Raw genomic sequence first — 72,089 nt, forward strand, 5'->3', positions numbered from 1 at the left:
TAACTTCCTGGTAGCTTAGCTAACTTCCTGGTAACTTAACTAACTTCCTGGTTGTGTAGCTAACTTCCTGGTAGCTTAGCTAACTTCCTGGTAGCTTATCTAACTTCCTGGTTGTGTAGCTAACTTCCTGGTAGCCCAACTAACTTCCTGGTAGCTTAGCTAACTTCCTGGTAGCGTAGCTAACTTCTTGGTAGTCCAGCTCTCTTCCTGGTAGCCCAACTAACTTCCTGGTAGCTTAGCTAACTTCTTGGTAGTCCAGATAACTTCCAGGTAGTCCAGCTAACTTCCTGGTAGTCCAGCTATCTTCTTGGTAGTCCAGCTAACTTTCTGGTAGTTTAACTAACTTCTTGGTAGTCTAGCTAACTTCTTGGTAGTCCAGCTAACTTCCTGGCAGTTTAACTAACTTCTTGGTAGTCCAGCTAACTTCCTGGTAGCTGAGCTGATATCCTGGTAGTCCAGCTAACTTCCTGGTAGTCCAGCTAACTTCTTGGTAGTCCAGCTCACTTCCTGGTAGTTCAGCTAACTTATTGGTAGTCCAGCTAACTTCCTGGTAGCTTAGCTAACTTATTGGTAGTCCAACTAACTTCCTGGTAGTCCAGCTAACTTCCTTGTAGTTTAACTAACTTCTTGGTAGTTCAGCTAACTTCTTGGTAGTCCAGCTAACTTCCTGGTAGTTTAACTAACTTCTTGGTAGTCCAGCTAACTTCCTGGTAGCTTAGCTGACATCCTGGTAGTCCAGCTAACTTCCTGGTAATCCAGCTAACTTTGTGGTAACTTAACTAACTTACTGGTTGTGTAGCTAACTTCCTGGTAGCTTAACTAACCTCCTGGTTGTGTAGCTAACTTCCTGGTAGCCCAACTAACTTCCTGGTAGCTTAGCTAACTTCCTGGTAGCGTAGCTAACTTCTTGGTAGTCCAGCTCACTTCCGGGTAGCCCAACTAACTTCCTGGTAGCTTAGCTAACTTCCTTATAGTTTAGCTAACTTCCTGGAAGCCTAGCTAACTTTACTGGTTGTGTAGCTAACTTCCTGGCTACTCAGCTAACTTCCTTGTAGCTTAGCTAACTTCCTTGTAGCTTAGCTAACTTCTTGGAAGCTTGGCTAACTTCCTGGTTGCTCAACTAACTTCCTGGTAGCTTAGCTAACTTCCTTGTAGATTAGCTAACTTCCTGGTTGTGTAGCTAACTTCCTGGCTGCTTAGCTAACTTCCTTATAGTTTAGCTAACTTCCTGGAAAGCCTCGCTAATTTCCTGGTAGCCAAACTAACTTCCTGGTAGCTCAGCTAACTTCCTTGTAGATTTGTTAACTTCCTGGTTGCTTAGTTAACTTCCTGGTAGCCAAACTAACTTCCTGGTAGCTCAGCTAACTTCCTTGTAGATTTGTTAACTTCCTGGTTGCTTAGTTAACTTCCTGGTAGCCAAACTAACTTCCTGGTAGCTCAGCTAACTTCCTTGTAGATTTGTTAACTTCCTGGTAGCCTAGCTAATTTCCTGGTTGTGTAGTTAACTTCCTGGTTGTGTAGCTAACTTCCTGGTTGTGTAGCTAACTTCCTGGTTGTGTTGTTAACTTCCTGGTTGTGTAGCTAACTTCCTGGTAGCTTAGCTTACTTCCTGGTAGCGTAGATAACTTCCTGATAGCCCTGATAACTCTCTAGATGCCTGGCTAAGTTCTTCTAACAAACACAATGTCAATATGGTATCAGGACAGCCCCATATCGACGTTGACCTCGGGGCTACGTCGGGAAGACATGAAGGTACGTTAGCACGTTAGCTCACCTTTGATGTAGGACAGGTGGAAACCCTGAGCTAGTCCTGAACTGTTGGCCTGGGAGTGAAAGAACAACCACACGCGCCCCCTGCTGGAGATGAAGGGCGGCGGCCTGCTGGATCCACAGAGTCTGGACTCGGCCCGCCAGACCGTGGAGGTGACCAGCAGCCAGTCTCCGTCCTCGCAGCTCCCGGACTGTCCCACGTCAAACACCCGGAAACTGTACGGCGGGACCAGGAGCGTTTAGAGTGGGCACAGAGCAGGTGTGACGCAGGTGTGCTCACCTGATGGTGAGGACCTCCCCGTGGCCCCCCTGGATGTGCCAGCTGCAGTTGGCGCCTGGCGGGTAGTTGACAGGCCAGGAGGGGCTGTAGATCACACCCCTGCGCTCCGTGTGCACCTCCACCCGCTCGCCACACCCTGCTGGACGTGCACACACACTGCAGCGTCAAGTCTTCTGATAACTTCTTGGTAGTCCAGATAACTTCCTGGTAGTCCAGATAACTTCTGGGTAGTCCAGATAACTTCCTGGTAGTCCAGCTAACTTCCTGGTAGTTTAACTAACTTCTTGGTAGTCCAGATAACTTCTGGGTAGTCCAGCTAACTCCCTGGTAGCTTAGCTGACATCCTGGTAGTCCAGCTCACTTCCTGGTAGTCCAGCTAACTTCTTGGTAGTCCAGCTAACTTCCTGGTAGTCCAGCTAACTTCCTGGTAGTTTAACTAACTTCTGGGTAGTCCAGATAACTTCTGGGTAGTCCAGCTAACTTCCTGGTAGTCCAGCTAACTTCTTGGTAGTCCAGCTAACTTCCTGGTAGTTTAACTAACTTCTTGGTAGTCCAGCTAACTTCTTGGTAGTCCAGCTAACTTTCTGGTAGTTTAACTAACTTCTTGGTAGTCCAGCTAACTTCCTAGTAGCTTAGCTGACATCCTGGTAGTCTAGCTAACTTCCTGGTAGTCCAGCTAACTTCTTGGTAGTCTAGCTCACTTCCTGGTAGTTCAGCTAACTTCTTGGTAGTCCAGCTAACTTTCTGGTAGTTTAACTAACTTCTTGGTAGTCCAGCTAACTTCCTGGTAGCTTAGCTGACATCCTGGTAGTCTAGCTAACTTCCTGGTAGTCCAGCTAACTTCTTGGTAGTCTAGCTCACTTCCTGGTAGTTCAGCTAACTTCTTGGTAGTCCAGCTCACTTCCTGGTAGCTTAGCTAACTTCTTGGCAGTCCAGCTAACTTCCTGGTAGCTTAGCTGACATCCTGGTAGTCCAGCTAACTTTCTGGTAGTCCAGCTAACTTCCTGGTAGTCCAGCTAACATTTTGGTAATCCAGCTAACTTCCTGGTAGTCCAGCTAACTTCCTGGTAGTTTAACTAACTTCTTGGTAGTCCAGCTAACTTCTGGGTAGTCCAGCTAACTTCCTGGTAGTCCAGCTAACTTCTTGGTAGTCCAGCTAACTTTCTGGTAGTTTAACTAACTTCTTGGTAGTCCAGCTAACTTCTTGGTAGTCCAGCTAACTTCCTGGTAGTTTAACTAACTTCTTGGTAGTCCAGCTAACTTTCTGGTAGTTTAACTAACTTCTTGGTAGTCCAGCTAACTTCTTGGTAGTCCAGCTAACTTCCTGGTAGCTTAGCTGACATCCTGGTAGCTTAGCTAACTTCCTGGTAGTCCAGCTAACTTCCTGGTAGCTTAGCTAACTTCTTGGTAGTCCAGCTAACTTCCTGGTAGCTTAACTAACTTCTTGGTAGTCCAGCTAACTTCCTTCTATATTAGCTCACTTCCTGGCAACCTGGCTAACGTTCTGGTAGCTTAGTTAACTTCCTGATAGCTTAGCTAATTTGTTGGTAGCTTAGCTAACTTCTTCAAAGCTTAGTTCACTTCCTCGTAGCCTAGCTAAATACCTGGTAGCTTAGCTAACTTCCTCATAGCCCGTCTAACTTCCTGGTAGACTAGCTAACTTTTCTAGTACTTTGCTAACTTTGTGGTGGCCTAGCTAACTTCCTGGTAGCTTTGTTTACTTCCTGGTAGACTAGCTAACTTCCTAGTAGGAGAAAAACAAATTGTGACAAGACTTGAGGAAGAATAATAAGCAACGTTGCAAAGAGGGAGTTGCACCTGCTGCCACGGCAACAGCATCACTTGTTGTTGCCATGGTGTTGCCCTGGGGAACAACATTGGCACACGGAGGACACAGCAAGCAAGACAGGTAGAAATACCAAAAATAATAATAAATCATTTAGATGAGATACGAATAAATAGAATTAATGAACCACAAATTAATATTTATTTATGAGAACTTTATTTATTGTTTATCTATGAATTTAATAATGATTTACTTGCTTGTGTATTTAGAAAAGGGGTAAGATTCCACTTATTCCTTTTTGGACATGCTGTAATGAAAAACTGGAAATAAGTGATGTGTCATATTGTAATTGTCCGCATGTTCCAAATAAATAACCATCATTAAATAATTAACATGTAAATACTGGAGTAGATGAATTACATAAAGTAAACACACAATTCACAAATAAATGGTGGATGAATAAAACATGGAAAATAAAAAATACCATGAGCAAATGTTATACATGGATTATAAATAAAAAAATATATATATATAATACAGTAAATAAGTACATTTTTTATAAAAATGACCGGAAATTTTAAATATAAGGCAAATAAACCATGTAATAATAGCAATAACCCAGTTCACAAATAAATGGTGGATGAATAAAACATGGAAAAAAAAAATTAAAAAATCCATGAGCAAATGCTATAAATTGAATATAAAAAAATAAAAATATATACCGGTATATATATTACAGTAAATAAGCACATTTTTATAAAAAAATTACCGGCAATTTTAAAAATAAGGCAAATAAACCATGTAATAATAGCAATAACCCAGTTCACAAATAAATGGTGGATTAATAAAACATGGAAAATAAAAAATACCATGAGCAAATGTTATACATGGATTATAAAAAAAAAAATATATATATATATATATAATACAGTAAATAAGTAATTTTTTTTAATAAAAATGACCGGAAATTTTAAATATAAGGCAAATAAACCATGTAATAATAGCAATAACCCAGTTCACAAATAAATGGTGGATGAATAAAACATGGAAAATAAAAAATACCATGAGCAAATGTTATACATGGATTATAAAAAAAATAAATATATATATATATATATATAATACAGTAAATAAGTAATTTTTTTTTATAAAAATGACCGGAAATTTTAAATATAAGGCAAATAAACCATGTAATAATAGCAATAACCCAGTTCACAAATAAATGGTGGATTAAAAAAACATGGAAAATAGAAAAAATCCATGACCAAATGTTATAAATTGAATATAAATAAATAAAAAATATACATATATAATACAGTAAAAAAGTACATTTTTATAAAAATGACCGTACATTTTAAATATAAGGCAAATAAACCATGTAATAATAGCAATAACCCAGTTCACAAATAAATGGTGGATTAATAAAACAAGGAAAATTTAAAAAAAATCCATGAGCAAATGTTATAAATTGAATATAAATAAATAAAAAATATACATATATAATACAGTAAAAAAGTAAATTTTTATAAAAATGACCGTACATTTTAAATATAAGGCAAATAAACCATGTAATACGGTAATAGCAATAACCCAGTTCACAAATAAATGGTGGATGAATAAAACATGGAAAATAAAAATAAAAATCCATGAGCAAATGTTATAAATTGAATATAAATAAATAAAAAATATACATATATAATACAGTAAAAAAGTACATTTTTATAAAAATGACCGTACATTTTAAATATAAGGCAAATAAACCATGTAATAATAGCAATAACCCAGTTCACAAATAAATGGTGGATTAATAAAACAAGGAAAATAAAAAAAAAACCATGAGCAAATGTTATAAATTGAATATAAATAAATACAAAATATACATATATAATACAGTAAAAAAGTAAATTTTTATAAAAATGACCGTACATTTTAAATATAAGGCAAATAAACCATGTAATACGGTAATAGCAATAACCCAGTTCACAAATAAATGGTGGATGAATAAAACATGGAAAATAAAAATAAAAATCCATGAGCAAATGTTATAAATTGAATATAAATAAATAAAAAATATACATATATAATACAGTAAAAAAGTACATTTTTATAAAAATGACCGTACATTTTAAATATAAGGCAAATAAACCATGTAATAATAGCAATAACCCAGTTCACAAATAAATGGTGGATTAATAAAACAAGGAAAATAAAAAAAAAACCATGAGCAAATGTTATAAATTGAATATAAATAAATACAAAATATACATATATAATACAGTAAAAAAGTAAATTTTTATAAAAATGACCGTACATTTTAAATATAAGGCAAATAAACCATGTAATACGGTAATAGCAATAACCCAGTTCACAAATAAATGGTGGATGAATAAAACATGGAAAATAAAAATAAAAATCCATGAGCAAATGTTATAAATTGAATATAAATAAATAAAAAATATACATATATAATACAGTAAAAAAGTACATTTTTATAAAAATGACCGTACATTTTAAATATAAGGCAAATAAACCATGTAATAATAGCAATAACCCAGTTCACAAATAAATGGTGGATTAATAAAACAAGGAAAATTTAAAAAAATCCATGAGCAAATGTTATAAATTGAATATAAAAAAATAAAAATATATACCGGTATATATATTACAGTAAATAAGTAAATTTGTATAAAAAATTACCGGCAATTTTAAAAATAAGGCAAATAAACCATGTAATAATAGCAATAACCCAGTTCACAAATAAATGGTGGATGAATAAAACATGGAAAATTTAAAAAAATCCATGAGCAAATGTTATAAATTGAATTAAAAAAAAATAAAAATATATACCGGTATATATATTACAGTAAATAAGTAAATTTTTATAAAAAAATTACCGGCAATTTAAAAAAATAAGGCAAATAAACCATGTAATAATAGCAATAACCCAGGCGTGAATATTCAATAATGAACAGAAATTAAATCGTTTGGAATAATATTTTGTGTAAATAAATACGTTTTTGAATTCAAAGAGAAGCAGGAATGATTGCAAACTTTAAACACACACTTGTATGTATATATTTAGATTATTTTTACTTTTACACTTTTTAACTCGTTTTTTGCTTTTACACTACTTTTTAACTAGTTTATTTGTACCTTTACACTACTTTTTAACTTGTTTTTTTGTACTTTTACACTACTTTTTCTTGTCTCCAAGTTCCATATTTATAGTGTCAAAATACATATTTATTATTATATTTATCAAAATATATATATTGATATATATGTATGTTTGTAAATACATTTATTGATACATATATATTTATTTATTTATACATACTGTATATATACGTAGGCATTTATAAGTGATGGTAACACTAGAGGGGGAGGTGTGTGTGTGTGTGTTGGATTATAAATTAAAAAAATATATATATAATACAGTAAATAAGTAAATTTTATATAAAAATGACTGGAAATTTTAAATATAAGGCAAATAAACCATGTAATAATAGCAATAACCCAGTTCACAAATAAATGGTGGATTAATAAAACAAGGAAAATTACAAAAAATCCATGAGCAAATGTTATAAATTGAATATAAATAAATAAAAAAATATACATATATAATACAGTAAAAAAGTACATTTTTATAAAAATGACTGTACATTTTAAATATAAGGCAAATAAACCCTGTAATAATAGCAATAACCCAGTTCACAAATAAATGGTGGATGAATAAAACATGGAAAAAAAATTAAAAATCCATGAGCAAATGTTATAAATTGAATATAAAAAAATAAAAATATATACCGGTATATATATTACAGTAAATAAGTACATTTTTATAAAAAATTACCGGCAATTTCAAAAATAAGGCAAATAAACCATGTAATAATAGCAATAACCCAGGAGTGAATATTCAATAATGAACAGAAATTAAATCGTTTGGAATAATATTTTGTGTAAATAAATACGTTTTTGAATTCAAAGAGAAGCAGGAATGACTGCAAACTTTAAACACACATTTATAATACAGTAAAAAAGTAAATTTTTATAAAAATGACCGTACATTTTAAATATAAGGCAAATAAACCATGTAATAATAGCAATAACCCAGTTCACAAATAAATGGTGGATGAATAAAACATGGAAAAAAAAAAAAAAAATCCATGAGCAAATGTTATAAATTGAATATAAAAAAATAAAAATATATACCGGTATATATATTACAGTAAATAAGTAATTTTTTATCAAAAAAGTACCGGCAATTTTAAAAATAAGGCAAATAAACCATGTAATAATAGCAATAACCCAGGCGTGAATATTCAATAATGAACAGAAATTAAATCGTTTGGAATAATATTTTGTGTAAATAAATACGTTTTTGAATTCAAAGAGAAGCAGGAATGATTGCAAACTTTAAACACACACTTGTATGTATATATTTAGATTATTTTTACTTTTACACTTTTTAACTCGTTTTTTGCTTTTACACTACTTTTTAACTAGTTTATTTGTACCTTTACACTACTTTTTAACTTGTTTTTTTGTACTTTTACACTACTTTTTCTTGTCTCCAAGTTCCATATTTATAGTGTCAAAATACATATTTATTATTATATTTATCAAAATATATATATTGATATATATGTATGTTTGTAAATACATTTATTGATACATATATATTTATTTATTTATACATACTGTATATATACGTAGGCATTTATAAGTGATGGTAACACTAGAGGGGGAGGTGTGTGTGTGTGTGTTGGATTATAAATTAAAAAATATATATATATAATACAGTAAATAAGTACATTTTATATAAAAATGACTGGAAATTTTAAATATAAGGCAAATAAACCATGTAATAATAGCAATAACCCAGTTCACAAATAAATGGTGGATTAATAAAACAAGGAAAATTAAAAAAAATCCATGAGCAAATGTTATAAATTGAATATAAATAAATAAAAAATATACATATATAATACAGTAAAAAAGTACATTTTTATAAAAATGACCGTACATTTTAAATATAAGGCAAATAAACCATGTAATAATAGCAATAACCCAGTTCACAAATAAATGGTGGATGAATAAAACATGGAAAATGAAAAAAAATCCATGAGCAAATGTTATAAATTGAATATAAAAAAAATAAAAATATATACCGGTATATATATTACAGTAAATAAGTAAATTTTTATAAAAAAATTACCGGCAATTTTAAAAATAAGGCAAATAAACCATGTAATAATAGCAATAACCCAGTTCACAAATAAATGGTGGATTAATAAAACAAGGAAAATTTAAAAAAATCCATGAGCAAATGTTATAAATTGAATATAAATAAATAAAAAATATACATATATAATACAGTAAAAAAGTACATTTTTAAAAAAATGACCGTACATTTGAAATATAAGGCAAATAAACCATGTAATAATAGCAATAACCCAGTTCACAAATAAATGGTGGATGAATAAAACATGGAAAATGAAAAAAAATCCATTAGCAAATGTTATAAATTGAATATAAAAAAAATTAAAATATATACCGGTATATATATTACAGTAAATAAGTAAATTTTTATTAAAAAATTACCGGCAATTTTAAAATTAAAGCAAATAAACCATGTAATAATAGCAATAACCCAGGAGTGAATATTCAATAATGAACAGAAATTAAATCGTTTGGAATAATATTTTGTGTAAATAAATACGTTTTTTGAATTCAAAGAGAAGCAGGAATGATTGCAAACTTTAAACACACACTTGTATGTATATATTTAGATTATTTTTACTTTTACACTACTTTTTAACTCGTTTTTTGCTTTTACACTACTTTTTAACTAGTTTGTTTGTACTTTTACACTACTTTTTCTTGTCTCCAAGTTCCATATTTATAGCGTCAAAATACATATTTATTATTATATTTATCAAAATATACATATTGATATGTATGTATGTTTATAAATACATTTATTGATACATATATATTTATTTATTTATACATACTGTATATATACGTAGGTATTTATAAGTGATGGTAACACTAGAGGGGGAGGTGTGTGTGTGTGTGTTGGATTATAAATTAAAAAAATATATATATAATACAGTAAATAAGTAAATTTTATATAAAAATGACTGGAAATTTTAAATATAAGGCAAATAAACCATGTAATAATAGCAATAACCCAGTTCACAAATAAATGGTGGATTAATAAGACATGGAAAATAAAAAAATCCATGACCAAATGTTATAAATTGAATATAAATAAATAAAAAATATACATATATAATACAGTAAAAAAGTACATTTTTATAAAAATGACCGTACATTTTAAATATAAGGCAAATAAACCATGTAATAATAGCAATAACCCAGTTCACAAATAAATGGTGGATGAATAAAACATGGAAAATGAAAAAAAAATCCATGAGCAAATGTTATAAATTGAATTAAAAAAAAATAAAAATATATACCGGTATATATATTACAGTAAATAAGTAAATTTTTATAAAAAAATTACCGGCAATTTTAAAAATAAGGCAAATAAACCATGTAATAATAGCAATAACCCAGTTCACAAATAAATGGTGGATTAATAAAACATGGAAAATCAAAAAAATCCATGAGCAAATGTTATAAATTTAATATAAATAAATAAAAAATATACATATATAATACAGTAAAAAAGTACATTTTTATAAAAATGACCGTACATTTTAAATATAAGGCAAATAAACCATGTAATAATAGCAATAACCCAGTTCACAAATAAATGGTGGATGAATAAAACATGGGGAAAAAAAAAAAAAATATCCATGAGCAAATGTTATAAATTGAATATAAAAAAATAAAAATATATACCGGTATATATATTACAGTAAATAAGTAAATGTTTATAAAAAATTACCGTCAATTTTAAAAATAAGGCAAATAAACCATGTAATAATAGCAATAACCCAGTTCACAAATAAATGGTGGATGAATAAAACATGGAAAATTTAAAAAAATCCATGAGCAAATGTTATAAATTGAATTTAAAAAAAAAATATATATATATACCGGTATATATATTACAGTAAATAAGTAAATTTATATAAAAAAATTACCGGCAATTTTAAAAAATAAGGCAAATAAACCATGTAATAATAGCAATAACCCAGGAGTGAATATTAAATAATGAACAGAAATTAAAAAATAGTTTGGAATAAGATTTTGTACGTTTTTGAATTCAAAGAGAAGCAGGAATGATTGCAAACTTTAAACACACACTTGTAGGTATATATTTAGATTATTTTTACTTTTACACTACTTTTTAACTAGTTTATTTGTACCTTTACACTACTTTTTAAACTAGTTTTTTTAAAAAAAACTTTTACACTACTTTTTCTTGTCTCCAAGTTCCATATTTACAGCGTCAAAATACATATTTATTATTATATTTATCAAAATATATATTGATATATTTATATATATACATTTATAGATACATATATTTATTTATACATACTGTATATATACGTAGGTATTTATAAGTGATGGTAACACAAGAGGGGGAGGTGTGTGTGTGTGTGTGTGTGTGTGTGTGTGTGTGTGTGTGTGTGTGTGAGAGGCTGCAGTGATGTAATGCTGATAGCAGCATCACTGTGGTGAAAGGGCATCCATGTTTCCACACACAGTCTGATCATTTAGCCACCACAGATCAATACAAAAAGGATGACGAGAGGCGATGACGTCATCAACACAAAGCTGGCATTTCAGTGCCACAACAGGAATTTGCATGTATCATTTTCTAAGGTTCTTTTTTTTTAATCAAACATGCATTATCGGTGAATAAAACATGCATTATTGATAAATAAATAAAATATTTCTGAACAATGACACCGCCGTGACTGCAAGCTTTTGTCCGCCCTCACCTGCACGCAGCGCGGCGGGGCAGAGCCGCAGCAGCACCCCCACCAGCAGCACCAGCAGCCGCCGCCGCCGCGCCGTCGCCGCCATGCTCGGCCGACAGTCGGAGCCCCTATCGCGGACACGACCTCCGCGCGCCCCCCGGTGTGGCTTCCATCTATTTCCAGCGGTAAAAAGGCATTGTGTCCTTTTTTTGCGAGACACACACGTCGTCAACAGCAGCGGGACGACAGCCATAAACAAGAGAGCGACACTTCCGGCGGGACTTTTCACAATAAAAACAGGAATCGCTGTGAAATGTATATTAAGTAGGAATCGCTCGGTTCATGTTGCAAATGATTAATCCGATTATGTCTGTACTGAGTTATTGTCGCGATGGTTCTGATCAAATTGGGTGATTTAAGCAAAATAGTTTATTTGCAGTCTTATTTTGAAAGCAGTTCCGTTTCAATCTAGTCTCTTTATGTTGAGCCAAAATGTTCCAGTTATAATATCACTTTATCAATATTTATTCTTATTAATCACGTTCATCAATAATTATTTTTCAAAAGCATTTTGTTTTGAATTTTCCTTTTTCGTGAGAGCTACTTCGCCCCCTTGTGGTCAAACGAGCACACGTTTTAATAAAAGTAATAACTTCCTTTATTGATGACATCAAAAAGGTCTGTCGGTTTTTTTTTGTATCGCCAATTAAAAAGGTATAATAATTAATAATAGTTATAATTACGACTGTAAGGAGCGTCTTCTAAAAGGCACCGCTGGGATTCGAACCCAGGATCTCCTGTTTACTAGACAGGCGCTTTAACCAACTAAGCCACGGCGCCGGATATCATCCGGACCAGAATGTATGCTTATATAGACATGCCAAAAACATTTTACCACGATTTTTGATATATATAATATGCAATATTCAGCATTTGACAATAATAGTCACGACTAGTCGAAAAGTTGACATTAACTGTGACCGAACTAAGCACTGATGTAATGCAAGAAACCCTTTCAAACGCAATAAACACATTTTAGTATTATTTACTCGTATTTTTTTGCCATTTTAATTAGAAGGTCAATAAGCTAATTATCCTAAATAAATAAACAAACATCAGAATAAAACAGACTCTCAATATTTGCAGGCAAAAATTGCATTTCAATAAATCTTGAAGTGCCATGTTGTAAGGGTACGCAGCATGGAGCGCTACTGCTTACTGGCGCCGACGAGACGCGGGGCCGCCATCTTGGAGTGGTGATCCGCTCCACTCAGTGCAATTCATTTGGCAGGAGCAATGAACTGTCATTCATCTTACCTCACTGAATACCACTGATTTTAACCCCCCTTTTTCGTCATACATGTAGCTATGATAAAGGACACATGTTTTATTATTCATAGTTTGCTTAACAGTAATAGAATATTCTTATATGCTAATGTGACAGAGGTAATTTATGATCTCAATTGCTTACTTTCTTACTGCTCCTCTTAATTTAATGCCATTTTATTTTAATGTCATCTTATCTAATTTATTACATTTACACATTATGTAATGTGACTCTTTATTTTGCAAATTTTATTATTTTAAGTTTAGTACTGTAATTTCCTATATTTCTTTTATGGTCACTGAACGTCACATGTCCCAGCAGACTTCCTGGCAGTAGCCCGTATGTGACGTTCAGTGACCATAAAAAAATATAGGAAATTACAGTACTCAATTTAGAATAATCAAATTTGCTAAATAAAGAGTCACATTACATAACGTGTAAATGTAATAAATTAGATAAGATGACATTAAAATAAAATGGCATTAAATTAAGAGGAGTAGTAAGACAGTAAGCAATTGAGATCATAAATTACCTCTGTTACACTAGAAGTGACCAGATCAAAACTGGGAATATAATCCCAGAGTAGGTGGGAAAAAACGGTCATCTTTTTTTAAGTTGAAGAAACAATATGATTAGGTTATATATACATGCTACATAAACAATGTATGAATACATTAGATATCTATATATCTTATAGACTCTATCTCTGTTGCTGCAGCAGCAGTCCATAGTGGATCTAACATAATAGTGAGAGTGTCCAGTCCATAGTGGATCTAACATAATAGTGAATGATTAGGATACATACAGGCAATATACTATGCAATAATATAACAGGATATGTATAATGTTATATAAAATATAATATACTCTACAATGTGTTATAAAACAAATGTACATGGACTATTAAAGCAGTCCATGAGAGATGGCGAATAAGCACTGTTGATTTAAACCTGGTCTGTGTCGCCCTCTCGTGGTAGAATAGGGTAACTACTGTGCAACAAGAAGTATTAAACATTGTTGCAAACACACACGCGGTTAAGGCTACATCACAATAAAATACCAACTGACTAATTTAGAGTTAATATCTTTTGTTTCCAATTTGATACACATTTTCAAAACAATTTTACTATAAAATATATAATGAAATATTAAGTAATTTCACATTGCATCAACATATTAAGTGTTGCTACTGATTTGTCAATAAAATAAAAAAAAGTTTATTACCTTATTCCTTTTAAATTTGGTAAAAGTTTCTCTTCAAAAATCAGGTGTCTCCTGTCTTGACAGCCCTCTAAGAAGTAACATACTGCCCTCTTGTGGACGACACGGGTATTGCATGCATGTGATCTGACAGGTCAGGCTTTAAAGGGCAAAACTAATCACACTGATGATGTAGAAGACTAAAATGCATGCATCACTTATGATACTTTAGGTGTGAAATCAAATCAAATGGTTAATTACACTTTCGACACGTGTATTGCATGCGTGTGATCTGATAGGTCAGGCTTTTTAGGACAAAACTAATCACACTGATGATGTAGAAGACTAAAACATATGTATCACTTATGATACTTTAGGTGTGAAATCAAATCAAATGGTTAATTACACTTTCGACACGTGTATTGCATGCGTGTGATCTGATAGGTCAGGCTTTTTAGGACAAAACTAATCACACTGATGATGTAGAAGACTAAAACATATGTATCACTTATGATACTTTAGGTGTTAAAGGGTTAATTACACTTTTGACACGTGTATTGCATGCATGTGATCTGACATGTCAGGCTTTTTAGGACAAAACAAATCACACTGATGTAGAAGACAAACATATGTATCACTTATGATACTTTAGGTGTTAAAGGGTTAATTACACTTTCGACACGTGTATTGCATGCATGTGATCTGACAGGTCAGGTTTTAAAGGGCAAAACTAATCACACTGATGATGTAGAAGACTAAAATGTATGTATCACTTATGATACTTTAGGTGTTAAATGGTTAATTACACTTTCGCCACGTGTATTGCATGCGTGTGATCTGATAGGTCAGGCTTTTTAGGACAAAACTAATCACACTGATGATGTAGAAGACTAAAATGTATGTATCACTTATGATACTTTAGGTGTTAAATGGTTAATTACACTTTCGACACGTGTATTGCATGCATGTGATCTGACAGGTCAGGCTTTTTAGGACAAAACTAATCATACTGTTGATGTAGAAGACTAAAACATATGTATCACTTATGATACTTTAGGTGTTAAAGGGTTAATTACACTTTTGACACGTGTATTGCATGCGTGTGATCTGATAAGTCAGGGTTTTTAGGACAAAACTAATCACACTGATGATTTAGAAGACTAAAACGTATGTATCACTTATGATACTTTAGGTGTTAAATGGTTAATTATACTTTCAACACGTGTATTGCATGCGTGTGATCCGACAGGTCAGGCTTTAAAGGGCAAAACTAATCACACTGATGATATAGAAGACTAAAATGTATGTATCACTTATGATACTTTAGGTGTTAAATGGTTAATTATACTTTCAACACGGGTATTGCATGCATGTGATCCGACAGGTCAGGCTTTAAAGGGCAAAACTAATCACACTGATGATGTAGAAGACTAAAATGTATGTATCACTTATGATACTTTAGGTGTTAAAGTGTTAATTACACTTTCGACACGTGTATTGCATGCATGTGATCTGATAAGTCAGGGTTTTTAGGACAAAACTAATCACACTGATGACTTAGAAGACTAAAACGTATGTATCACTTATGATACTTTAGGTGTTAAATGGTTAATTACACTTTCGCCACGTGTATTGCATGAGTGTGATCTGATAGGTCAGACTTTTTAGGACAAAACTAATCACACTGATGATGTAGAAGACTAAAACATATGTATCACTTATGATACTTTAGGTGTTAAATGGTTAATTACACTTTCGCCACGTGTATTGCATGCGTGTGATCTGATAGGTCAGGCTTTTTAGGACAAAACTAATCACACTGATGATGTAGAAGACTAAAACATATGTATCACTTATGATACTTTAGGTGTTAGAGGGTTAATTATACTTTCGACACGTGTATTGCATGCATGTGATCTGATAGGTCAGGCTTTTTAGGACAAAACTAATCACACTGATGATGTAGAAGACTAAAACGCATGTATCACTTATGATACTTTAGGTGTTAAATGGTTAATTACACTTTCGCCACGTGTATTGCATGCGTGTGATCTGATAAGTCAGGGTTTTTAGGACAAAACTAATCACACTGATGATTTAGAAGACTAAAACGTATGTATCACTTATGATACTTTAGGTGTTAAATGGTTAATTATACTTTCAACACGTGTATTGCATGCGTGTGATCCGACAGGTCAGGCTTTAAAGGGCAAAACTAATCACACTGATGATATAGAAGACTAAAATGTATGTATCACTTATGATACTTTAGGTGTTAAATGGTTAATTATACTTTCAACACGGGTATTGCATGCATGTGATCCGACAGGTCAGGCTTTAAAGGGCAAAACTAATCACACTGATGATGTAGAAGACTAAAATGTATGTATCACTTATGATACTTTAGGTGTTAAAGTGTTAATTACACTTTCGACACGTGTATTGTATGCATGTGATCTGATAAGTCAGGGTTTTTAGGACAAAACTAATCACACTGATGACTTAGAAGACTAAAACGTATGTACCACTTATGATACTTTAGGTGTTAGAGGGTTAATTACACTTTCGACACGTGTATTGCATGCATGTGATCTAACATGTCAGGCTTTTTAGGACAAAACTAATCACACTGATGATGTAGAAGACTAAAACATATGTATCACTTATGATACTTTAGGTGTTAAATGGTTAATTACACTTTCGCCACGTGTATTGCATGCGTGTGATCCGACAGGTCAGGCTTTTTAGGACAAAACTAATCACACTGATGATGTAGAAGACTAAAATGTATGTATCACTTATGATACTTTAGGTGTTAAAGTGTTAATTACACTTTCGACACGTGTATTGCATGCGTGTGATCTGACAGGTCAGGCTTTTTAGGACAAAACTAATCACACTGATGATGTAGAAGACTAAAACATATGTATCACTTATGATACTTTAGGTGTTAAATGGTTAATTACACTTTTGACACGTGTATTGCATGCATGTGATCTGATGTGTCAGGCTTTTTAGGACAAAACTAATCACACTGATGATGTAGAAGACTAAAACATATGTATCACTTATGATACTTTAGGTGTTAAAGGGTTAATTACACTTTCGACACGTGTATTGCATGCGTGTGATCTGATAAGTCAGGGTTTTTAGGACAAAACTAATCACACTGATGATGTAGAAGACTAAAACGTATGCGTCACTTATGATACTTTAAGTGTTAAAGTGTTAATTACACTTTCGACACGTGTATTGCATGCGTGTGATCTGATAAGTCAGGCTTTAAAGGGCAAAACTAATCACACTGATGATGTAGAAGACTAAAACGTATGTATCACTTATGATACTTTAGGTGTTAAAGGGTTAATTACACTTTCGACACGTGTATTGCATGCGTGTGATCTGATAAGTCAGGGTTTTTAGGACAAAACTAATCACACTGATGATTTAGAAGACTAAAACGTATGTATCACTTATGATACTTTAGGTGTTAAAGTGTTAATTACACTTTCGCCACGTGTATTGCATGCGTGTGATCTGATAGGTCAGGCTTTTTAGGACAAAACTAATCACACTGATGATGTAGAAGACTAAAACGCATGTATCACTTATGATACTTTAGGTGTTAAATGGTTAATTACACTTTCGACACGTGTATTGCATACGTGTGATCTGATAAGTCAGGGTTTTTAGGACAAAACTAATCACACTGATGATTTAGAAGACTAAAACGTATGTATCACTTATGAAACTTTAGGTGTTAAAGGGTTAATTACACTTTCGACACGTGTTTTGCATGTGTGTGATCCGACAGGTCAGGCTTTTTAGGACAAAACTAATCACACTGATGATGTAGAACACTAAACGAATGTATCACTTATGATACTTTAGGTGTTAAAGTGTTAATTACACTTTCGACACGTGTATTGCATGCGTGTGATCTGTTAAGTCAGGCTTTTTAGGACAAACCTAATCACACTGATGATGTAGAAGACTAAAACGTATGTATCACTTATGATACTTTAAGTGTTAAAGTGTTAATTACACTTTCGACACGTGTATTGCATGCATGTGATCTGACAGGTCAGGCTTTTTAGGACAAAACTAATCACAGTGATGATGTAGAAGACTAAAACGTATGTGTCACTTATGATACTTTAAGTGTTAAAGTGTTAATTACACTTTCGACACGTGTATTGCATGCGTGTGATCTGATAAGTCAGGCTTTAAAGGGCAAAACTAATCACACTGATGATGTAGAAGACTAAAACGTATGTATCACTTATGATACTTTAGGTGTTAAAGGGTTAATTACACTTTCAACACGTGTATTGCATGCGTGTGATCTGATAAGTCAGGGTTTTTAGGACAAAACTAATCACACTGATGATGTACAAGACTAAAATGTATGTATCACTTATGATACTTTAGGTGTTAAAGTGTTAATTACACTTTCGACATGTGTATTGCATGCATGTGATCTGACAGGTCAGGCTTTTTAGGACAAAACTAATCACACTGATGTAGAAGACTAAAACATTTGTATCACTTATGATACAGAACACTTTTCCACTTTGCATCAGTAAATCTTAGATGGGCTCAGGCCCAGTGAAGCCGGCGGCGTTTCCGGGTGTTGTTGATAAATTGCTTCGGCTTTGCATATTGAGAGTTTTATCTTGCACTTACAGATGTAGCGACCAACTGTAGTTACTGACAGTGGTTTTCTGAAGTGTTCCATGTGGTGATATCCTTTACACACTGATGTTGCTTTTTGATGCGGTACCGTGCATTGATTTCTCCAGATTCTCTGAACCTTTTGATGATATTACAGACCCTAAATTCCTTGCAATGGCCGGTTGAGAAATGTTGTTCTTAAACAATTTGCTCAGGCATGTGTTGACAAAGTGGTGACCCTCGCCCCGTCCTTGTTTGTGAACGACTGAGCATTTTTTGGGAAGCTGTTTTTATACCCAATCATGGCACCCACCTGTTCCCAATTAGCCCGTTCACCTGTGGGATGCTCCAAATAATAATGCCAAGCCACTGAATGTGGCTTGGCATTGTCTTGCTGAAATAAGCAGGGGCGTCCATGAAAAAGACGGCGCTTAGATGGCAACATATGTTGTTCCAAAACCTGTATGTACCTTTCAGCATTAATGGTGCCTTCACAGATGTGTAAGTTACCCATGCCTTGGGCACTAATGCACCCCCATACCATCACACATGCTGCCTTTTGAACTTTGCGTCGATAACAGTCTGGATGGTTCGCTTCCCCTTTGGTCCGGATGACACGATGTCGAATATTTCCAAAAAACAATTTGAAATGTGGACTCGTCAGACCACAGAACACTTTTCCACTTTGCATGAGTCCATCTTAGATGATCTCGGGCCCAGAGAAGCCGCCGGCGTTTCCGGGTGTTGTTGATAAATTACTTTGGCTTTGCATATTGAGAGTTTTATCTTGCACTTACAGATGTAGCGACCAACTGTATTTAGTGACAGTGGTTTTCTGAAGTGTTCCTGAGCCCATGTGGTGATATCCTTTAGAGATTGATGTTGGTTTTTGATATTCATGTTGGTTTCCGCTTACGTGGAGTGATTTCTCCAGATTCTCTGAACCTTTTGATGATATTATGGACCGTAGATGTTGAAATCCCTACATTTCTTGCAATTGCACTTTGAGAAACGTTGTTCTTAAACTGTTCGACTATTTGCTCACGCAGTTGTGGACAAAGGGGTGTACCTCGCCCCATCCTTTCTTGTGAATGACTGAGCATTTTTTGGGAAGCTGTTTTTATACCCAATCATGGCACCCACCTGTTCCCAATTAGCCCGCACACCTGTGGGATGTTCCAAATACCGTATTTTCCGCACTATTAGCCGCACCTAAAAACCACAAATTTACTCAAAAGCTGACAGTGCGGCTTATAACCCGGTGCGCTTTATATATGGATTAATATTAAGATTCATTTTCATAAAGTTTCGGTCTCGCAACTACGGTAAACAGCCGCCATCTTTTTTCCCCGTAGAAGAGGAAGTGCTTCTTCTTCTACGCAAGCAACCGCCAAGGTAAGCACCCGCCCCCATAGAAGAGGAAGCGCTTCTTCTTCTACTGTAAGCAACCACCCGCCCGCGTAGAAGAAGAAAAAGCGCGCGGATATTACCGTACGTTTCATTTCCTTTGTGTGTTTACATCTGTAAAGACCACAAAATGGCTCCTACTAAGCGACAGGTTTCCGGTTCATGAAAAGACGCAATCTCTCCATCCGCACACGGACTACTATTTCACAGCAACTGCCTAAAGACTTTCAAGAAAAGCTGGCTACTTTCCGTGCATATTGTAAAAACAAGATAGCTGAAAAAAAAGATCCGGCCAGAGAACATTATCAACACGGACGAGGTTCCACTGACTTTTGATATTCCTGTGAACCGCACTGTGGATACAACGGGAGCACGTACGGTGAATATTCGCACCACAAGGGAATGAGAAGTCATCCTTCACTGTGGTTCTAGCTTGCCATGCTAATGGCCAGAAACTTCCACCCATGGTGATATTCAAAAGGAAGACCTTGCCAAAAGAGACCTTTCCAGCCGGCGTCATCATAAAAGCTAACTCGAAGGGATGGATGGATGAAGAAAAGATGAGCGAGTGGTTAAGGGAAGTTTACGCGAAGAGGCCGGGTGGCTTTTTTCACGCAGCTCCGTCCATGTTGATATACGACTCCATGCGCGCCCACATCACGCTGGTTTTTAATATATTATTAAAGTTTGACTGACCTATCTGACTGTTTTTTTGACATTCCTTTAGCGCAGTTAGATGCGGCTTATAACACGGGGCGGCTTATAGGTGGACAAAGTTTTGAAATATGCCGTTCATTGAAGGCGCGGCTTATAACCCAGGGCGGCTTATGGTGCGGAAAATACGGTAAGTGTTTGATGAGCATTCCTCAACTTTCTCAGTCTTTTTTTCCACTTGTGCCAGCTTTTTTCGAAACATGTTGCAGGCATCAAATTCCAAATGAGCTAATATTTGCAAAAAAACAAAACAAAAGTTGAGCAGTTCGAGCAGTAAATATCTTGTCTTTGCACATTTCCGAGTGTGGAATGAGGAGACTAGCTGACTGCTTCAAACATTTATTCAACAATTTCAACACTTTTGAGGCGCGTCTTCACGAGTCTGCTGTACAAGTGCAGGAACCAAAAGCTCTTTATTTATTTGACATGCACACACGGTCACACATTCTTCTGTGCGGAGGATCCAGTGCCCCCCCCCCCAGAGGACATACTGTAGAGGGGGGGGGGGGACACTGGATCAGTGCAGCCGCCTCTTTAAATACCTGATCAAGTCAAAACTAATCACACTGATGATTTAGAAGACTAAAACGTATGTATCACTTATGATACTTTAGGTGTTAAAGGGTTAATTACACTTTCAACACGTGTATTGCATGCGTGTGATCTGACAGGTCAGGCTTTTTAGGACAAAACTAATCACACTGATGATGTAGAAGACTAAAACGTATGTATCACTTATGATACTTTAGGTGTTAAAGGGTTAATTACACTTTCGACACGTGTATTGCATGCGTGTGATCTGATATGTCAGGCTTTTTAGGACAAAACTAATCACACTGATGATGTAGAAGACTAAAACATATGTATCACTTATGATACTTTAGGTGTTAAAGGGTTAATTACACTTTCGACACGTGTATTGCATGTGTGTGATCCGACAGGTCAGGCTTTTAAGGACAAAACTAATCACACTGATGATGTAGAAGACTAAAACGTATGTATCACTTATGATACTTTAGGTGTTAGAGGGTTAATTGTTCATTGAAGGCGCGGCTTATAACCCAGGGCGCCTTATGGTGCGGAAAATACGGTAAGGGTTTGATGAGCATTCTTCAACTTTCTCAGTCTTTTTTTCCACTTGTGCCAGCTTTTTTGAAAAATGTTGCAGGCATCAAATTCCAAATGAGCTAATATTTGCAAACAAAATAACAAAAGTTGAGCAGTTCGAGCAGTAAATATCTTGTCTTTGCACATTTCCGAGTGTGGAATGAGGAGACTAGCTGACTGCTTCAAACATTTATTCAACAATTTCAACACTTTTGAGGCGCGTCTTCACGAGTCTGCTGTACAAGTGCAGGAACCAAAAGCTCTTTATTTATTTGACATGCACACACGGTCTCAGCACAGATGCAGGCCAGTTTGTATTTTTTCCTTTTTTTTATTTTTTTTTTAAATGTAGGCGTTTGTTTTTAAAAACCACACCACTTGGAATACAGGCGCCAAAGCAAGGCGAGGAGAAAGAAGCACACGATGAAGGTGTGGTGTCAGCGGTCTAAAAACGTAAAGCGGGTGTGGGGGTGGTGGGGGGGAGTTTAAAGTAAAAACCTAGACAAATAATCAAGTTATAAAAAAATGACTCATGACTGGCGCCGGGTGGATGAAAAGGTTTAAATTATTGTATATTCTATGGAAAAACAAAAATGAAGAAAGGAGACATTCTTCTGTGCGGAGGATCCAGTGCCCCCCCCCCCCAGAGGACATACTGTAAGGGGGAGGGGGGACACTGGATCAGTGCAGCCGCCTCTTTAAATACCTGATCAAGTCTCTAGATGTGATGCAAGCCCTCACGGCGTGGCTCCGTGCCACGCCCTCCTTCGCCCGGGTGGGAGACTACTGGTGGGCGCACTGGACCCCGGGGCCGTGGGGGCCGCCCTCCTCGTCGGAGCTGTCGTTGTAGGCCTCCCTGCGGCCGCCCGACGAGGAGCCCTGGCTGACGTCGTAGTCCTGCAGGTCCACCTCCTCCGTGTCGCCCGTGATGATGGGCGCCTCCGACCGTGATGGCAGCATGTCCTCCAGCTCCTGCACGCACACGCCAACACCAACTTTAGGACCCGCTAATCACCCGCGGCCTGTGTCGCGTAAATAAGACCCGCCCACAAAACGGCGCATCCTGAAGCGACTTGAAGATGATGTGTAAAACATCATCTATGCAACATTCTTTTCTTTCTTTCTTTAGTTTATTTGGAACATGAACACACTTACATCATAATACATCACACAATTTCATATCATTTCATTTTACATCATGCCCGAAAAGGAGTAGGAAGAAGCAAAGCTTATTTAATCCTACCCCTTTCCCACTTCAAGCGTTTACAAATATATAGAATCATTTACTGACCTTTTTATATAATAAAATAACATCTATGAATTAGTATACAACAGTTTTGTAATATGTAATTAATTAATTAATTCAGTCATTATTAACATACTGAGATGAAGAATATTTTATTTTCAATAAGGTTGAAAGTATTTCTCATAATTCTTCTTTTTTGTACTCTGTAAGCACTATTATTTTGAACAACCTCTTAAACTGGATCATATCAGTACAATTTTTAACTTCTTTACTTAATCCATTCCATCATTTAATTCCACATACTGATATGCTAAAAGTTTTAAGTGTTGTACGTGCATATAAATGTTTTAAATTATTTTTTCCTCTAAGGTTATATTTCTCCTCTTTAGTTGAGAAGAATTGTTGTACATTCTTTGGTAGCAGGTTATAGTTTGCTTTGTACATCATTTTAGCTGTTTGCAATTTGACCAAATCACCAAACTTTAATATTTCTGACTTAATAAATAAATGTTCTCTATATCCAACATTATGTATTATTCTAACTGATCTTTTTTCTAACACGGTTAGCGAATGTAGCGCACATTTGTAGTTATTTCCCCATATTTCTGCACAATAACTCAGATATGGTAACACTAGCGAGCAGTAGAGAATATGTAGTGATTTTTGGCCCAGGACGTATTTTGCTTTATTCATTATTGAAATGTTTTTTGCCACCTTATGTTGTATGTTTTGTATATGAGATTTCCAGTTCATTTGATCATCTTTTAATACTCCCAAAAATCTAGTTTATTTTACCCTTTCTATGTCTACTTCGTCTATTTGTATTTGTGTATGATGCTCTTTTCTACTATTACCAAATAGCATTATTTTAGTTTTACTGAGATTCAAAGATAGTCTGTTTTTGTCAAACCATCTTTTTAATTTGTTCATTTCTTCTTTTCTGTGTGCTCTCTCCTGAACAGAAAGCAGTTGTGTCGTCTGCAAATAAAACCAACTTTAAGTCCTTCGTAACCTTACAAATGTCGTTTATATAAAGATTGAACAATCTTGGTCCCAGTATTGACCCCTGGGGTACACCACAGGATATATCTAGCCGTGTTGACATATTTTCACCCATATTTACATATTGCTTCCTGTTGGTTAAATAACTTCTTACCCAATTCAATACCAAACCTCTGATGCCATATCGTTCTAATTTTCGTATTAAAATATCATGATTAATTGTGTCAAATGCTTTTGTTAAGTCCATGAATACTGCGGCCGCACATTCTTTACCATCTATTGCATTGGTAATTTCCTCTGTTATTTTGGTTAGTGCTATTGATGTTGAGATATTTGCTCGGAATCCATATTGGTTCTCCACAAGCGTCCCACTTTTGTTAATAAATAAATCTAATCGACTATTGAATAATTTTTCCAAGATTTTGGAGAATTGTGGAAGTAATGAAACTGGTCTGTAGTTAGTAAACTGGTGTACGTCTCCATTCTTATAAATTGGTACGACTTTTGCAATTTTCATTATATCAGGGAATTTACCGGTTAAAAATGATACATTGGTGATGATATATGTCAGAGGTTCTGAAATGTCTTGTATAACCTTTTTTATCGTTACCATATCTATTCCATGACAGTCGGTTGAGGTCTTGGATTTACAATTTTTTACAATTTTGATTATTTCTTCTTTTGTTACACTTTTAAGAAACATGGAATTGGGATTTCTGTCTATGAGCTCACTCAAGGCCTCATTTTGAGCAAAGAAACAACATCACATGTTATGTAGACCACAAGGAAGTCTTTTACTTTTAGAAAGTAATCCTGATATGACTCCTTTAAAGGGGAACATTATCACAATTTCAGATAGTTAAAACCATTAAATATCAGTTCCCAGTGGCTTATTTTATTTTTCGAAGTTTTTTAAAATTTTTTACCCATCACGCAATATCCCTAAAAAAAGCTTCTAAGTGCCTGATTTTAACCACCCGTCCATTTTCCTGTGACGTCACATAGTGATGCCGACACAAACAAACATGGCGCATAGAACAGCAAGCTATAGCGACATTAGCTCGGATTCAGACTCGGATTTCAGCGGCTTAAGCGATTCAACAGATTACGCATGTATTGAAACGGATGGTTGTAGTGTGGAGGCAGTAGAGATGCGCGGATAGGCAATTATTTCATCCGCAACCGCATCACAAAAGTCGTCAACCATCCGTCATCCACCCGATCTAACATTTAATCAAAACCGCACCCGCCCGTTGTTATATATCTAATATAGACGATGCAAGGCATTAGTGAGGTTATAAAGCTTTTGCCTGTTGAAGAAAGGAGACTGATCCAATGCAGCAGAGACATTCAATGCGTGCCACGCTGTCACGGCCCAGACGCACACCAGTGCGCAATCATCTGGGAGCCGCGCTGAGCGCACCTCCAAGCGCGTGGAGGTGCGATGTCCCTCGCACCCGCGGCGGCTCCACCCGGGCTCGCGCCCGAGGCTTCAGCGCGCACCGCGGCGGCCATCCTACTCGTCGCGGCCTAGCCCTCCCGGCTCTCGCTGCCGGCGACGGCCGGGTATGGGCCCGACGCTCCAGCGCCATCCATTTTCAGGGCTAGTTGATTCGGCAGGTGGGTTGTTACACACTCCTTAGCGGGTTCCGACTTCCATGGCCACCGTCCTGCTGTCTATATCAACCAACACCTTTTCTGGGGTCTGATTGTTGGAATAATTGTTTGTAAGTTATCACAAAAGAAACGTTGTATTATGAATGCTGTCTTTCGAGGCCTAACAAGAGGAAGAAGGCTCGTGAAACGCCACTGTGATTTCAACACGGACAGATGGCAGGATCTGCTCAACTTCCAGAGGAACTCTCTTTGAAGTGTTAAACGAACTCTCTCTGAAGTATTTCACAAACTCTCTTCCAACTATTTGGTAACCGAGGTCAACGCTATTTACGACCCGCTGCCCTCTTGAAGTTGCCGTGGTCAGGAGACGGGAGGGGTTATCCATTGTCCTCCAACACCTGCCCCAGCTGGATCCAGGAATAGCCCAAGCCCGAGAAATCCTCTTCTTGGTCTTCAAAGCGACCGAAAACAATGACTGTTTTACATACTTCCCATTCCTGCTGTGACATGTGTTGGTGCGTGAACATTGAACATCTGAATAAATGAGGAGAAGAAAACCTTCTTCGTCAGAGCGTGGTGCAGGACTGTACAGAGAGTGCAGTGGCCATGTCTCTCCTCAATATTGAGTCTAAATTGAATTCTGTCTCTGTTTGATTCCTTGCCTTTTGTCTTGTTTAATAGATGTCCTCAGTGTTTGAACGTGACACTGATGAGCGTCGGCATCGGGCGCTTTAACCCGGCGTTCGGTTCATCCCGCAGCGCCAGTTCTGCTTACCAAAAGTGGCCCACTCGGCTCACCAGGGTGAGCCCCACCCCTTTCGTGAGCGCACTGCGCGCGGAGTGACCCCTGTTACGCGCCCCCGGCAACGGGGGTGGCGGGCAGGTAAGCTGCTTACCTGCTGCGCGTGACGCCGGCCGCGGCGAAGGCGGACGAGGCGGGGTGTCGGTGCAGTGGGCGCGGTGGTGACCCTGGACGTGCGTCGGGCCCTTCTCGCGGATCACCTCAGCTACGGCTCCCGGTGGGGCCCTCTCGGGGGAAGGGGCCTCGGCGAGGCGTCCCTTCTCCGCTCCGTAAAAGTGTCCATGTCTTTTTTTCTTCTTCTTCTGTTGTGGCATATGCTGCAGGTGCCTGCTCGTTTTTTCGTATGTGGGTAACAACATTTAACTATGTATATATTAGAGATGCGCGGATAGGCAATTATTTAATCCGCAACCGCATCAGAAAGTCGTCAACCATCCACCATCCACCCGATCTAACATTTGATCAGAACCGCACCCGCCCGTTGTTATATATCTAATATAGACGATGCAAGGCATTAGTGAGGTTATAAAGCTTTTGCCTGTTAAAGAAAGGAGACTGATCCAATGCAGCACAGACATTCGCGTGCCACGCTGTCACGACCCAGACGCACACTAGTGCGCAATCATATGGGAGCCGCGCTGAGCGCACCTCCAAGCGCGTCTCGCTGCCGGCGACGGCCGGGTATGGGCCCGACGCTCCAGCGCCATCCATTTTCAGGGCTAGTTGATTCGGCAGGTGGGTTGTTACACACTCCTTAGCGGGTTCCGACTTCCATGGCCACCGTCCTAGCTGCTGTCTATATCAACCAGGGTGAGCCCCACCCCTTTCGTGAGCGCACTGCGCGCGGAGTGACCCCTGTTACGCGCCCCCGGCCACGGGGGTGGCGGGCAGGTAAGCTGCGCGGGCGGAGCGCGCGGAGTGACCCCTGTTACGAGCCCCCGGCCACGGGGGTGGCGGGCAGGTAAGCTGCTTACCTGCTGCGCGTGATGCCGGCCGCGGCGAAGGCGGACGAGGCGGGGTGTCGGTGCGGTGGGTGCGGTGGGCGCGGTGGTGACCCTGGACGTGCGTCGGGCCCTTCTCGCGGATCACCTCAGCTACGGCTCCCGGTGGGGCCCTCTCGGGGGAAGGGGCCTCGGTCCCGGACCCCGGCGAGGCGTCCCTTCTCCGCTCCGTAAAAGTGTCCATCTCTTTTTTTTTCTTCTTCTTCTGTTGTGGCATATGCTGCAGGTGCCTGCTCGTTTTTTCGTATGTGGGTAACAACATTTAACTATGTATATATATTTACCAATTGGTTTAACTGCCACCCGCCTGAATCTATTTAAAATATATATATTTTTTAATTTCAACCGCCCGACCCGACGATAAAATCTAATTTTTTTTTATTTCAACCGCCCGACCCGCGGATAATCCGCGGACTCCGCGGTTGTGTCCGCAAACCGCGCATCTCTAGGAGGCAGGTAGCGAAAAACGAAATTGAAGAAGAAACTGAAGCTATTGAGCCATATCGGTTTGAACCGTATGCAAGCGAAACCGACGAAAACGACACGACAGCCTAGCGACACGGGAGAAAGCGAGGACGAATTCGGCGATCGCCTTCTAACCAACGATTGGTATGTGTTTGTTTGGCATTAAAGGAAACTAACAACTATGAACTAGCTTTACAGCATATGAAATACATTTGGCAACAACATGCACTTTGAGAGTGCAGACAGCCCAGTTTTCATCAATTAATATATTCTGTAGACATACCCTCATCCGCGCTCTTTTCCTGAAAGCTGATCTGTCCAGTTTTGGAGTTGATGTCAGCAGGCCAGGGAAGCTAGGGTCGATATTCTTCTCTTGACGGTGTGAGCCAAGACATCCAGGGGGTTTAGCTCGCTCGTCTGCGGGAACAAACTGCCGCCATTGCTTGCCGTGCTACCGAGGTCCTTTGTCCCTGAATTGCTCACACACTCCGGCGGATTCAATGGGGGTCTGGTGGCAGATTTCTTTGACTTTATGGTTGGAAATGCATCTGCTTTGAGTGTCGCAGGATATCCACACATTCTTGCCATCTCTGTCGTAGCATAGCTTTCGTCGGTAAAGTGTGCGGAACAAACGTCCAATTTCTTGCCACTTTGGCATCTTTGGGCCACTGGTGCAACTTGAATCCGTCCCTGTTGGTGTTGTTACACCCTCCGACGAGGCATGATGTCTCCAAGGTACGGAAAACAGTCGAAAAAAACGGAAAATAACAGAGCTGATTTGACTCGATGTTTGAGAAAATGGCGGATTGCTTCCCGATGTGACGTCACAACGTCATCGCTCCGAGAGCGAATATTAGAAAGGCGTTTAATTCGCCAAAATTCACCCATTTAGAGTTCGGAAATCGGTAAAAAAAAAAAAAGGTATTTTTTTTGCAACATCAAGGTATATATTGACGCTTACATAGGTCTGCTGATAATGTTCCCCTTTAAACATGCTTCACTGATGAGAGTATTTGGCGAGCGCCGTTTTGTCCTGATGTCGGCGGTACTTGAACTCACCATAGTTTGTTTACACGCGTAACTTTCTTCAATGCTGCCACAGAAAGACGTGTTTTATGCCACCCCGTTGTCTCATTTTGTCCACCAAACGTTTTATACCGTGCGTGAATGCACAAAGGTGAGCTTTGTTGATGTTATTGACTTGTGTAAAGCGCTAATCAGGCATGTATTTGCGCTGCTATTATAACATTGGTTCTGCCGCTGCTCTGTTGTGCAATACGCTGCATGAACTCCAAATCAAGACATTTACCGTATTTTCCGCACTATAAGGCGCACCTAAAAACCACAAATTTTCTCAAAAGCTGACAGTGCGCCTTATAACCCGGTGCGCTTTATATATGGATAAATATTAAGATTCATTTTCATAAAGTTTCGATCCAGTGAGAGCTGAAGATCCTGGCCAGATGAAGCCATCAGGACCACATCATCTGCAAAAAGCAGAGACCTAATCCTGCAGCCACCAAACCAGATCCCCTCAACGCCTTGACTGCGCCTAGAAATTCTGTCCATAAAAGTTATGAACAGAATGGGTGACAAAGGGCAGCCTTGGCGGAGTCCAACCCTCACTGGAAACGTGTCCGACTTACTACCGGCAATGCGGACCAAGCTCTGACACTGATCATACAGGGAGCGGACTGCCACAATCAGACAGTCCGATACCCCGTACTCTCTGAGCACTCCCCACAGGACTTCCCGAGGGACACGGTCGAATGCCTTCTCCAAGTCCACAAAACACATGTAGACTGGTTGGGCAAACTCCCATGCACCCTCAAGGACCCTGCGGAGAGTATAGAGCTGGTCCACAGTTCCACGACCAGGACGAAAACCACACTGTTCCTCCTGAATCCGAGGTTCGACTATCCGGCGTAGCCTCCTCTCCAGTAAACCTGAATAGACCTTACCGGGAAGGCTGAGGAGTGTGATCCCACGATAGTTAGAACACACCCTCAGGTTCCCCTTCTTAAAGAGAGGAACCACCACCCCGGTCTGCCAATCCAGTGGCACCGCCCCCGATGTCCACGCGATGCTGCAGAGTCTTGTCAACCAAGACAGCCCCACAGCATCCAGAGCCTTAAGGAACTCCGGGCGGATCTCATCTACCCCCGGGGCCTTGCCACCGAGGAGCTTTTTAACTACCTCAGCAACCTCAGCCCCAGAAATAGGAGAACCCACCACAGACTCCCCAGGCACTGCTTCCTCATAGGAAGACGTGTTGGTGGGATTGAGGAGGTCTTCGAAGTATTCCCTCCACCGATCCACAACATCCGCAGTCGAGGTCAGCAGAACACCATCCTCGCCATAATAATCGTTATAATTAGTCGTAATGGAAGTATTTTTCTTTAAATTGATTAATAACGGTTACACATAAGAATGGAAGATAGGTTTGTTTTGACACCCTGACTGCTTTCCTACACATTTATTGCATGGACACACTTTTTAAAGCATTACATGGATTCAATTCTTTAAGATGTCAATAAACTTCTCAATCATTGTGCTGCCACACCATGCTCCATTCACATTAGGGATGTCCCGATCCAGGTTTTTGCACTTCCGATCCGATACCGATATTGTTTTTGCATTTCCGATCCGATACCGATACTGACCGATACTGGCCTATCCGAGCATGTATTAAAGTTTAAAGTTATTTAGCCTACTTAGTTGTCAGAATCATGTTGAAAAGGGTTTTAGTACTCTTGATAACAACTAGCCAGCTGAATTAGGGGAGTTTGAATAATACACAATGGTTGGTAACAAGAAACTGACCTGTTTATTCAAGGATAAACACAAAATAGACACAATGATACATGCCAAACAGAAATGGCATCATTGAACTAGGGCTGGGCGATATGGCCTATTTTTAATATTGCGATATTTTAAGGCCATATTGCGATACACGATATATATCTTGATATTTTGCCTTAGCCTTGAATGAACACTTGATGCATATAATCACAGCAGTATGATGATTCTATGTGTTTTGATTGATTGATTGAGACTTTTATTAGTAGGTTGCACAGTGAAGTACATATTCCGTACAATTGACCACTAAATGGTAACACCCCAATAAGTTATTCAACTTGTTTAAGTCGGGGTCCACTTAAATGGATTCATGATACAGATATATACTATCAGATATATACTATCATCATAATACAGTCATCACACAAGATAATCACATTGAATTATTTACATTATTTATAATCCAGGGTGTGGAGGGGGGCGCCGGATGTAAGGGTCAAAAAGACAGCCAAAAGAGTTTGATATGAGAATAAATCTAAAGTTAAAATATAGGGTAGAAATGCACCCATTTGCAGGAAATGTAGTCCTGATTTTCAAAATTTTCTTTCAAGGCTTGCATGTCTACATTAAAACATTCTTCTTCATACTGCATTAATATATGCTACTTTTAAACGTTCATGCAGAGAAGGAAATCACAACTAAAAAAATCACTATTTTTTTCATACGGTGATGATGTGGAAATTTTTGCCTCTGCATTTTGATGGTGTGGACGTGTGGCACCGAATGGAGATAAGCGTCTCGACAGACATCACAATATTTGAACAAAGATGACGAAAACTGTTGTCTCTGTCGTGTCCGTGTGGCGAAAATTGTTATGCGCTTATTTTTTTTATTTGATTTTGTGCGTGGCATAGATTTGCCGGGCGCAGAGGACGCTTGAGCAGGCGCGCACCTTAGCGGCTGCGCTAGCATCACAGCTAACGTTAGCCATGCTGCTGGGAGAGGGCGTATACGTATGTGACGTATGACGTGACAGTATGTGACGTGTGTAAGAAGCTGCGCTCGCTGTCTGTGAGAGGGAGACACAGGAAAGAGTGAGAAGAGCCAGCAGCTAAAAGCAACTGCGTGAGAATTGTGGATGTGTTGAAGGTGTGCTGGAAAATGCGGAACGGAAATTTGGGAGCAGCAGAAAAGTGGAATGTATTATTTAAATCGGTGCGTTGGAAAACACGGACCGCAGTTTTTTTTTTAAAACTGGATCTGGATCGGCATTTTCCCATGCCTTGCCGATACGCAATTTTTGGCAAATATCGGCAGCCGATCCGATCCAAATATCGGATCGGGACATCCCCAATTCACATACAGAGAACTATGAACAGGATGAAAAGTCTGTCCTACCGTCAGTTTCTCTGGACTGATCCAGTTGTTGCTGGGGAACTGCACGTCAAACTTGACGTACAAGTCTCCCTTCTCAAAGGGGTTCCGGTACTGAGGCATGCCCTCCCCTCGCACCACCCTCACAGAGTCTGCACGGGAGGGAGAAAGGAACGGTCGGCACTTTCGGGGGCGAGACGAGACGGGGTGGCGGAGTTACCTGGCTCGATGACCTTCCCGGCGGGGTACTTGACCACGATCTGTCTGCCGTCTAGATGCTTCAGCATGAACTGGAAGCCGCACAGCGCCTCCACCAGGCCGATCTTGTGGTTCATGAACAGGTCGTTGCCTTCTCGCCTGAACGTCTGGACCGGGGAGAAAAATGGAAAGCGTCTCAGGAAGGAAATACCGACCGCCTCTGACAGGAAGAGGCACATGACAATCTTGTAAAAAAAAAAAAAAGAAAAAAGAAAAAAGAAAAAAGCAGTCTTCGCTACACATATTAAAAACACCCACAAACCATGTTGCTCTTCTTGGTGCCTGGGCTGATATTCGGTAAGTCAATTAACCGGATGATAAATCAAAACGAAGTGGATAATCGGCGTATGTAAGCGAATGAAAAGAGCAGTTTTTGTAGTGAAACACTGACATTTATTAAATGATAAATTAAATGATAAATGGGTTGTACTTGTATAGCGCTTTTCTACCTTCAAGGTACTCAAAGCGCTTTGACACTACTTCCACATTTACCCATTCACACACACATTCACACACTGATGGAGGGAGCTGCCATGCAAGGCGCTAACCAGCACCCATCAGGAGCAAGGGTGAAGTGTCTTGCTCAGGACACAACGGACATGACGAGGTTGGTACTAGGTGGGGATTGAACCAGGGACCCTCGGGTCGCGCACGGCCATTCTTCCACTGCGCCACGCCGTCCCTATTCATATATTGTTATTTACAGATAATTGCTGACATTTATTCTTTATAAATTATTTACATATAAACACTGACATTTATTATTTATATATTATTTACAGAAAAACACTGACATTTATTATTCATATATTATTTTCAGATAACACTGACATGTATTTATACAATGTTATTTACAGATATGGCCCTGCGATGAGGTGGCGACTTGTCCAGGGTGTACCCCGCCTTCCGCCCGATTGTAGCTGAGATAGGCTCCAGCGCCCCCGCGACCCCAAAGGGAATAAGCGGTAGAAAATGGATGGATGGATGGTATTTACAGATAAACGCTGACATTTATTCTTTATACATTATTTACAAATAAACGCTAACATTTATTTTTTATATATATTGTTATTTACAGCTGAAATGGACCAAAAGTAATCACCTGACTCTCATGAATTTATTTACTGAAAGGACGACTTTCTGACTGTTGGACATTGCGGACAAAAGCCTGACTTTTTATGAACAATTCAGTACACTTTATTTCTTAAATGATATAATTTTGTATATCATTGCTTATTATTTTTCATTTACTTAGACTTTAGTAAAAAAAAAACTGACCTAATGTCTGTTTATTTGCATGGTATCAGTGTAGAAATATACTAAACAACTCCTCCGTACGTCATCAGTCTGATTGGAATAAACTACCCTGAACTGTGAAATGCGGTGGAAACACAAACCACACAATTCTACAGGAACCTACAGCTCCAAGAACTGGAGGTTACAAGAACAAAAAGTTCCTTAACCTTTAGTGGAAAAAGGCTTACAACTTTAACCAATTTTGTTTATTATTTAAGTTGTGTATATTTGAGGGTCCTCCACTCTCCGTAACAGAGACAGAACCTATTTAATTGCTTTTAGTTATGATTTTTATTCATGTGCAAAATGTATGCTTACAGACAGAATACATCTTGTTTTTGTTATTTTTTTGTTTTATTTAACTTGGTATTTAAGTTTACATGCGAGAAATACAAGTTTATTGCATTTGAAAGGGGATACTTGCATTATTATTATGTATTATCAATGATTAACTTGGTGTAAAAACATAATAGCAATAATATTGTTTATGGACAGTCAATATATCGTCAATCAAAAATGTATTACGGCCTTGATTAACCAGCATGATTCAAACACTGTGACACCTAGTGGTGAGCCTGAGCATTGCAGCCAGCTGACATGACAGGACTTGACAGCAGATAAGAGTATCAGACGCTGCCTGCTGTGTGGAGGGTGGAGTAGGTGCTCAGCCTCTTCTCTTTCAACATATTTCTTATTCAGGCTAGCAGCACAAGCACAGTACTTGTGAAGGAAGGGCATGTAACTGATCATAGCTGCCCGCCACCGCAGAATAAAAGTAACAAAGATTATAATCAGAAGTTACATCTGAAATAAAAATGTTTACCGCATTTTTCGGAGTACAGGTCGCTCTGGCCGAAAATGCATAATAAAGAAGGAAAAAAACATATATAAGTCGCACTGGAGTATAAGTCGCATTTTTGGGGGAAATGTATTTGATAAAAGCCAACACCAAGAATAGACATTTGAAAGGCAATTTAAAATAAATCAAGAATAGTGAACAACAGGCTGAATAAGTGTACGTTATATGAGTAATAAATAACCAACTGGTATGTTAACTAACATATTATGGTAAGAGTCATTCAAATAACTATAACATATAGAACATGCTACACGTTTACCAAACAATCTGTCACTCCTAATCGCTAAATCCCATGAAATCTTCTTCCTCGGTGTCGCTTCTAAACAACTCTGCTAACTTCAAAGGTAGACAATACGCACACATAAGTCGCTCCAGAGTATAAATCGCACCCCCAGGCAAACTATGAAAAAAACTGTGATTTATAATCCGAAAATACGGTACTTGAGCGATTTATGTGTGCAATTACTGACACATTACCGTAAAACATCAAATATTATTTATCCCATTCATGTAAGAGACTAGGCGTATATGTGGAGTTGGCAGAGTTGTTTAGAAGCGACACCGAGGTAGAAGATTTCATGGGATTTAGCGCTTAGGAGTGACAGCTTGTTTGGTAAACGTATAGCAGTGATCCTCAACAGGCGGACCGCGGTCCATGTCCGGACCCAGCGACGTGTCCGTCCGGACCCAGCACGAATTATAGTTAAAAAAAAAAAGAGAAAAAAAAAAAAGTTTTTTTTATTATTATAATTATAATTATTATAAAAAAATATAATAATTGTATTTATCTGTGAGTTATCGCTAGCGCAAGTCAACGTTCTTTGTTGTTTTTAGTCAAATATCTCCACGTTTCGTTTACACTTCTCGTGTTTCACTCACTCCGTCTCTCTCTCTCTCTCTCTCTCTCAGAGAGAGAAAGAGAGAGAGACGGAGTGAGAGCGAGAGAACGCCACTCTGATTGGCTAATTCCGGGGTATGGGTTGTCATCTCTTTCACAACGACGCGCTGATAGGCTGTTACCACCTGGGTCATGTGCACAGTGCATGGAACCTTTCGCTGCAGGCACACAGTTGTCTCGTATCGCTACTTCGCTAACTGTTCACTTGTCAGTCACTGAATGTGAATCAAATCACAATGGCATGCTCCAAGTTGGCTCAGGCTGGTAAAAGAAAGGTGGACAGGGAAAACCGACGTTTCAAGGAAGAATGGACAGAGCAATATGTTTTCATCCTACCTACTGCAAGTACCAGACCAATGTGTCTACTATGCAACACTACTGTTGCTCTGGTGAAAAGCGAAAATCTGAAACGTCACTATCTGAAAGAGCACCGCGAATTTGAAGAGACATTTCCTCATGATTCAGAGCTAAGAAAAAAAGAAATCACGAGGCTGAAAAAGCCATATGAAACATCAAGCAAGATTTTTGTTAAATCTATGACACAACAACAAATAGCAACAGAGCAGTAACGTGCGGTGAGGTTGATGGCTGGTGAGGCACTGACTTCAACACAGTCAGATTTACAAACATATGAACCCTAAAGAGTATCTTATTCACCATTTGATTGGCAGCAGTTAACGGGTTATGTTTAAAAGCTCATACCAGCATTCTTCCCTGCTTGGCACTCAGCATCAAGGGTTGGAATTGGGGGTTAAATCACCAAAAATGATTCCCGGGCGCAGCGCCGCTGCTGCCCACTGCTCCCCTCACCTCCCAGGGGGTGATCAAGGGATGGATCAAATGCAGAGGACACATTTTGTCAAAGTTCTTATTTATTTTTGTTTCAAAGAAAATATTTCATGTATTTTATTGGATATTTATTTTATTTTTGTTAATTTTAAGAAAATGTTAAACTACCTACCTCCTGCTATTATATAAGCTTGACCGATAATAAACGGACCCAGCCTGTTTCAAAAAAACATTTGTGGACCTTCAAGATTTGTACTTGAGGACCCCTGACGTATAGCATGTTCTATATGTTATAGTTATTTGAATGACTCTTACCATAATATGCTACGTTAACATACCAGTTGGTTATTTATGCCTCATATAACGTACACTTATTCAGCCTGTTACGGTATAGTGGCTTCGATAACGGGAACCGGTTCTCAAAAAGGGATTTGAATCCAATGGAATCGGTTCTTTTCTTATCAAACAATCGGGAGAACCGGTTTCGAATATCATCCCTAACAATCGGCCGAGACCACTTTTTTATATTTGCCATCAACGCAAAATGATTATTAGCATTCAGACAGGTTAAAATGTTGCTAAAACCATCACTTTTCTATCAGTCACAGTGACTTTTCAAAACAAATATATTACAGCAAAAATCATATGGGTTGATTGACATGTTTATTCTGGAAGCTAACTTCAATAGTTTGAAATGATTTTGACAGTTAATGCCAGTTATCCTGTCAACCTTTCACAAGACTTCAATTTGTTCATTGAAAGTATAAACAGTATAAACACTTTTTACAGTAAACAAATGGTAAAACAGTACTAAACAATTCCATTAAAAAAAAAATTGGTGTCATTATTAACTTTCTGTCCAAGCTTGTATAATCTACTGCCTTGTTCAATTGTAAAAAATATTCTGTGCCTAAAATTCACATTTCTATCACAATTATCATACTGTAAACATGGTAAGCTAACTTCATTAAAATTAATAGTCCTGTCAATAGCATGGAATTACAATTCAAATGTAGTTTTTTTGTAAGCCTTTCAAAAGAATTCAAAATGTGAAAAATTAATGAAAATTAATTTAAGCCATCAGACACTTGAAAAGTGGCACATCACATCTCTAATGTAATCATTTGAACTTTTCAACAGAAGTAGCACTGCAAAAATATTAAGGACATACTTCTGTATTTTGGTAGTTATGCTGTCAACATTTAACAAGATTTCTTCAACTTGGACTTGAAAGCATAAATAGTATAAACAATTTTAACAGTATAACAGTACTAAACAATTCCAATAGATAACATTGGTGTCATTACCTTTTTGTGGCTAAAATCCAAAGTTTTCCACTTGTATCCCTAGCAACGGCATTAGACTTGTGTTTTTTTGTCCCAACGTGGTCTTTAGCATCGCTAATTCCTCCGTGTCCGATCGAAAAATCTTGTCTGCGCAAGGTGCAATTCGCGTAGTTTTCACCCTTTTTGGAACGGATAATTATTCCCGGATAGGCTTTTGAATATTCTTCACGGAATGACTGCAGTTTTCTTTTCGGTTTATGACTCGTTTGCGATTTTTCTCCGGCTGATTCCATGATCGTTCGCTCGTTTGGAAACAATGGCCTCGTGCTTGGCAGCGGTGCTATAAATAGCCTCGCGCATGGCATTCGGAATGGCTCGATAGGAAGTTACGGGAAGCAGTGTCGATTGTCATTGTTGTTACGCCATTTCGTGAATAAAACTTTTTTTTAAAAACGAATTTTTTATCACTGCAACTGTAACCCGGAATAGGTTGATGAAAACCGTACTAATTACGGGAAAACCGGAGTAGTTGGCAGGTATGCGCATTGTCAGAATAATTGTATCTAAGTTATCACCAAACTTTGTGTTTCAATGAGTTCCCGGCAAGCAGACAAAATCTGCCTTTGCTCTTACCAATCAAAAGGCTTGTAAAACTCCACTGTGTAGGATGGGAAGCGACATGAAGGTCTCGGTTTCTTTGATGTACCGTATTTTCTGCACTATTAGCCGCACCTAAAAACCACAAATTTACTCAAAAGCTGACAGTGCGGCTTATAACCCCGGTGCGCTTTATATATGGATTAATATTAAGATTCATTTTCATAAAGTTTCGGTCTCGCAACTACGGTAAACAGCCGCCATCTTTTTTCCCCGTAGAAGAGGAAGTGCTTCTTCTTCTACGCAAGCAACCGCCAAGGTAAGCACCCGCCCCCATAGAAGAGGAAGCGCTTCTTCTTCTACTGCAAGCAACCACCCGCCCCCGTAGAAGAAGAAGAAGCGCGCGGATATTACGTTTCATTTCCTTTGTGTGTTTACATCTGTAAAGACCACAAAATGGCTCCTACTAAGCGACAGGTTTCCGGTTCATGAAAAGACGCAATCTCTCCATCCGCACACGGACTACTATTTCACAGCAACTGCCTAAAGACTTTCAAGAAAAGCTGGCTACTTTCCGTGCATATTGTAAAAACAAGATAGCTGAAAAAAAGATCCGGCCAGAGAACATTATCAACATGGACGAGGTTCCACTGACTTTTGATATTCCTGTGAACCGCACTGTGGATACAACGGGAGCACGTACGGTGAATATTCGCACCACAGGGAATGAGAAGTCATCCTTCACTGTGGTTCTAGCTTGCCATGCTAATGGCCAGAAACTTCCACTCATGGTGATATTCAAAAGGAAGACCTTGCCAAAAGAGACCTTTCCAGCCGGCGTCATCATAAAAGCTAACTCGAAGGGATGGATGGATGAAGAAAAGATGAGCGAGTGGTTAAGGTAAGTTTACGCGAAGAGGCCGGGTGGCTTCTTTCACGCAGCTCCGTCCATGTTGATATACGACTCCATGCGCGCCCACATCACGCTGGTTTTTAATATATTATTAAAGTTTGACTGACCTATCTGACTGTTTTTTTGACATTCCTTTAGCGCAGTTAGATGCGGCTTACAACACGGGGCGGCTTATAGGTGGACAAAGTTTTGAAATATGCCGTTCATTGAAGGCGCGGCTTTTAACCCAGGGCGCCTTATGGTGCGGAAAATACGGTAATGAAAAACCGAATTTTTTATCACTGCAACTGTAACCCGGAATAGGTTGATGAAAACCGTACTAATTACGGGAAAACCGGAGTAGTTGGCAGGTATGCGCATTATCAGAATAATTGTATCCAAGTTATCACCAAACTTTGTGTTTCAATGAATTCCCGGCAAGCAGACAAAATCTGCCTTTGCTCTTACCAATCAAAAGGCTTGTAAAACTCCACTGTGTAGGATGGGAAGCGACATGAAGGTGTCGGTTTCTTTGATGTATTGTAATCCACGGGATTGATAATTGATTCATTTTCAACCTCTGCTTCAAATGAGGAAGTCGCAGCTCTGAACGAGGTCACGGTCGGCGCGCATACCTCGTGCTCCTTCTCCTGCAGGACGAGGACGATGTCGCCCGGCTCCACTCCGGGCGCCTGGTCCGCCTCGCCGCCGAAGGTGATCTTCTGGCCGTGTTTCATGCCTTTGTCCACGTGCACCTCCAGGATCTTCACCTCCTTCACCACCTTCTTGCCCTCGCACTTCTTACAGCGGTCCTTCTCGCTGATCACCTCGCCTGTGGAGGGAAGCGAAGGTGGGAAAGCGAGCGGGCGGCGAGAGTCGTTTTGATGCCGGGGCCTACCTTCGCCGTTACAGTCGGTGCACACGGACTGCATCTGTTGGACCATGCCTGGCGCCAGCTGCCTGATCATGATGCGCATGCCGCGCCCTCGACACGCACTACATTTTTGTACGGCGCCCGTCTTGCCGCCTTGCCTGCACATAAACCCCCCCGTATGGTTTACAAGAATGTTGTCACGGCGAGGTGCCGGCGGCCATGACGTACCCGTTACAAGTGCTACAGAGTACATTCTTGCTGAGTTGCAGTTTGGTCGTCTTCCCGTTGTAAACGTCCTCCAGTGACACTCTGGGGGGGAAAAGAACATATTTATCATTAGCTAGTATTAGATGAGCGTTAGCCTTCAGTTATAACAATATTAGGGATGTCACGGTATGAACATTTCTTATCACAGTTATTGTGAGCAAAATTCTCACGGTTATCATTATTATCGTGATAATAAACAGCAATGTTGTGACACTTTTAAACAGGACAATACTGCCATCTACTGTACATGCATATGTGACCCACCCATAATGTGTCACATTTTTGTGTTGATTGATTTATTTTATTTTGTGGTTTGAATTAGTTTTTGGAGCTGTCATTACAGATTTATCAGTATTCACATTGGTCAGTAGGGGGCAGTAGGGCGTTTCTTCCCAATTGAATGCTATCACCTGCAGACCGGAAGTGTCTTGTCATTCTGATGAGCGCGACCAGTCTGTGAACAATTGAGACGTCCTGTGTGCTTTTTCCTCCTGTATAACAGGTTAGTTTTGGTGAATCAACTCACTGAATAATATCCATGTGATCTTTATAAGTTTAAGTACACATTCCGATGGTGGAGCCTAACTCTAAAGTGTTTTTGAGTTGTAGTTTGTATTTGTGAATGAATCCAGTGCACAGCTGCAGTAATCAATACGACGACGTGAGCGCGCAATGTTTATATAGGAACTTCTGATCCTAATTCAGACTCCCAAATTAGAGCTCCCGTTTTCTTATTGATTTTATAATGTATATTTGTATAATGTGTGTGTTCTGAAATAGTGACAGAGAATAGAACAAGGATGGCCAATTCAACCCTTAACTCAACAATGAGTAGATGAGTGTTATGTGTGTGTATATGTGTAAATAAATGAACACTGAAATTCAAGTATTTCTTTTATTTATTTATATATATATATATATATATTATATATATGTATACATACATATATATATATATATATATATATATATATATATGTAATAAAATATATATATACATATATATATATATATATAGCTAGAATTCACTGAAAGTCAAGTATTTCTTATATATATATATCTTAACCACGCCCCCAACCCACCCCCGACCACGCCCCCCACCTCCCGAAATCGAGGTCTCAAGGTTGGCAAGTATGATGTAATCAAGCGAGTGTCGTTAGCATTAGCTAATATGCTAACACATTTACGTGTGTCTGTGTTAGTGTTATTACCTTACATTCTTTTTGTATGGTTTCAGTTTCACAAATTCCTCAGTAAATTCACCAAAACGCCACCGTGGAGTTATTCTGTTTAGCTGAATGGAGAGCCATGACTTCTGTTTTGTTTGATGAGACGTCTTACTGCCGTGTTACGGACACCCTCGGCTCGCGGGCCGTAGTTTGGACACCACTGGTTTTATCCCTACCTCAGCATAGCCACGTGGAGATACTGTGATCACGAGTTGTGTACCGCGAGGTTACCTGCGGATTCCTATCCCAAATGTGTACACGTTAGAGATGCGCGGTTTGCGGACACAACCGCGGAGTCCGCGGGTAAACCGCGGGTCGGGCGGGTAAAAATAGATTTTAAATAGATGCGGGCGGGTTGCGGTTGAACCAATTCGGAAATATATATACATAGTTAAATGTTGTTACCCACATACGAAAAACGAGCAGCACTCTTTAAAACAGTCAATTATTCATCAGGCACTACAGCACAACACAACAGAAGAAGAAAAAAAGAAAAAGATGGCACCGCGTCCCAGCAACAAGTGGTGCACGTGTTGTTTGGGCGCACTACAATGCAAAGGAATTAAGGCAATTGCGTTGTTTATTGTGTTTTTTTTCTATTGGAGATATACTACTATGTGTGAATAATTATTTGGCCTCGCTTTCAAGTGAAGCACATCTCCGATTGGCGACAATGTAAGGATATTTAGCCTGCTTTGTTTGTCTATTTTCATTATAATTCAAGTTTGATGATAAAGTGCAGTCTGATGGGTTTGATTTCCCCCCTTCAGCTATTTGCCTTGGCCAATAAGTTGCAGGTAATTTATTATTATTATTTATTTAATTTATTTTTGTTTAAATAGAGATGACATACATATGTTATTGTATAATTTAAGTTTGTGCACGTGATTGACAGCCTAAGGCTTATGAGGCACATTTTTTATTTATTTTTTTATTTCAACTTAAAAACGTATGTGCCTATGCCTAGAACATAGGCTATGTGTTTATCTCTATTTTCCTGCCTGTCGTTGACAATGGAGATTGTCTGATATTTTGTCCTGGCTGCAGATCAATCAATAAAGGTTCATCTTTGTCGCGAAATTGTTCACTGCTTCACTGTGCACCCCGCCCTCGTCCCTATTTGAGCATTATAACGTTAACAAGTTAATATTCATTGAAATAAATTCAGAATATTTTTTTTACCTAACGAAAATATAGGCCTAGTCTTTCTAAAACATTGTTTTAACTTCTTAAAAGCCTCGCTCTGCTTTCTGCAACTGCGCACACAAAGTGTGAGGAACGCACTCCTGATCTGAGGGCATTGGCAACAATAGTCAACACTTTCTTAATGGTAATGACAATAATATTATAATAATGATAAATAATATTATCACGCATTAATATCTCTTAGCCACTAATGCGTGGCCAAGAGATATTAATGCGTGGCACGCATTGAATGTCTCTGCTGCATTGGATCAGTCTCCTTTCTTTAACAGGCAAAAGCTTTCTAACCTCACTAATGCCTTGCATCGTCTATATTAGATATATAACAACTGGCGGGTGCGTGTGGTTTTGATAAAATGCTGGTTCGGGTGAATGGCGGATGGATGACGACTTTTTGTGATGCGGTTGCGGATGAAATAATTGCCTATCCGCGCATCTCTAGTACACGTGATGCAATACCACGTCTTACTTGAGCGGATGCACCATGTCCTCCCCTCTCCTGCGCCCGCCGTTGCGCGAGCGGCTGCCCTGGCCTCCCATGAAGCCGAAGAGTCCGCCGCCGAAGATGTGCGAGAAGATGTCGTCCATGCCGGGGCCGCCCCCGCCGCCTTCCCGCAGGCCCTGCTCGCCATAGCGGTCGTACAGCTCCTTCTTCTCGGGGTTGGTCAGCACCTCGTAGGCGAAGCTGATTTCTTTGAACTGTGGAGACAATCAGCAAATCATAAAAGACAAAAAAAAGAAAAGAAAAAAAGACCAAGTTAGAAACTAACATCTCGATTCTGCGAGGATATCAGGGGCCAATAAGGGACCTTAAACACTGCATCTTCGTACTGTACAAGGTAGGGCTGGGCAATATATGGAATATACTGGATATATCGCGAGTTTGTCTCTGTGATATAGAAAATGACTATATGGTGATATTGGAGTACCGTATTTTCCGCACTATTAGCCGCACCTAAAAACCACAAATTTACTCAAAAGCTGACAGTGCGGCTTTTAACCCGGTGCGCTTTATATATGGATTAATATTACGATTCATTTTCATAAAGTTTCGATCTCGCAACTTCGGTAAACAGCCGCCATCTTTTTTCCCGGTAGAACAGGAAGCGCTTCTTCTTCTACGCAAGCAACCGCCAAGGTAAGCACCCGCCCCCATAGAACAGGAAGCGCTTCTTCTTCTACTGTAAGCAACCACCCGCCCGCGTAGAAGAAGAAAAAGCGCGCGGATATACCGTACGTTTCATTTCCTTTGTGTGTTTACATCTGTAAAGACCACAAAATGGCTCCTACTAAGCGTCAGGGATCCGGTTCATGAAAAGACGCAATCTCTCCATCCGCACACGGATTACTATTTCACAGCAACTGATATTCCTGTGAACCGCACTGTGGATACAACGGGAGCACGTACGGTGAATATTCGCACCACAGGGAATGAGAAGTCATCCTTCACTGTGGTTCTAGCTTGCCATGCTAATGGCCAGAAACTTCCACCCATGGTGATATTCAAAAGGAAGACCTTGCCAAAAGAGACCTTTCCAGCCGGCGTCATCATAAAAGCTAACTCGAAGGGATGGATGGATGAAGAAAAGATGAGCGAGTGGTTAAGGGAAGTTTACGCGAAGAGGCCGGGTGGCTTTTTTCACGCAGCTCTGTCCATGTTGATATACGTATGTTTGTGATTGCACATTTGCGTACATTTTGGGAGTGAACAGAGTTGTTAGAACGCTGGTTTTTAATATATTATTAAAGTTTGACTGACCTATCTGACTGTTTTTTTGACATTCCTTTAGCGCAGTTAGATGCGGCTTACAACACCGGGCGGCTTATAGGTGGACAAAGTTTTGAAATATGCCGTTCATTGAAGGCGCGGCTTTTAACCCAGGGCGCCTTATGGTGCGGAAAATACGGTAAAACAATATATATATATATACGTTATTAACGGCATAAAAATAGCTAATAATACTCATATTTGTTTATAAATGTACATAAAACGTTTAGCCTCTTTAAAGACAATATGCATCACTGCACATCAAAATGACCATGTCACATATATATATATATATATATATATATGATGTCATATTGACCACGCCCCCACCGCCACATTTATCGTGGCAATCGAGAGGAAACCCTGAAAAGGTTTCCCATTTCATGGAGTACATATATTTTTTCTGTTCAAATGGAAAGAACGAATACATTTAGTAAGAAAAGATAAGGTACTTTATTTACACATTGTTTCCAGGCTTTAGTGGGCCAAAAAAAAATGATGTGGCGGGCCAGATCTGGCCCCCGGGCCTTGAGATTGACCACGGGCATAGTAGAATAGATATGGTCATCTTTAAAGATATGAAAATATATTCTTAAGACAACAAAGATCTAACTTACCTTGTCACCAGCATTTGGGTTCTTGTCAGGGTGGTACTCTTTGGCCAGCTTCCTGTACGCCTGTCAAAATAAAGTCAGAGCTTCATTTGCGTCTTGATAAAAGAAATACTTTTTTGACACTGAATTTATTAAACATAATTTTTTGCATTTGAATTGTGTAAATTTAGGTTGTTTTTTTTTTACATCAAATTATGCTGACAATCTCAGTGAACAAAAATGAGAGGACAAAATGTGTGTTTAACATTTTGTTTTTAGAATACAATGTTTTGAAATTAATTGCGTATACATTTTGTGAAAAAAATAAATAAAATCAGTGCAGAAATGTTTGTTGCTTTAAAACTCAAGACTCACTACTACGGAGGTTAATTTGTGTCTTTATTCCAAAAAAAACTTTATTTGACACTGAATTGAATGACAATTTAATTAAAAATATTGGTTGAAATATAGTGTTTTGAAATTCAATGCAAAAATATTAATTTCTTCAAAACTCAAGACCCATTTCCAATAAGTTATATTAAATTTTGACTTCGACAAACTTTATTGATCCACAAGGGAAATTGTTCCACATAGTAGCTCAGTTACAAAGGATGGAAAGTGTAAGGATGGAAAGGACAATGCAGGTATAAAGTGGACTAAAAATGTACCGTAGTAGCAATATCAAATATAACATATATGTAATATTTACATATAGGGTTGCAAAATTCCAGGAATATTCAAAGTTGAAAACTTTCCATGGGAATATATGGGAATTAATGGGAATAAACATTGAATGCAAGATCCTAGATATTGCAGCATGATTATTAGCTAAAACAACCTGATTTAATGCAAATTCAATAGAATTTCAACCCTGCACTGTGCATTCCTCCATCACATGTGCAGTGTGCACAAGTGTCCAATGATATATAATTATTGTAACTCCCCATTAATTCCCATTGAATAATCAAAAAATGGTCAATATTTCCAAACTTCCCAAGCTTAACTTCCCGTGGTAAATTTCCGGAAATTTCCCGGAAACTTTCCACCCCTTTGCAACCCTACAGTATATAATATATACTGATATATATATATATATACTAAGGCTGAAACGACGCGTCGACGTCATCGGTTACGTAAATACGTGGACGCCGTTTTAGTGCGTCGACGCGTCGCATATTTACGTCACACTACCGTCATGGCGGAGCGCAAAGCAGACGATGCGAGCGGTGCGAGCGAGGGGAAAAAGCACGCCAAAAGTCGTCAAAAGTGTGGGAGTATTTCAATAAACGGCCTAATAATGTTGTAGCGGCGAACAGCTGTCTCGTCAGCTGATGCGCGAGCTCGCAAATTGTGGCTGCTTAGCAACCAGCCAAACCCCACTTAATAAAATTATATTTTATCTTAGAGCACATCTGCATCCCTATTCACCTAGACAACCCCAGGAAATGTATATAATTCGGCATTATTTCGGCCAGTCGGCTTATATGATCAGAGCCGATCAGTTTACGTTCACGCGCAGGTATAACGTGGCGCGCTCCTGTCTCATCTGCTGGTGCGCGAGCCCGGTAATTAGACCGCCGTGTCAAATCAAGGAGTACAAAAGACGCCAGCGCAGAGTGGAAAAAGGTTTAGTTCATTACAGATAACCCAGAGTTGTGCCAAAAGTGTACCAAAACCAAAAGCTGAACGGACAGCCGGTAAGATCGCTCTTTATTTCTCTTTGTGGGTGTGGCGCACCTGTTGCGCTGGTGAGATGGGGGGGTGCGGGGGAGTTGTGTGCATGTAGCGTGTAGCATTGGTACATCCCTTCAAGTGTGGGATAAGCACAGCGAAAAAAAGCAAAACACTTGGCAGTTGTTGTATGCACACTGTGTCGAGCGGAAATGGCCTATCATAGCAGCACAACGGCTATGAACGAACATTTGAAAAGAAAACCGACAGCGTTCTTGCCATCACCATCAACTAGTCAATGGTCCGCGTGAGTATACGTTGTCATCATTACACAAAAACATGAATGTGTCATTTGTATCTGCGTTGTAAATTCATAAACTAAAACACTGTTTCGCTCTGAGTGGCGCGTTTGGCGTGCCTGTTCAGTGTTTACAAAGACGCGCTCCTCTTTAACGCTAACGTTAATTAGTTGTGCAAATACCTTTTACAACATTAACAGTTACATATACTATGTACAAACCAACAATGAACTTTCACTTTAATGATACTATCATTGTTGTGTTATTAAGCAAAATAAGCAATACTTTTACTTTCGTTGAAATGTTTACACTGCTACAGAATATTTCATTTTGCACTTTTTTGTATTGGATGTTTATCTTTATTTTTGCACATTTTAAAGCAAAATAAGCAATACTTTTACTTTTGAAATGCTTATACTATTGCAGAATATTAAGATTTGCACTGGATGTTTACTTTTATATTTGCAAATTAAAAAGCAAATAAGCTACTTTTAATTTTGTTAAATGTTAAAAGTTTTAAATGTTTACATTGTTACAGAATATTTTGTCATGTTGTTGTCAATGTTGACTGATTGGCCATACTTTTATTTTTTGTAAATAAAAGTCATGCCTTTTGAAAAAACTGGCCTACATTTATTTTTTCATCTTCATTTGAAATAAAAAAAATAATCGGCAAAAGAAAAAAATAATCGATAGATTAATCGAAAAAAATAATCTATAGATTAACCGATTAATCGAAAAAATAATCTATAGATTAATCGATAGAAAAATAATCGTTAGCTGCAGCCTTAATATATACCACATCAAAGAGCATCACAAAGGAACTTTGTGATATTATCAGCATATACACAACCAAAACAATTCAGTTACATCAGGCCTCGGCAATTATTTTGACTCGGGGGCCACATTTAGAGAAAAAAAATGTGTCTGGGGGCCGGTATATCAATTTTTAGGAACACGAATACAAAACCTCACAACAATGTCAGATTGAATGCTAAAAACGTCATGACAGACCGCCTTAAACAATTTAAAGGAATTTTACATTTTTCTATGAACGATAAAACACTGAATATTGACAAAATATGAATGTCACACCCCCTTTCGATCGACATATTTTACAATCGAGTGAAACGCGGCAAAAATGCAACAAACAGTGAAATATGAACGCGAAGGGTACAAAATAAACCCACCTACAAACTGATGTATCTGATATATCACTAAGCTTTAGAACTTTGTTGAGAAAATCTCCTTCCGCGTCTGTGGAAACGCTTCCCACCCACACTGCTTGGTGCCTCGTCTGAGCTGCTGTGACGTAGATTACCATAGTAACTAAATAGATTACCATAGTAACTGGTATATCATCCAAAAGCGCAGATTCCAACCTTTGAAGTACTTATATAGTTGAAGACTTACGGTCATTAGAAAACATCACTGCACATCATAATGGCAGCTACACTTTACATCTTAAAGATCTAAAAAAAAATATTTGGGAATGTCCGGCGGGCCAGATTGAAAAGCTTAACGGGCCGCATGTCTGAGTTACACAGATTCAGTGTCAAAAAAGCTTCAATAATAAAAACACAAATTTACCCTCCATATGAGGTAACTTATAACTAGGGATGATGCTCGAACCCGGTTTTCCCGGTTGTTCGATAAGAAAAGAACAGAGTCCTTGGACTCGAATCCCTTTTTAAGAACCGGTACCCGTTATCGAGACCACTATAGTAAAAAAAAAAAAGAGTTGGTTCTTTATACGAATCCCGTCCCGACAAGAAATGCCCTGTGGGACACCACAAGAAATGACGTCACGTAGCTCAGTCATTAGTCACGGTGGGATGTACCGTGCTGCGGTTAGTTCTCCCGGGACGCAAAACTGGCGGCTCCGGACGAAAGCGTGCAGGTAGGAGATTATTTATTTCTCATAAATCATACACATTACAACAGACAGGAACGAAAGAAAAAGAAAGCGTGCCGTTCGCACGAGAAGCTAAAGCAAAAAGTTACTTAGCACAGGAATACTAGAAGCTAGTGATGGGTCCGGCAACACCGATGCATCGGCGCATGCGTCGAGCTCATAGAGCAAAACCCTGTGTCGGTGCGCGTACCGCTTTTAGAAAGTCACGTGACCGATCATGAGCTGTTTTGGTCACGTGACCGATAAGTGAACTGTGTGAGCGGCTCTTTTCTACAGCCGGAGAAATAATAACTAAGAAGAGCAATCGTCTAAAATGTAATACGTCGGAAAAACTTTTTTTTCTTTTTTATAAAAATGTGTAAAAAATTAAATTAAAAAAATTCCCAGTCCACAATCATCCACAACACGTTCTCTTAGATTTCCATGTTATGATACATGTTCACATTATTTATTGACTGTATCTAAAAAAGATAAAAATATATTTTTATTTAAATGAAGATATGAAATAATCCTAAATGAAATACAATGACTTGGTTTATATTATTGTATATACTAGGGCAGGGGTCACCAACGCGGTGCCCGCGGTCACCAGGTAGCCCGTAAGGACCAGATCAGTCGCCTGCTGGCCTGTTCTAAAAATAGCTCAAAGAGCAGCACTTACCAGTGAGCTGCCTCTATTTTTAAAATTGTATTTATTTACCAGCAAGCTGGTCTCGCTTTGCTCGACATTTTTAATTCTAAAAGAGACAAAACTCAAATAGAATTTGAAAATCCAAGAAAATATTTTAAAGACTTGGTCTTCACTTGGAATAAGCGGTAGAAAATGGATGGATGGATGTGTCTTCACTTGTTTAAATAAATTCATTTATTTTTTACTTTGCTTCTTATTACTTTTAGAAATACAATTTTAGAGAAAAAATACAACCTTAAAAATGATTTTAGGATTTTTAAACAAATATACCTTTTAAATTTCTTCCTTTTCTTTCCTGACAATTTAAATCAATGTTCAAGTACATTTATTTATTTTTTATTGTAAAGAATAATAAATATTTTAGCTTCTGTTTTTCGATGAAGAATATTTGTGAAATATTTCTTCAAACTTACTATGATTAAAATTCAAAAAAAATTATTCTGGCAAATCTAGAAAATCTGTAGAATCAAAATTAAATCTTATTTCAAAGTATTTTGAATTTCTTTTAAAATTTTTGTTCTGGAAAATCTAGAAGAAATACTGATTTGTCTTTGTTAGAAATATAGCTTGGTCCAATTTGTTAAATATTCTAACAAAGTGCAGATTGGATTTTAACCAATTTAAAACATGTCATCAAAATTCTAAAATGTATCTTAATCAGGAAAAATGACTAATGATGTTCCATAAATTCTTTTTTTTAATTTTTTTCAAAAAGATTCAAATAAGCTAGTTTTTCTCTTCTTTTTGTCGGTTGAATTTTGAATTATAAAGAGTCGAAATTGAAGATAAACTATGTTTCAAAATTTTATTTTAAATTTTTTCTTGTTTTCTCCTCTTTTAAACCGTTCAATTAAGTGTTTTTTTCATCATTTATTCTCTACAAAAAACCTTCCGTAAAAGGGAAAAAAAATGTACGACGGAATGACAGACAGAAATACACATTTTTTTATATATATATAAATGTATTTATTTAGCTATTCTTGTTTAAATCACACTTACGTGTAACTTACAAATGCCAATATATTTATTTATTTAAGTGTGTATCAAACTGGTAGCCCTTGGCATTAATCAGTACCCAAGAAGTAGTTTTTGGTTTCAAAAAGGTTGGTGACCCCTGTACTAGGGCATCAAATCAGTGTCAGTTGAGTCGGTCCATAGGTTGCCTGTAGGGATTTTTAATGTCCAGCAGATGTCAGTATTTAGTGACACAGTATCGACACAGTATCAATACAGTTTTGCAATGTGTCGAAACGCTTCATGACGCCTCATCAACCCATCACTACTAGAAGCTAAGGTAACTTTAGCACAGGAATCATGCGCTCGAAAACCAGAATGCCAACGTAACTGTTGCAAACGCAAACAATGAAGCCACGACGAGCGACCGGAAAAGGCAGGCTTAAATAGAGTCTTTGATGAGCAACAGGTGCGCGTACAAGGCAGGTGAAAATCATAAGTAACCATGGTGACTAAAACAAACCCCCGCAACTAAAGAAGTCCAAAACTAACAGAACATAACTAAACAAAACATGATCATACAAATATAAAGGTAAAAGCCAGTAAATTAGAACATTTTGAAAAACTTGATTTATTTCAGTAATTGCATTCAAAAGGTGTAACTTGTACATTATATTTATTCATTGCACACAGACTGATGCATTCAAATGTTTATTTCATTTAATTTTGATGATTTGAAGTGGCAACAAATGAAAATCCAAAATTCCGTGTGTCACAAAATTAGAATATTACTTAAGGCTAATACAAAAAAGGGATTTTTAGAAATGTTGGCCAACTGAAAAGTATGAAAATGAAAAATATGAGCATGTACAATACTCAATACTTGGTTGGAGCTCCTTTTGCCTCAATTACTGCGTTAATGCGGCGTGGCATGGAGTCGATGAGTTTCTGGCACTGCTCAGGTGTTATGAGAGCCCAGGTTGCTCTGATAGTGGCCTTCAACTCTTCTGCGTTTTTGGGTCTGGCATTCTGCATCTTCCTTTTCACAATACCCCACAGATTTTCTATGGGGCTAAGGTCAGGGGAGTTGGCGGGCCAATTTAGAACAGAAATACCATGGTCCGTAAACCAGGCACGGGTAGATTTTGCGCTGTGTGCAGGCGCCAAGTCCTGTTGGGACTTGAAATCTCCATCTCCATAGAGCAGGTCAGCAGCAGGAAGCATGAAGTGCTCTAAAACTTGCTGGTAGACGGCTGCGTTGACCCTGGATCTCAGGAAACAGAGTGGACCGACACCAGCTGGACTGCTGCTGAGTGGTCCAAAGTCATGTTTTCTGACGAAAGCAAATTTTGCATTTCCTTTGGAAATCGAGGTCCCAGAGTCTGGAGGAAGACAGGAGAGGCACAGGATCCACGTTGCCTGAAGTCTAGTGTAAAGTTTCCACCATCAGTGATGGTTTGGGGTGCCATGTCATCTGCTGGTGTCGGTCCACTCTGTTTCCTGAGATCCAGGGTCAACGCAGCAGTCTACCAGCAAGTTTTAGAGCACTTCATGCTTCCTGCTGCTGACCTGCTCTATGGAGATGGAGATTTCAAGTTCCAACAGGACTTGGCGCCTGCACACAGCGCAAAATCTACCCGTGCCTGGTTTACGGACCATGGTATTTCTGTTCTAAATTGGCCCGCCAACTCCCCTGACCTTAGCCCCATAGAAAATCTGTGGGGTATTGTGAAAAGGAAGATGCAGAATGCCAGACCCAAAAACGCAGAAGAGTTGAAGGCCACTATCAGAGCAACCTGGGCTCTCATAACACCTGAGCAGTGCCAGAAACTCATCGACTCCATGCCACGCCGCATTAACGCAGTAATTGAGGCAAAAGGAGCTCCAACCAAGTATTGAGTATTGTACATGCTCATATTTTTCATTTTCATACTTTTCAGTTGGCCAACATTTCTAAAAATCCCTTTTTTGTATTAGCCTTAAGTAATATTCTAATTTTGTGACACACGGAATTTTGGATTTTCATTTGTTGCCACTTCAAATCATCAAAATTAAATGAAATAAACATTTGAATGCATCAGTCTGTGTGCAATGAATAAATATAATGTACAAGTTACACCTTTTGAATGCAATTACTGAAATAAATCAAGTTTTTCAAAATATTCTAATTTACTGGCTTTTACCTGTATTCATCATTTACTGACCTTTTTATAATAAAATATCTGTGAATTAGTATATACAACAGTTTTGTAATATGTAATGAATTCATTCAGTCATTATTAATATACTGAGATGAACAATATCTTATTTTCAATAAGGTTGAAAGTATTTCTCATAATTCTTCATCTTTGTACTTTGTAAGCACTATTCATTTGAACAAGCTCTTAAAGTGGATCATATCAGTACAATGTTTCACTTCTTTACTTCATCCATTCCATCATTTCATTCCACATTATTTTAGCTGTTTGCAATTTTACCAAATCATCCAACTTTAATATTTTTGACTCTATAAATAAAGTGTTTGTATGTTCTCTATAACCAACATTATGTATCGGTCTAATTGATCTTTTTTGTAACACGGTTAACGAATTTGCAGTTATTTCCCTACATTTCTGTACAATAACTCAGATATGGTAATACTATAGTAGCGAGCAGTAGAGAATGTGAAGTGATTTGTTAAACCAAATATTGTCTTTTTTTCCATATACAACAACCTATCTGGACTCGACAAAATAATCGATAAGGAATCAATTCGATAATGGGCTCGAACTCGATAATTTCTTATCAAACATCATCCCTACTTATTACTGATCAATACCAGCCATTGAGTACACGTGCTGGTCTGAATCACGTGTCAGGTGGGAACACAACGGTGACGTCACAATATCTGCATATGACGCAAGCGCGCACGACGAAGAGAGATTATTTTTACACCGGAAATTGCAAAACACATTTTCAAACATTTCTTTGGTTCGACAATAACACAATTATTTAAATTGCGAAACATTTTTTATTAGCGTCTTAAGCTGACGCGAAGCACTACAACGGTATCGACTAATCATCAAAAAGCCTTCATAGCAAATGATGTATTGCAGGCAATTTATGAAATAAACTGGATAAGTCTTTTAAGAAAATAAAAGCTTTTAAGAAAATAAAAGCTCTTGACAGGCTTTATTAGCGACATGACAACATGCACTGTTGCTACGGGAGATCACTCAAGTCAACTACACGGCCATTTTACTTTAATGTGTTTCATATTTCATTAAATATGAATAATTACAAACAATTATGGCGCTTGTCGCCGCATCGTCACGAGTCTTTAGGCCGGTTAGCATGCGGCTAATGCTAACGAGCTAACGACGCACTTCCTGGTTGCATCTTAACGAGCTCCGTTGGCCGCCTACCCACCTTCTTCAGTTCGTTCTCAGAGGAGGACGGAGACACGCCGAGGATGTCGTAGAGCTTGGTGTCGGCAACATTGGCCATGGCGTCGCTGCGGATGTTGCTTAGCGGGGGAAGGTGGACGGACAAAGAGACGGAGCCGGTGGGAAATGTTTCGCTCGCTTCCTACTTCCACTTCCGGTGAGTCAACCTCGCCGCGTGCCGGCTGTCGCCACCTAGCGGTCGAAGTATGGCGTTGCAACCGATATAAGCATTATTAGTCCATTTGGGTTTAGATTTGCTGATAAAAAAAATATGATATAGAGTTAGTTTTATGGAGGTTAATTTGTGTATTTACTTCGTAAGATTTTCAAAATTAAAAAAATTATCTTGACAAAATACAGTGTTTTAAAATTCGGTGGGCAAAAATTCAGTGCAGAAAAATACAGTGTAAAAAAATTCGGTGCAGAAAAATTCAGTATTAAAAAAATGAGAGCAGAAACAAAATATGTGTAAAAAAAAATGATGCAGAAGAATTCGGTGAATAAAAATTAAGTGTAAAAAAAAAATCAGTGCAGAAGAATTCAGTGTAAAAAAATGATGCAGAAGAATTTGGTGTATAAAAATTCAGTGTAATAAAAAAATCAGTGCAGAAAAAGTCAGTGTAAAAAAACATCCACCCATCCATTTTATACCGCTTATTCCCAGTGAACAAAAATTCAGTGCAGAAAAATACAGTGTAAAAAAATTTGGTGCAGAAAAATTCACTGTAAAAACATGATGCAGAAGAATCAGTGTATAAAAATTCAGTGCAAAAAAAAACGAGTGCAGAAAAAAAATCTGTGAAAAAAAATGATGCAGAAGAATTCGGTGTAAAAAAATCAGTGCAGAAAAATTCAGTGTAAAAAAAATGAAGAAGAAGAATTTGGTGTATAAAAATTCAGTGTAAAAAAAAAAAATCAGTGCAGAAAAAGTCAGTGCAGAAAAATACAGTGTAAAAAAATGAGTGCAGAAAAAAATCAGTGCAAAAAAATTATGCAGAAGAATTCGGTGTATAAAAATTCAGTGTAAAAAAATGAGTGCAGAAAAAAATCAGTGTAATAAATAATGCATAAAAAAATCGGTGTAAAAAAATTCAGTGTAAAAAAATTTAGTGCAGAAAAATTCAGTGTAAAAACATGATGCAAAAAAATTCAGTGTATAAAAATTCAGTGCAAAAAAAAAACGAGTGCAGAAAAAACATCTGTGAAAAAAAATAATGCAGAATAATTCGGTGTAAAAAAATTCAGTGTAAAAAAATCAGTGCAGAAAAATTCAGTGTAAAAAAATGAAGAAGAAGAATTTGGTGTATAAAATTCAGTGTGAAAAAAAATCAGTGCAGAAAAATACAGTGTAAAAAAATTTGGTGCAGAAAATTTCAGTGTAAAAAAAATGAGTGCAAAAAAAAATCAGTGTGAAAAAATGATGCAGAAGAATTCGGTGTATAAAAATTCAGTGTAAAAAAATGAGTGCAGAAAAAAATCAGTGTAATAAATAATGCATAAAAAAATCGGTGTAAAAAAATTCAGTGTAAAAAAATTTGGTGCAGAAAAATTCACTGTAAAAACATGATGCAGAAGAATCAGTGTATAAAAATTCAGTGCAAAAAAAAACGAGTGCAGAAAAAAAATCTGTGAAAAAAAATGATGCAGAAGAATTCGGTGTAAAAAAATCAGTGCAGAAAAATTCAGTGTAAAAAAATGAAGAAGAAGAATTTGGTTTATAAAAATTCAGTGTAAAAAAAAAAATCAGTGCAGAAAAAGTCAGTGCAGAAAAATACAGTGTAAAAAAATCAGTGCAGAAAAAAATCAGTGTAAAAAAATGATGCAGAAGAATTCGGTGTATAAAAATTCAGTGTAAAAAAATGAGTGCAGAAAAAAATCAGTGTAATAAATAATGCATAAAAAAATCGGTGTAAAAAAATTCAGTGTAAAAAAATTTAGTGCAGAAAAATTCAGTGTAAAAACATGATGCAAAAAAATTCAGTGTATAAAAATTCAGTGCAAAAAAAAAACGAGTGCAGAAAAAACATCTGTGAAAAAAAATAATGCAGAATAATTCGGTGTAAAAAAATTCAGTGTAAAAAAATCAGTGCAGAAAAATTCAGTGTAAAAAAATGAAGAAGAAGAATTTGGTGTATAAAATTCAGTGTGAAAAAAAATCAGTGCAGAAAAATACAGTGTAAAAAAATTTGGTGCAGAAAATTTCAGTGTAAAAAAAATGAGTGCAGAAACAAAATATGTGTAAAAAAAATGATGCAGAAGAATTCAGTTTATAAAAATTAAATGTAAAAAAAAAAATCAGTGCAGAAAAATTCAGTGTAAAAAAATGATGCAGAAGAATTTGGTGTATAAAAATTCAGTGTAATAAAAAAATCAGTGCAGAAAAAGTCAGTGTAAAAAAACATCCACCCATCCATTTTATACCGCTTATTCCCAGTGAACAAAAATTCAGTGCAGAAAAATACAGTGTAAAAAAATTTGGTGCAGAAAAATTCACTGTAAAAACATGATGCAGAAGAATCAGTGTATAAAAATTCAGTGCAAAAAAAAACGAGTGCAGAAAAAAAATCTGTGAAAAAAAATGATGCAGAAGAATTCGGTGTAAAAAAATCAGTGCAGAAAAATTCAGTGTAAAAAAAATGAAGAAGAAGAATTTGGTGTATAAAAATTCAGTGTAAAAAAAAAAAATCAGTGCAGAAAAAGTCAGTGCAGAAAAATACAGTGTAAAAAAATGAGTGCAGAAAAAAATCAGTGCAAAAAAATTATGCAGAAGAATTCGGTGTATAAAAATTCAGTGTAAAAAAATGAGTGCAGAAAAAAATCAGTGTAATAAATAATGCATAAAAAAATCGGTGTAAAAAAATTCAGTGTAAAAAAATTTAGTGCAGAAAAATTCAGTGTAAAAACATGATGCAAAAAAATTCAGTGTATAAAAATTCAGTGCAAAAAAAAAACGAGTGCAGAAAAAACATCTGTGAAAAAAAATAATGCAGAATAATTCGGTGTAAAAAAATTCAGTGTAAAAAAATCAGTGCAGAAAAATTCAGTGTAAAAAAATGAAGAAGAAGAATTTGGTGTATAAAATTCAGTGTGAAAAAAAATCAGTGCAGAAAAATACAGTGTAAAAAAATTTGGTGCAGAAAATTTCAGTGTAAAAAAAATGAGTGCAAAAAAAAATCAGTGTGAAAAAATGATGCAGAAGAATTCGGTGTATAAAAATTCAGTGTAAAAAAATGAGTGCAGAAAAAAATCAGTGTAATAAATAATGCATAAAAAAATCGGTGTAAAAAAATTCAGTGTAAAAAAATTTGGTGCAGAAAAATTCACTGTAAAAACATGATGCAGAAGAATCAGTGTATAAAAATTCAGTGCAAAAAAAAACGAGTGCAGAAAAAAAATCTGTGAAAAAAAATGATGCAGAAGAATTCGGTGTAAAAAAATCAGTGCAGAAAAATTCAGTGTAAAAAAATGAAGAAGAAGAATTTGGTTTATAAAAATTCAGTGTAAAAAAAAAAATCAGTGCAGAAAAAGTCAGTGCAGAAAAATACAGTGTAAAAAAATCAGTGCAGAAAAAAATCAGTGTAAAAAAATGATGCAGAAGAATTCGGTGTATAAAAATTCAGTGTAAAAAAATGAGTGCAGAAAAAAATCAGTGTAATAAATAATGCATAAAAAAATCGGTGTAAAAAAATTCAGTGTAAAAAAATTTAGTGCAGAAAAATTCAGTGTAAAAACATGATGCAAAAAAATTCAGTGTATAAAAATTCAGTGCAAAAAAAAAACGAGTGCAGAAAAAACATCTGTGAAAAAAAATAATGCAGAATAATTCGGTGTAAAAAAATTCAGTGTAAAAAAATCAGTGCAGAAAAATTCAGTGTAAAAAAATGAAGAAGAAGAATTTGGTGTATAAAATTCAGTGTGAAAAAAAATCAGTGCAGAAAAATACAGTGTAAAAAAATTTGGTGCAGAAAATTTCAGTGTAAAAAAAATGAGTGCAGAAACAAAATATGTGTAAAAAAAATGATGCAGAAGAATTCAGTTTATAAAAATTAAATGTAAAAAAAAAAATCAGTGCAGAAAAATTCAGTGTAAAAAAATGATGCAGAAGAATTTGGTGTATAAAAATTCAGTGTAATAAAAAAATCAGTGCAGAAAAAGTCAGTGTAAAAAAACATCCACCCATCCATTTTATACCGCTTATTCCCAGTGAACAAAAATTCAGTGCAGAAAAATACAGTGTAAAAAAATTTGGTGCAGAAAAATTCACTGTAAAAACATGATGCAGAAGAATCAGTGTATAAAAATTCAGTGCAAAAAAAAACGAGTGCAGAAAAAAAATCTGTGAAAAAAAATGATGCAGAAGAATTCGGTGTAAAAAAATCAGTGCAGAAAAATTCAGTGTAAAAAAAATGAAGAAGAAGAATTTGGTGTATAAAAATTCAGTGTAAAAAAAAAAAATCAGTGCAGAAAAAGTCAGTGCAGAAAAATACAGTGTAAAAAAATGAGTGCAGAAAAAAATCAGTGCAAAAAAATTATGCAGAAGAATTCGGTGTATAAAAATTCAGTGTAAAAAAATGAGTGCAGAAAAAAATCAGTGTAATAAATAATGCATAAAAAAATCGGTGTAAAAAAATTCAGTGTAAAAAAATTTAGTGCAGAAAAATTCAGTGTAAAAACATGATGCAAAAAAATTCAGTGTATAAAAATTCAGTGCAAAAAAAAAACGAGTGCAGAAAAAACATCTGTGAAAAAAAATAATGCAGAATAATTCGGTGTAAAAAAATTCAGTGTAAAAAAATCAGTGCAGAAAAATTCAGTGTAAAAAAATGAAGAAGAAGAATTTGGTGTATAAAATTCAGTGTGAAAAAAAATCAGTGCAGAAAAATACAGTGTAAAAAAATTTGGTGCAGAAAATTTCAGTGTAAAAAAAATGAGTGCAAAAAAAAATCAGTGTGAAAAAATGATGCAGAAGAATTCGGTGTATAAAAATTCAGTGTAAAAAAATGAGTGCAGAAAAAAATCAGTGTAATAAATAATGCATAAAAAAATCGGTGTAAAAAAATTCAGTGTAAAAAAATTTGGTGCAGAAAAATTCACTGTAAAAACATGATGCAGAAGAATCAGTGTATAAAAATTCAGTGCAAAAAAAAACGAGTGCAGAAAAAAAATCTGTGAAAAAAAATGATGCAGAAGAATTCGGTGTAAAAAAATCAGTGCAGAAAAATTCAGTGTAAAAAAATGAAGAAGAAGAATTTGGTTTATAAAAATTCAGTGTAAAAAAAAAAATCAGTGCAGAAAAAGTCAGTGCAGAAAAATACAGTGTAAAAAAATCAGTGCAGAAAAAAATCAGTGTAAAAAAATGATGCAGAAGAATTCGGTGTATAAAAATTCAGTGTAAAAAAATGAGTGCAGAAAAAAATCAGTGTAATAAATAATGCATAAAAAAATCGGTGTAAAAAAATTCAGTGTAAAAAAATTTAGTGCAGAAAAATTCAGTGTAAAAACATGATGCAAAAAAATTCAGTGTATAAAAATTCAGTGCAAAAAAAAAACGAGTGCAGAAAAAACATCTGTGAAAAAAAATAATGCAGAATAATTCGGTGTAAAAAAATTCAGTGTAAAAAAATCAGTGCAGAAAAATTCAGTGTAAAAAAATGAAGAAGAAGAATTTGGTGTATAAAATTCAGTGTGAAAAAAAATCAGTGCAGAAAAATACAGTGTAAAAAAATTTGGTGCAGAAAATTTCAGTGTAAAAAAAATGAGTGCAAAAAAAAATCAGTGTGAAAAAATGATGCAGAAGAATTCGGTGTATAAAAATTCAGTGTAAAAAAATGAGTGCAGAAAAAAATCAGTGTAATAAATAATGCATAAAAAAATCGGTGTAAAAAAATTCAGTGTAAAAAAATTTGGTGCAGAAAAATTCAGTGTAAAAAAAAGCAGTGGGCAAAAATTCAGTGCAGAAAAATACAGTGTAAAAAAAATTCGGTGCAGAAAAATTCAGTGTAAAAAAATGAGTGCAGAAAAAAATCTGTGTAAAAAAATGATGCAGAAGAATTCAGTGTATAAAAATTAAATGTGAAAAAAAATCAGTGCAGAAAAATTCAGTGTAAAAAAATGATGCAGAAGAATTTGGTGTATAAAAATTCAGTGTAAAAAAATCCGTGCAGAAAAATTCAGTTCAGAAAAATACAGTGTAAAAAAATTCGGTGCAGAAAAATTCAGTGTAAAAAAAAATGAGTGCAGAAAAAAATCAGTGTAAAAAAATGATGCAGAAGAATTCGGTGTATAAAAATTCAGTGTAAAAAAATTTGTGCAGAAAAAAAATCTGTGTAATAAATAATGCATAAAAATCGGTGTAAAAAATGATGCAGAAGAATTCGTTGTATAAAAATTCAGTGTAAAAAAAAAATCAGTGCAGAAAAATTCAGTGTAAAAAAATGATGCAGAAGAATTTGGTGTATAAAAATTCAGTGTAAAAAAATCAGTGCAGAAAAATTCAGTGCAGAAAAATACAGTGTAAAAAAATTTGGTGCAGAAAAATCCAGTGTAAAAAAATGAGTTCAGAAAAAAAATCAGTGTAAAAAAATGATGCAGAAGGATTTGGTGTATAAAAATTCAGTGTAAAAAAATGAGTGCATAAAAAAATCTGTGTAATAAATAATGCATAAAAAATCGGTGTAAAAAAATTCAGTGTAAAAAAATTTGGTGCAGAAAAATTCAGTGTAAAAAAAAGCAGTGGGCAAAAATTCAGTGCAGAAAAATACAGTGTAAAAAAATTCGCTGCAGAAAAATTCAGTATGAAAAAAATGAGTGCAGAAAAAAAATATGTGTAAAAAAAATGATGCAGAAGAATTTGGTGTATAAAAATTCAGTGTAAAAAAAAAAATCAGTGCAGAAAATTCAGTGTAAAAAAATGTTGCAGAAGAATTTGGTGTATAAAAATTCAGTGTAAAAAAAATCAGTGCAGAAAAATTCAGTGCAGAAAAATACAGTGTAAAAAAAATTGGTGCAGAAAAATTCAGTGTAAAAAAAATGAGTGCAGAAAAAAATCAGTGTAAAAAAAATGATGCAGAAGAATTCGGTGTATAAAAATTCAGTGTAAAAAAATGAGTGCAGAGAAAAAATCAGTGTGATAAATAATGCATAAAAATCGGTGTAAAAAAATGATGCAGAAGAATTCGGTGTATAAAAATTCAGTGTAAAAAAAAAATCAGTGCAGAAAAATTCAGTGTAAAAAAATGATGCAGAAGAATTTGGTGTATAAAAATTCAGTGTAAAAAAAAAAATCAGTGCAGAAAAAGTCAGTGTAAAAAAACATCCATCCATCCATTCATTTTCTACCGCTTATTCCCAGTGAACAAAAATTCAGTGCAGAAAAATACAGTGTAAAAAAATTTGGTGCAGAAAAATTCAGTGTAAAACAAATGAGTGCAGAAAAAAATCAGTGTAAAAAAAAATGATGCAGAAGAATTCGGTGTATAAAAATTCAGTGTAAAAAAATGAGTGCAGAAAAAATCAGTGTAATAAATAATGCATAAAAAAATCGGTGTAAAAAAATTAGGTGCAGAAAAATTCAGTGTAAAAAAATTATGCAGAAGAATTCGGTGTATAAAAATTCAGTGTAAAAAAAATGAGTGCAGAAAGAAATCTGTGTAAAAAAAATGATGCAGAAGAATTTGGTGTATAAAAATTCAGTGTAAAAAAATCAGTGCAGAAAAATTCAGTGCAGAAAAATACAGTGTAAAAAAATTTGGTGCAGAAAAATCCAGTGTAAAAAAATGAGTTCAGAAAAAAAATCAGTGTAAAAAAATGATGCAGAAGGATTTGGTGTATAAAAATTCAGTGTAAAAAAATGAGTGCATAAAAAAATCTGTGTAATAAATAATGCATAAAAAATCGGTGTAAAAAAATTCAGTGTAAAAAAATTTGGTGCAGAAAAATTCAGTGTAAAAAAAAGCAGTGGGCAAAAATTCAGTGCAGAAAAATACAGTGTAAAAAAATTCGCTGCAGAAAAATTCAGTATGAAAAAAATGAGTGCAGAAAAAAAATATGTGTAAAAAAAATGATGCAGAAGAATTTGGTGTATAAAAATTCAGTGTAAAAAAAAAAATCAGTGCAGAAAATTCAGTGTAAAAAAATGTTGCAGAAGAATTTGGTGTATAAAAATTCAGTGTAAAAAAAATCAGTGCAGAAAAATTCAGTGCAGAAAAATACAGTGTAAAAAAAATTGGTGCAGAAAAATTCAGTGTAAAAAAAATGAGTGCAGAAAAAAATCAGTGTAAAAAAAATGATGCAGAAGAATTCGGTGTATAAAAATTCAGTGTAAAAAAATGAGTGCAGAGAAAAAATCAGTGTGATAAATAATGCATAAAAATCGGTGTAAAAAAATGATGCAGAAGAATTCGGTGTATAAAAATTCAGTGTAAAAAAAAATCAGTGCAGAAAAATTCAGTGTAAAAAAATGATGCAGAAGAATTTGGTGTATAAAAATTCAGTGTAAAAAAAAAAATCAGTGCAGAAAAAGTCAGTGTAAAAAAACATCCATCCATCCATTCATTTTCTACCGCTTATTCCCAGTGAACAAAAATTCAGTGCAGAAAAATACAGTGTAAAAAAATTTGGTGCAGAAAAATTCAGTGTAAAACAAATGAGTGCAGAAAAAAATCAGTGTAAAAAAAAATGATGCAGAAGAATTCGGTGTATAAAAATTCAGTGTAAAAAAATGAGTGCAGAAAAAATCAGTGTAATAAATAATGCATAAAAAAATCGGTGTAAAAAAATTAGGTGCAGAAAAATTCAGTGTAAAAAAATTATGCAGAAGAATTCGGTGTATAAAAATTCAGTGTAAAAAAAATGAGTGCAGAAAGAAATCTGTGTAAAAGAATTATGCAGAAGAATTTGGTGTATAAAAATTCAGTGTAAAAAAAAATAGTGCAGAAAAATTCAGTGTAAAAAAATTAGTGCAGAAAAAAATCAGTGTAATAAATAATGCATAAAAAAATCGGTGTAAAAAATTCAGTTTAAAAAAATTTGGTGCAGAAAAATTCAGTGGAAAAAAATTAGTGCAGAAAAAAATCAGTGTAAAAAAATGATGCAGAAGAATTCGGTGTATAAAAATGCAATGTACAAAAAAAACAGTGCAGAAAAATTCAGTGTGAAAAAATGAGTGCAGAAAAAAATCAGTGTAATAAATAATGCAGAAAAAAATCTGTGTAAAAAAAATGATGCAGAAGAATTCGGTGTATACAAATTCAACCTACTGACAAAATACAGTGTTTTAAAATTCAGTGTAAAAAAAAAAAGTGAACAAAAATTCAGTGCAGAAAAATACAATGTAAAAAAATTTGGTGAAGAAAAATTCAGTGTAAAAAAATGAGTGCAGAAAAACATTCTGTGTAAAAAATGATGCAGAAGAATTCGGTGTATAAAAATTCAGTGTAAAAAAAATGAGTGCAGAAAAATTCAGTGTAAAAAAATGAGCGCAGAAAAATTCAGTGTAAAAAAAATCAGTGCAGAAAAATTCAGTGTAAAAAAATATTGTGCAGAAAAATACAGTGTAAAAATTGAGTGCAGAAAAATCAGTGTAAAAAAATGTTGCAGAAGAATTTGGTGTATAAAAATTCAGTGGAAAAAAATTAGTGCAGAAAAATTCAGTGTAAAAAAATGATGCAGAAGAATTTGGTGTATAAAAATTCAGTGTAAAAAAAAAATCAGTGCAGAAAAAGTCAGTGTAAAAAAACATCCATCCATCCATCCATTTTCTACCGCTTATTCCCAGTGAACAAAAATTCAGTGCAGAAAAATACAGTGTAAAAAAATTTGGTGCAGAAAAATTCAGTGTAAAAAAAATGAGTGCAGAAAAAAATCAGTGTAAAAAAAAATGATGCAGAAGAATTCGGTGTATAAAAATTCAGTGTAAAAAAATGAGTGCAGAAAAAAAATCAGTGTAATAAATAATGCATAAAAAAATCGGTGTAAAAAAATTTGGTGCAGAAAAATTCAGTGTAAAAAAATTATGCAGAAGAATTCGGTGTATAAAAATTCAGTGTAAAAAAAATGAGTGCAGAAAAAAAATCTGTGTAAAAAAATGATGCAGAAGAATTTGGTGTATAAAAATTCAGTGTAAAAAAGAAATAGTGCAGAAAAATTCAGTGTAAAAAAATTAGTGCAGAAAAAAATCAGTGTAATAAATAATGCATAAAAAAATTGGTGTAAAAAAATTCAGTTAAAAAAAATTTGGTGCAGAAAAATTCAGTGGAAAAAAATTAGTGCAGAAAAAAATCAGTGTAAAAAAATGATGCAGAAGAATTCGGTGTATAAAAATGCAATGTACAAAAAAAACAGTGCAGAAAAATTCAGTGTAAAAAAATGAGTGCAGAAAAAAATCAGTGTAATAAATAATGCAGAAAAAAGTCTGTGTAAAAAAATGATGCAGAAGAATTCGGTGTATACAAATTCAACCTACGGACAAAATACAGTGTTTTAAAATTCAGTGTAAAAGAAAAGTGAACAAAAATTCAGTGCAGAAAAATACAATGTAAAAAAATTTGGAGAAGAAAAATTCAGTGTAAAAAAATGAGTGCAGAAAAACAATCTGTGTAAAAATTGATGCAGAAGAATTCGGTGTATAAAAATTCAGTGTAAAATTATGAGTGCATAAAAATTCAGTGTAAAAAAATGAGTGCAGAAAAATTCAGTGTTAAAAAAATCAGTGCAGAAAAATTCACTGTAAAAAAATTCGGTGCAGAAAAATACAGTGTAAAAAATGAGTGCAGAAAAAAATCGGTGTAAAAAAATGATGCAGAAACATTCAGTGTAAAAAAATGAGTGTAGAAAAATTCAGTGTAAAAAAATGAGTGCAGAAAAAAATCAGTGTAAAAAAAATGATGTAGAAGAATTTAGTGTATAAAAATTCAGTGTAAGAAAAAAAATCAGTGCAGAAAAATTCAGTGTAAAAAAACAGTGAACAAAAATTCAGTGCAGAAAAATACAGTGTAAGAAAATTTGGTGCAGAAAACTTCAGTGTAAAAAATGAGTGCAAAAAAAAATCAGTGTAAACATTTAGGCAGAAGAATTCGGTGTATAAAAATTCAATGTAAAAAAAAACAGTGCAGAAAACTTCAGTGTAAAAAAATGAGTGCAGAAAAAAAATCAATGTAAAAAAATGATGCAGAAGAATTCGGTGTATAAAAATTTGGTGTTAAAAAAAATAAGTGCAGAAAAATTCAGTGCAGAAACATTCAGTGTAAAAAGCATTGATGCAGAAAAATTGGAAAAATTCAGGCTAAAAAAAATCTGTGGAGAAAAAAATCAGTATAAAAAATCTTTGTAGACAAAAATCAGTGTAAAAAAATTCAGTTTATAAAAAACAGTTTACCAAAACAATGCATACAATTTCATTTAAAAAAAATTCTGTGTAAAATAAATTCACTGTTAAATAATTTAGTGCAGAAATATCAGTTGCTTCAAAACTCAAGACTCACTTCCGTTAAATTCAGACTGAAGCACCTAATTGGTTGGTTCGGAGACAGGATCGATTGCTTCAGTTTTAATTTACTGGAATGAGTCTTAAAATTTTGAAGCAACAAATATTTCTTCACCGACTTAAACGTGTCCTCCTTTTCTTTCCCTTCATCAATTATAACTCCTTATTGCTGTTTATCTTCGAGGAGGAGGTTCTTGTTGTCGACATAACCGGAAAAATCCACACGTTTGCTTATTAACAAATCATTGTTTGTTTATTTTTTTGGACCCCATTGATAAACAACACGACATAGTGGTTGCACTACTGAGCAGCAACCAGCAGAGGGCGACATTTCCTTTCTAACGAAACAGGCTGTTGAAGAAACTGAAGAAAAAACAGGAATTCGTTTGGGGATTGAAAGGAATCAATTAGTTGATCAAGTTATTGATTAGGGAGGACTCTGTCGTGCCTCTCCACGATAACTGTGACGAAATATTTAGGCTTAGCTGAAGAGAAAGCGATGTAAAAGTGTTTGCTTTGTATTTGGCCTTAGGATTTACAAGAATATTTTAAATTAAAAAAAAATATATTAATTTATCAGTCTTTCAGTCTTTTCATCGGAGGAGGTGGGCGGCCTTATTATAATATTATAACATCTTTATCACTTTTAATTGTGATTAAAAAGATGACAAAAATCAGATGTCTTCATAATAAATGTTTAATATTGTATATATTGTATCTATTTTTGCTGTATAAATTGTTTATAGCTACACATTGTTAATTATTTGGATTATCGGGACTACTTTTTTGATTTACTTTGATTAATTAGAAGTCGTAACCAAAAACATAACAGTAAAAAAAATAATAATAATGGGAAAAAACAGTAGTGGAACCAACAGGAATATTTGTAATTTATAATAAATAAATAGATGACACATTTTAAATATAAATCACAGTGTTTATTATTTGGATTATCGGGACTACTTTTTGTTTATTTTAATTAATTAGAAGTCGTAACCAAAAACATAACAGTAAAAAAAAATACTAATAGGTAAAAAAAAACAGTATTGAAACCAACAGGAATACTTTTAATTTATTTTAAATAAATAGATGACACATTTTAAATATAAATCACAGTGTTTATTATTTGGATTATCGGGACTACTTTTTGTTTATTTTAATTAATTAGAAGTCGTAACCAAAAACTTAACAGTAAAGAAAAAATAATAATAGGAAAAAAAACCCAGTATTGGAACCAACAGGAATATGTTTCATTTATTTTAAATAAATAGATGACACATTTTAAATATAAATCACAGTGTTTATTATTTGGATTATCGGGACTACTTTTTGTTTACTTTGATTAATTAGAAGTGGTAACCAAAAACATAACAGGAAAAAATAATAATAATAGGAAAAAAAAAAAAAAACAGTATTGGAACCAACAGGAATATTTTTAATTTATTTCAAATAAATAGACGACACATTTTAAATATAAATCCAAGTTTTACCTAATTTTTATTTTTCGAAAATGGATGGATTATTTTTACCTTAAAAGTAAAAAACAAAAAAACAAAACATTTATTGGCCTCTGTTATTGTACTGTTAAGTACTGGAATTATGAGGAATATTTGTTATTTATCTTAATGACAAATTCTAGAATTTATTTGTTTTATTATTTTATTTTCACAATTTTTACCTTCAACATAAAAAATTGAGAACAATTAGTTGGCCTCAATTATTGTACTGTACTGCAATATCATTAATATATAATTTTTTGAAATTAAATTAATTAAATGACAAATTTTGAACAGAATCCAATGTTACATTTTTATTTGTTACTATTTTTTTTTTTTTTTTTAAAGTAAAACCAAATAAAAGCATGTGTTGGCCTCTAATATTGTACACTAACAAGTGTTGACATTTTCAGGAATATTATAATTCATTTTAGTTAGTTAGGTGACACATTTTAAATATAAATCACAGTGTTTATTATTTGGATTATCGGGACTACTTTTTGTTTATTTTAATTGATTAGAAGTCGTAACCAAAAACATAACAGTAAAAAAAAATACTAATAAGAAAAAAAAAACAGTATTGGAACCAACAGGAATATGTTTAATTGATTTTAAATAAATAGATGACACATTTTAAATATAAATCACAGTGTTTATTATTTGGATTATCGGGACTAATTTTTGTTTATTTTAATTAATTAGAAGTCGTAACCAAAAACATAACAGTAAGGAAAAAATAATAATAGGGAAGAAAAAAAACAGTATTGGAACCAACAGGAATATTTTTAATTTATTTTAAACAAATAGATGACACATTTTAAATATAAATCACAGTGTTTATTATTTGGATTATCGGGATTACTTGTTGTTTACTTTGATTAATTAGAAGTGGTAACCAAAAACATAACAGTAAAAAAATAATAATAATAGGAAGAAAAAAAACAGTATTGGAACCAACAGGAATATTTTTAATTTATTTTAAATAAATAGATGACACATTTTAAATATAAATCCAAGTTTTACCTAATTTTTAGTTTTCGAAAATGGATGGATTAATTTTACCTTAAAAGTAAAAAAAAAAACCAAAACAACATTTATTGGCCTCTGTTATTGTACTGTTAAGTACTGGAATTATGAGGAATATTTGTTATTTATCTTAATGACAAATTCAGGAATTAATTTTAAAAAATTTTAATTTTCACAATTTTTACTTTCAACATAAAACATTGAGAACAATTAGTTGGCCTCAATTATTGTACTGTACTGCAATATCATTAATATATATTTTTTTGAAATTAAATGAATTAAATGACAAATTTTAAACAGAATCCAATGTTACATTTTTATTTGTTACTTTTTTTTTTTTTTTTTTTTAAGTAAAACCAAATAAAAGCATGTGTTGGCCTCTAATATTGTACACTAACAAGTGTTGACATTTTCAGGAATATTATAATTCATTTTAGTTAGTTAGATGACACATTTTAAATATAAAGCACAGTGTTTATTATTTGGATTATCGGGACTACTTTTTGTTTATTTTAATTAATTAGAAGTCGTAACCAAAAACATAACAGTAAAAAAAAAAATACTAATAAGAAAAAAAAAACAGTATTGGAACCAACAGGAATATTTGTAATTTATTTTAAATAAATAGACGACACATTTGAAATATAAATCACAGTGTTTATTATTTGGATTATCGGGACTAATTTTTGTTTATTTTAATTAATTAGAAGTCGTAACCAAAAACTTAACAGTAAAGAAAAAATATACTAACAAGTGTTGACATTTTCAGGAATATTATAATTCATTTTAGTTAGTTAGATGACACATTTTAAATATAAATCACAGTGTTTATTATTTGGATTATCGGGATTACTTGTTGTTTACTTTGATTAATTAAAAGTCGTAACCAAAAACATAACAGTAAAAAAATAATAATAATAGGAAAAAAAACAAAAACAGTATTGGAACCAACAGGAATATTTTTAATTTATTATTAAATAAATAGATGACACATTTTAAATATAAATCCAAGTTTTACCAAATTTTTATTTTTAGAAAATGGATGGATTATTTTTTACCTTAAAAGTAAAAAAAATAAAAACATTTATTGGCCTCTGTTATTGTACTGTTAAGTACTGGAATTATGAGGAATATTTGTTATTTATCTTAATGACAAATTCTAGAATTAATTTAAATTTTTTTTAATTTTCACAATTTTTACTTTCAACATAAAAAATTGAGAACAATTAGTTGGCCTCAATTATTGTACTGTACTGAAATATCATTAATATATGTTTTTTGAAATTAAATTAATTAAATGAAAAATTTTGAACAGAATCCAATGTTACATTTTTATTTGTTACTATTTTTTTTTTTTTTTTTTAAGTAAAACCAAATAAAAGCATGTGTTGGCCTCTAATATTGTATAGTGTTGACATTTCAGGAATATTATAATTCATTTTAGTTAGTTAGATGACACATTTTAAATATAAATCACAGTGTTTATTATTTGGATTATCGGGACTACTTTTTGTTTATTTTAATTAATTAGAAGTCGTAACCAAAAACATAACAGTAAAAAAAAATACTAATAAGAAAAAAAAAACAGTATTGGAACCAACAGGAATATTTGTAATTTATTTTAAATAAATAGACGACACATCTGAAATATAAATCACAGTGTTTATTATTTGGATTATCGGGACTAATTTTTGTTCATTTTAATTAATTAGAAGTCGTAACCAAAAACATAACAGTAAAGAAAAAATAAGAATAGGAAAAAAACAAACAGTATTGGAACCAACAGGAATATGTTTAATTTATTTTAAATAAATAGATGACACATTTTAAATATAAATCACAGTGTTTATTATTTGGATTATCGGGACTAATTTTTGTTTATTTTAATTAATTAGAAGTCGTAACCAAAAACTTAACAGTAAAAAAAAATACTAATAGGAAAAAAAAAACCAGTATTGAAACCAACAGGAATATTTTTAATTTATTTTAAATAAATAGATGACACATTTTAAATATAAATCCAAGTTTTACCTAATTTTTTTTTTTTTTAAATGGATGGATTATTTTTACCTTAAAAGTAAAAAAAATAAAAAAAATAAAAAATATTTGCCTCTGTTATTGTACTGTTAAGTACTGGAATTATGAGGAATATTTGTTATTTATCTTAATGACAAATTCTAGAATTTATTTTTCATTTTTTTAATTTTCACAATTTTTACCTTCAACATAAAAAATTGAGAACAATTAGTTGGCTTCAATTATTGTACTGTACTGCAATATCATTAATATATATTTTTTTGAAATTAAATTAATTAAATGACACATTTTGAACAAAATCCAATGTTACATTTTTATTTGTTACTATTTTTAATTTTTTTTTAAAGTAAAACCAAATAAAAGCATGTGTTGTCGTCTAATATTGTACACTAACAAGTGTTGACATTTTCAGGAATATTATAATTCATTTTAGTTAGTTAGATGACACATTTTAAATATAAATCACAGTGTTTATTATTTGGATTATCGGGACTCATTTTTGTTCATTTTAATTAATTAGAAGTCGTAACCAAAAACTTAACAGTAAAGAAAAAATAATAATAGGAAAAAAAAACAGTATTGGAACCAACAGGAATATTTTTAATTTATTTTAAACAAATAGATGACACATTTTAAATATAAATCACAGTGTTTATTATTTGGATTATCGGGACTACTTTTTGTTTACTTTGATTAATTAGAAGTGGTAACCAAAAACATAACAGTAAAAAAAAAAAAATAATAGGAAAAAAAACAAAAACAGTATTGGAACCAACAGGAATATTTTTAATTTATTTTAAATAAATAGATGACACATTTTAAATATAAATCCAAGTTTTACTTAATTTTTATTTTTAGAAAATAAATGGATTTGTTTTACCTTAAAAGTAAAAAAAAAAAAAAAAAAAAAACATTTATTGGCCTCTGTTATTGTACTGTTAAGTACTGGAATTATGAGGAATATTTGTTATTTATCTTAATGACAAATTCTAGAATTAATTTTTAATTTTTTTAATTTTCACAATTTTTACTTTCAACATAAAAAATTGAGAACAATTAGTTGGCTTCAATTATTGTACTGTACTGCAATATCATTAATATATATTTTTTTGAAATTAAATGAATTAAATGACAAATTTTGAACAGAATCCAATGTTACATTTTTATTTGTTACTATTTTATTTTTTTATTTTTTTAAGTAAAACCAAATAAAAGCATGTGTTGGCCTCTAATATTGTACACTAACAAGTGTTGACATTTTCAGGAATATTATAATTCATTTTAGTTAGTTAGGTGACACATTTTAAATATAAATCACAGTGTTTATTATTTGGATTATCGGGACTACTTTTTGTTTATTTTAATTAATTAGAAGTCGTAACCAAAAACATAACAGTAAAAAAAAAATACTAATAAGAAAAAAAAAACCAGTATTGGAACCAACAGGAATATTTGTAATTTATTTTAAATAAATAGACGACAAATTTGAAATATAAATCACAGTGTTTATTATTTGGATTATCGGGACTACTTTTTGTTCATTTTAATTAATTAGAAGTCGTAACCAAAAACTTAACAGTAAAGAAAAAATAATAATAGGAAAAAAAAACCAGTATTGGAACCAACAGGAATATTTTTAATTTATTTTAAACAAATAGATGACACATTTTAAATATAAATCACAGTGTTTATTATTTGGATTATCGGGACTACTTTTTGTTTACTTTGATTAATTAGAAGTGGTAACCAAAAACATAACAGTAAAAAAATAATAATAATAGGAAAAAAACAAAACAGTAATGGAACCAA

The 72,089-nt window shown here is 35.2% G+C and overlaps 2 protein-coding genes and 1 non-coding gene across 4 annotated transcripts in view; all 3 read right to left on the reverse strand.

Moving 5' to 3' along the window:
- LOC133608252 (low-density lipoprotein receptor-related protein 3-like) overlaps positions 1-11,983 on the reverse strand; it is a 31,160-nt gene extending 19,177 nt beyond the window's left edge. The window contains exons 1-3 of the mRNA XM_061963457.1: positions 11,762-11,983; positions 2,051-2,189; positions 1,775-1,986 (exon numbers count right to left, since the gene is read on the reverse strand). Coding sequence (XP_061819441.1) covers positions 1,775-1,986; positions 2,051-2,189; positions 11,762-11,846 — 436 coding nt within the window. The 5' untranslated portion in view covers positions 11,847-11,983. The remainder of the gene's footprint in view (positions 1-1,774; positions 1,987-2,050; positions 2,190-11,761) is intronic.
- A 523-nt stretch (positions 11,984-12,506) lies between these two features.
- On the reverse strand, positions 12,507-12,580 carry trnat-agu (transfer RNA threonine (anticodon AGU)). The gene has a single exon. It is a non-coding gene; the product is annotated as a tRNA-Thr (tRNA).
- Positions 12,581-21,385: 8,805 nt separating this feature from the next.
- Positions 21,386-54,418, reverse strand: dnaja2a (DnaJ heat shock protein family (Hsp40) member A2a). 2 transcript variants are annotated; one of them, XR_009815588.1, is made up of 10 exons: positions 54,223-54,418; positions 45,309-45,368; positions 43,393-43,622; positions 40,453-40,533; positions 40,249-40,382; positions 39,986-40,182; positions 32,696-32,840; positions 32,500-32,627; positions 22,852-23,141; positions 21,386-22,797 (listed from the first exon to the last, which is right to left on the reverse strand). XR_009815588.1 is itself a non-coding variant. In XM_061963656.1 (9 exons), exons 1-9 carry the CDS (start codon positions 54,298-54,300, stop codon positions 22,953-22,955), a joined length of 1,242 nt encoding a protein of 413 aa, XP_061819640.1. In that variant the 5' UTR covers positions 54,301-54,418; the 3' UTR covers positions 21,386-22,952. The 2 variants fall into 2 exon arrangements, 1 of the variants encoding a protein (XP_061819640.1); XM_061963656.1 differs by having other exon boundaries at positions 21,386-23,141.
- Positions 54,419-72,089: the final 17,671 nt, after the last annotated feature.

Source organism: Nerophis lumbriciformis, linkage group LG06 (assembly GCF_033978685.3).
Source record: "Nerophis lumbriciformis linkage group LG06, RoL_Nlum_v2.1, whole genome shotgun sequence".
NCBI lineage: Eukaryota > Metazoa > Chordata > Actinopteri > Syngnathiformes > Syngnathidae > Nerophis > Nerophis lumbriciformis.

Bases quoted from the DNA above. Each gene is read 5' to 3' on its own strand.
- dnaja2a (XM_061963656.1), bottom strand. From the start codon at position 54,300: ATGGCCAATGTTGCCGACACCAAGCTCTACGACATCCTCGGCGTGTCT. The intron at 45,369-54,222 runs GTGGGTAGGCGG...TTATTTTGACAG, and splicing joins CTGAGAACGAACTGAAGAAG to GCGTACAGGAAGCTGGCCAA. The intron at 43,623-45,308 runs GTAAGTTAGATC...TTGTCTCCACAG, and splicing joins ACCCAAATGCTGGTGACAAG to TTCAAAGAAATCAGCTTCGC.